Raw genomic sequence first — 72,089 nt, 5'->3', positions numbered from 1 at the left:
CTTAAATGTTATGAGGGTCTCTGTATCCAGCACCCTTTCAGGCAGTGAGTTCCAGACTCCCAACACTACCTGGGTCAAAATGTTTTGCCTCACATCCTCTCTAAGCCTCATGCCCCTTATCTTAAACCTGTACCCCTTGGTCATCAATTCTTCCACCAAGCAGAAAAATTTCTTCCCGTCTACTCTGTCCCTCATTATTTTATACATCTCGATTATGTCCCTCCTCAGTCTCCTCTGCTCCAAGGAAAACAATCCCAGTCTGTCTAATCTCTCTTCATCATTAAAACTCTCCTGCGCAGACAATATCCTGATAAATCTCCTCTGCATCCTCTCCAGTGCTATCACATCCCTCCTATAATGTGGATTCCAGAACTGCACACTAACACTGTAGCTGTGGCCTAACCAACATTTAAAATTTAAAATTATTCTCCTCACTATTTACCTCCCCACCAATTTTCATATCATCTATGAACTTACTGATCAACCTCGCTCTCTCTCTCTTTCCGCAACCCCCCCACCTCCCTTCTGGAAAATACCCCATGACCAAACACCCTCAGCTTCCTGCCACTCAGCCAATTCTGGATTCCATTTTGCCAAATTTCCTTGGATCCCCTGGGCTCTTACCTTCACTAACCATCTCCCATGAGGGACCTTGTCAAAAGCCTCGCTAAAGTCCAAGAAGACTATATCAAATGCATCTCTACATGGTGGTCAGTGCAGACTTGATGGGCCCTTGAGGATTCTATGATTCTGTGCAGATCTGGTCATCTCTTTGAGAGATTCAATCAACTTGGACAGACATGATTTCCGAATAACTTTTTTGTTTCTGTCTTCACGGAGGAGGACGTGAATAATTTGCCGGGTGTTAGCGATGGAAAGGTGGTAGGACTGGAGGGTCTTAATGACATTACTGTTACTAGAGAGGCGGTGCTCGACAGACTGGAGGGGCTGATTGTGGACAAGTCCCCAGGACCGGATGGAATGCATCCGAGGGTTCTGAAAGAAATGGCGGAGGTGATAGTGGATGCCTTGGTGGTTATTTTCCAGACGTCGCTGGATTCCGGGGAAGTGCCGGATGATTGGAAAACGGCTAATGTTACACTGTTGTTTAAGAAGGGTGCCAGGCAAAAGGCGGGGAATTATAGGCCGGTTAGTTTAACGTCTGTTGTAGGTAAAATGTTAGAATCCGTCATTAAGGAGGAAATTGCGAGGCATCTTGAAGGGAATTGCTTGATAGAGCAGACGCAGCACGGTTTCATTAAAGGGAAGTCGTGTCTGACAAATTTACTGGAGTTCTATGAGGATGTGTCTAGGGCAGTGGATAGAGGAGAGCCGGTGGATGTGGTCTTTCTGGATTTTCAGAAGGCGTTTGACAAAGTACCTCACGAGGTTATTGCAGAAGGTCGAGGGACATGGAGTTGGGGGTAGGGTGTTAGCGTGGATAGAGGATTGGTTGTCAAATAGGAGGCAGAGAGTGGGGGTCAACGGGTGCTATTCGGATTGGCGGATGGTGACTAGTGGAGTGCCCCAGGGGTCGGTGCTGGGGCCTCAGCTTTTTACCATTTATATAGATGATCTGGAGGAGGGAACCGAGTGTAGGGTGTCGAAATTTGCTGATGACACCAAGATTGGGGGAACGGCAAATTGTGCGGAGGGTGTGGAGAGTCTGCAGAAGGATCTAGATAGGCTGGGCGAATGGGCCAGGAAATGGCAAATGGAATTTAATGTTGGCAAGTGTGAGGTGGTCCACTTTGGTAGGAAGAATGGTAGGAAGGACTATTACTTACGTGGCAAAAAACTGCAGCAGGCGACGATGCAGAGGGACCTCGGGGTCCTTGTGCATGAGTCGCAAAAACCCAGCTTGCAGGTGCAGCAGGTGGTCAGGAAGGCGAATGGGATGCTGGCCTTCATAGCGAGGGGGATTGAATATAAAAGTAGGGAGGTCTTGCTGCAGCTGTATAGGGCATTGGTGAGGCCGCAGCTGGAGTACTGTGTGCAGTTTTGGGCGCCGCACCTGCGCAAAGATATTTTGGCCTTGGAGGGAGTGCAGAGGAGGTTTACTAGGCTGATACTGGAGTTGAGGGGGTTGAGCTATGAGGAGAGGCTGAATAAACTAGGCTTGTACTCGTTAGAGTTTAGAAGAATGAGGGGAGATCTCATTGAGACGTATAAGATGATGAATGGGATGGATAGGATAGAGGTGGAGAGACTCTTCCCGCTCAAAAAAGACAGTAGGACTAGGGGGCACAGCCTCAAGATAAAGGGGGGGCGGTTTAGAACGGAGTTGAGGAGGAACTTCTTCACTCAAAGGGTGGTGAATCTCTGGAATTCTCTGCCCGTTGAAGTGGTGGAGGCTGCCTCGCTAAATATTTTTAAGACGCGGGTTGATGGGTTTTTGATAAGAGAGGGGATTAAGGGTTATGGGGAGAGGGTGGGAAAGTGGAACTGAGCCACGACAGATCAGCCATGATCTTATTGAATGGCGGGGCAGGCTCGAAGGTCTAGATGGCCTACTCCTGCTCCTATTTCTTATGTTCTTAACAAAACCATGCTGACTGTTCTTGATTCATCTCTGCCTCTCCAAATGCAGACTAACTCTGTTTCTCTGTTGCTTCCAGTAGTTTCCCTACCACTGAGGTTTGACTGGCCTGTAGTTTCCTGGATTATCCCTTCCTCCCTGCTTCACTAATGTTACCACGTTGACTGTCCTCCAGTCCTCCAGCATTTGTCCTGTGATAAGAGAGGGACTGAAAATTATTGCTAGTGTCCCTGCTATTTCCTCCCTTTATTCATTCTAACTTTGTCATTCTGATCTGTTCTAGCTGACCCATTTTATTAGAATGATTAAATACTTAGCGCGAGGAGAAAAGTTGGAAGTGCGTAACTGCAAGAGAAAAGGCAGCTAAATATTTTGGGTGGAAATGTCTGCAACACTTTCCAATTTCACTTCAGATTTTCCATTTTTTTATTCAACTAATTCATGCCGTGGATGTGAATTTGGTATTTTAACACCGTTGTTATGGATCACAATACTATAATTATTGAAATCCCATTTGCTTTAACCTAACGAGTTAGCGAGCCAATTTTTGGTAAAAGTTAAATTTGCTTGTTAAAATTTGCTGGCCAGCAGATGGTGCTGTGATACCAGAGTTTTAACCACCGAGGTTTAGGGTTGGGCCTGAAATCTCCGTTCAATCAGCCCAAGGCCGTGCCCATTATAATTGAGAAGAGTTCTTCATCCACAGTGTGAGGGCTGGGATGGTTTGGGGGAAATAGAGAGGAGGGAACAGGAAAATTGGAGACACACAAACTCACGGTTGCCTTCCAGAAGTCATGATGTGGAGATGCCAGCGTTGGACTGGGGTAAACACAGTAAGAAGTCTCACAACACCAGGTTTATGGCCAACCAGTTTATTTGATAGTAAACCCACAGGCTTTTGGGGTGTGCCCCTTCACTCACCTGATGAAGAGGCAAACCCTGAAAGCTTGTGTCAAATAAACTTGTTGGACTTTAACCTGGTGTTGTGAGACTTCTTACTGAGCCTGCCAGAGGTAACAGACTGTGACATATCCACTCACAATGACTGAAAAGCCATGGCTGAGACAAAAGTATAAGGAACAGTAGTTGGATTAGGTTATTTGGTGCTTTGAGCCTGCTCTAACTTTCATCAAGATCATGGGCTGTTGTTCCACCTCAGCAACAACAGCACGGTAGCACAGTGGTTAGCACCGCTGCCTTGCACGCTAGGGACCCAGGTTCAGTTCCTGGCTTGGGTCACTGTCTGTGTGGAATTTGCACATTCTCCCAGTGTCTGCATGGGTTTCCTCCAGGTGCTCCAGTTCCCTCCCACAATCCAAAGATGTGCGGGTTAGGTTGATTGACCAGGCTAAATTAGCAGGGTGGGGGATTACCAGGGTGAGGTTACGGGAATAACGCCTAGGCAGGGTTGTGGTCAGTACAGACTCGATGGGCCGAATTGTACTGCAGAGATTCTGTGAACAACACCTTCCTCCACTATTCCCATATTCCCTTAATCCTCATTACCCAGATACCTATCGATGTCCGCCTTGAAGATACTCAACGACTGAGCATCCACCGCTCTTTGGGGTAGGGAATTACAAAGATTCAGAATAAGGAAAGCTTTCCTCCTGCTCAGTCCTGAAGAGACCACCCTCTTCTTTAGATTGATCCTGTGTTCCAGATTCTCCAGCAGGAAAACAACCTCGCACCGTCTACCCTCCAGGATTTTATATTTCAGTTAGATCATCTGACAAGGAATTCCTTAAAGTTAAAGTACATCGAGAAAAAAAAATCAGAAACTTTAGTTTAAATACCACCCTGTGCTCTCCATAGTGAAAGGAACCTTTGCCAACAGTGGTGATAATCTATTGTGGGAGGGGTACGGTTTTTACCCACTGGATTACTTTGGGGTGGCGGGGGGGAGACAGTGGTCTAATGGTAACAACACTGGACTAGTAATCCAGACTAACGCACAACATGCATTCAAATCCCACCACGGTAGCTGGTGGGATTTAAATTCATTCAATAAGATCTGGATTTGGAAGCTAGCTGATCAGGAAGACGTTGTTGATTGTCAAAAAACAAACCATTTACACGCAGCTCCACATCCACAGCAATGTGGTTGATTTTTAATTCCTGTCTGAAATGGCCCAGCAAGCTACTTAATTCAAGGGGCAAATTAGGGATGGATACTAAATGCTGGCCTTTCCAGTGATGCCCAGATCCAGTGAAAGAATAAGAAAAACACTCTTGTGATGACATTGACCTTTGGGTGATGTGTTACCGTAACGAGTCTCGACAGTAAAGGGGAGTCCTGTTCTTGTTGAAGAAGATCTGAGTAATGTCAGCAACTTCTATAATCAAATATTAACAAACAAAACCTATTAATATTTAACGTGAGCTACATTACCATTGGCTAAGTTATAACTGACTCTGCTCTGCTCTTCATTTGTCAGGTAAAGTACTTTGACAAGAGGAGAGATTACTTGAGATACAAGGAGAAAATGCAAAGGGAAGGATTTCAGCCACAGGAAAATATCACCAAACTATAGCAGTCTGAGACAGTCGGCTGCCCGAGACCACCCTGACTATCGACATCCCGCTGTGACAGACTCTCCGTTGAAGTTGAAATCATTGATCCTGAAATTACTTGTGGCTCCCGGGGAGACGGACGGGTTGAGAGATCAGCTGCAGTCAGTGGGCAGCAACTGTGGTCTTTTTTCATTGACAATTCCACCTGGTTTCCAGCTGCCGGTAGCTTTACCCTGGATCGTGACTCACCAGTCTCGCACAGCCACACTTGGGAGAACAGCAACAATGTACACACACAACATCGTGTACACACGCATGTCTGCCGCTCGAGATTTCCTCTCTTCACTACTGATAGTGAAATTGTAAATGTGTTTTATATCAAACCTATGAATTGGGAAGAGGAGGCCATTTGGCCCCTCCAGCCTGTTCTGCCAATTGATCAGATCATGACTGATATGATTGTGATCTCAGCTCCACATTCCACCCCGTCCCACCCCCCCAACCTCCCCCGATATCCTTTGACCATTTACAATTTTGCTACAGATCGTAAGCAGAACATATGTTCCTATAAGAGCACCATTGCACTATTCTCGGTGGAACGATATAGTGACCGTTCTCTTGCTATCACGTTATACCATTTTTGGTTACTGACTCGGTGGCACAGTGGTTAACGCTGCTGCCTCACAGCGCCAGGGATTTGGGTTCAGTTCCCAGCTTGGGTCACTGTCTATGGGGAGTCTTCATGTTCTCCCTGTATCTGTGTCCGGTTTCCTCCCACAGTCCAAAAGATGTGCTGGTTAGGTACGTTGGCCATGATAAATTCTCCCTTAGTGTAGGCACCGGAGGGTGGCGCGTAGGGGATTTTCACAGTAACTTCATTGCAGTGTTAATGTAAGCCTATTTGTGACATTAATAAATAAGCTTAAACTTAAAAACTTTGGTCCCCATGTAGTGTAGAAAAGAATCCCACAGATGGAACAATTCCCTTTCCTGCTGCTTGACCCACTTAAATTATGGCGGCAAATTTCTTCCTGCACCAGTGACTGAGCTGTGACCACCTGCTGTTGACTCACTTCAAAATGCACGCTCCAGATATAAGCCAGGGTTTCAAAAGGCAAAGTATCAAACTGAGCAAATAGGTAATCCTGGGACAACATTTCTCATCTGCTCACCGCATTGAAAAAGATGGGCTGAACGTCCTACTGTCTCTTAATGTCCTTTACTGGAAAACGTAAGGAGATCACTGAATAAATTATGTTAAAGATCGGACACAGATGCTTTAAAAGTTAAATTAATTTTGTAGGACCAGAGTGTTCTAGCAAGTAGCACCACCCCAGAACATTGGTCAGGGTCAAATGTCCATGTTGGAATGTCGTATGGAGATAGTGCTCCCCCTGCTGGCATACCAGTGTAATGAGCTGGATTCCTGTAGACAGAACTGGCCATATCCATCATTAAACTATTAAAATGTACTCTTTATTTCAAATCAATGCAGCTGCCCCTTTAACTGTGCACAGTTTAAAAAGAAAATCAAATTTTAGAAAAAAAGGGCTTTGAAAAATCCTGATTTCACAGTTTGTCATTTCAAATAATTTAGTGTTGAAACGGAACACAAAATATTCAGCTAGCTTGGAGCAATCTAGATATAAATATATTTAATAAATAAAGTTTACCATCTAGTGAAAGTGAATTAAACAGTTTGTTGAATGTTTCGACAGCAGCGGTGATTCCTGAAGCTGCCCAGGGTCAGAACACTCTGCACTCTGACGCAAACGGGTACAATAGATTCAGTGCCAACACCAGGTTTAGTGAACATATTGATGCCAATGCTCTATAATGGCAAAATATACATACGTGCCAACACTCTTAAATGTTGTGTGATATATTTAGATAGCTCCTGTCACGACAGTCGTCGGTGACAGACTTGCCCCTTCCAAGCACCAACTAGTTACAAAGGATTTGGAATCTGCTGAATGTCTCTTCTTGAAGCTCAGGTGGATGCAGTGAGAGAGATTTACTCATGCTGTTATCATTAACCGGAATCTTACTGACAGCACAAATTGTATTATAGCGACCCGAGAGACCAGTCTTAAATATATTCAACGATGGAGTATCTCTGGGCTAGAGAACTGCAAAGCTTCCCCACCGTTTATGCAAAGTAATTTCTCCTGATTTCAGTCCTGAATGATCAGCCCCTTATCCTGAGACGATGCCCCGACCAGTGGAAACAACCTCTCCGAGCCTATTCTATCAAACACCCTCAGAACTTTTGTAGCTTTCAGTGCAGTCCTCTCATTATCTAAAGTTCAGAGAATGTAAGCACAATTTACTCAGTTTGTTTCATCATAAGATGACCCCCCCCCCCCCAGATCCCTGGGGCTAATCCAGTGACCCTTTGCTGTACCACCTCCAGTGTTGTTACAGTTTCCATTCCTATCAAATCATTCTAAAAGAACACATTTACCATTTCACCAGAAATAGCAATCTGAGGAAATCTTGCCCAGATGCAAAGCGACCAGATGGATCCAATTCCTTCCTCATCGCCACTCTGGGAATTGCTGCAGTAAATTGCTTTCACTGCAAAATTCCTGGCTTCATTCCATTAATGTTTTCATTTCATTTCTTCAATCAGTGCACCCCCGCCCATATCTTCACCCCACCCACCCTGCCTCAACTAAAAGTTGTTGACTAATAAAACTTCAAGTGGTTAATTCACTGGATCCAGCATCAAGGCTGTTGGATGATTCTGTTGCCCATTTGATTCTTGGACTGTGTTGATGCAAAACAAATATTTTAAATCACAACTTGAATCTTGCTGCAATCATGGAATTTTGAGAAGTAAAGTCTATACGTTGTTCTCACTGTTGATATCGATGTATCAGTGTTTTTCTTTAGCTGATTTAAGTAAATGGTTCCAGTAATTACCCTCTCACTGATCAGTTCCAACATTAAGCAGTCTGACATTACGGAATATTGTCCAGGTCTTGCTGCATTTGGATATGGACTGCAGTTGTCCCAAGTAGTGCTGAACATTGTGCAATCATCAGCGAACATCCCCACTTCTGACCTTATGATAGAAGGAACATTGTTAATGAAGTAGCTGAAGATGGTTGGGTGAGGACATCACCCTGAAGAACGTCTGCATTGATGTCCTGGAACTGAGATGATTGACCTCTGACCACCACAACCATCTTCCTATGTACCAGGTATGACTCCAACCAGCGGAGAGTTTGTCCCTGATACCCATTGATTCCAGTTTTGCCAGGGCTCCTTGATGCCACACTCAGTCAAATGCTGCCTTGATGTCCAGGGCTGTTACTGTCACCTCACCATTGGAGATCAGCTGTTTTGTCCATGTTTTAACCAAGGCTGGAATGATGTCAGGAGCTGAGTGACCCTGGCGAAATCTCCCTTTAATCTTTCTTCTTCAAGGAAAATAGTCGCAATTTATCTCTTTTCATTGAATTCTCATTGTTAATATTTTCTGCATCCTGTCTAATAGAATCATAGAAAAACTACAGCACAAACAGGACCTTTGGCCCACAAGTTGCGCCAACCATATCTCTACCTACTAGGCTTACCTATAACCCTCAATTCTATTAATTCCCATGTACTCACCCAGAAGTCTCTTAAAAGACCCTATCAAATTTGCATCCACCACCACCGATGCCAGCCGATTCCACGCACCCACCACACTCTGAGTAAAAAACTTACCCCGACATCTCCTCTGTACCTGGTCCCCAGCACTTTAAACCTGTGTCCTCTTGTGGCAACCATTTCAGTCCTGGGAAAAAGCCTCTGAGAATCCACCCAATTAGTATCTCTCAACATCTTATACACCTCTATCAGGTCACCTCTCATCCTTCGTCTCTCCAAGGAGAAAAGACCGAGCTCTCTCAACCTATCCTCATAAGTGATGCTGCCCAATCCAGGCAACATCCTTGTAAATCTCTTCTGCACCCTTTCAATGGCTTCTACATTCTTCCTGTAATGAGGCGAACTCTCCGCTGGTTATCTTCACATCTTTGCTAAAAGCGTGTAAAAAAGGCACAGTGCTGCTTTGGTTATGAGGAGAGGTTGAATAAACTAGGGTTATTATCATTGGAAAGATGGAGGCTGAGGGGAGACCTGATAGAGATCTACAAAGTTGTGAGAGGCACAGGCAGGACGGATAGTCAGAGGCTTTTTCCCAAGGTGGAAGTGTCAATTACAAGGGGGCATAGGATCAAAGTGGGAGAGGGAAAGTTTAAGGGAGATGTGCGGAGGAAGTTTTTCACGCAGAGAGTGGCGGGTGCCTGGAATGTGTTGCCAGAGGAAATGGTGGAAGCAGATACACTTGCAACATTTAAGAGGCACCTGGATGGGTATGTGAATAGGGAGGGAATAGAAGGATACAGACCAAGAAAGGGCAGAATTTTTATTTAGTTCAGTTCGGGTACTATGATCAACAAGGGCTTGGAGGGCCAAAGGGTCTGTTCCTGTGCCGTACTTTGATGTGGAGATGCCGGTGTCGGATTGGGGTGGGCACAGTAAGAAGTCTCACAACACCAGGTTAAAGTCCAACAGGTTTATTTGGTATCACGAGCTTTCAGAGCTCTGCTCCTTCATCAGGTGAGTCAGCTGAGGGGCGAGCGGCAGTCTGAGGGCTTGTGATGCGAGATGGACCTGTTGGACTTTAACCTGATGTTGTGAGACTTCTTACTGAACTTTTCTTTGATCTTTAAGCCAAAAGTAATCAATCGCAGCCAGCTGGAACAGAAGAGTTAAATTTCAGTCAATGTGCTATTTTTATTGCCCTAGAATGAAGACAGGAGCTGTGCTTTGTGAATGTGCTTTATTCAGACCAATGGATTAAAACAGCCCAGGCTGTAGTCCTGTGGTGCCGTTCAAAAGCACAGTTACTGAGCAACTTGTTTCTCGCACGGACTATTTAAATAAGTGTTATAATTAGCAGTAACTAGTGACTCACCCAGTCAAAATGTGACGCTTATATAAAACTCAGTAAAAATGAGGGGGAGGGGAGTGTGAAACACAGTCCGGGTGACAATGACAAGCTGAAACTTAAACCTTTCACTGAAAAAGGCAGCAGCGTAATTCCTGAGGCAGGAGCAGAGGCTGAAATCTGGAATGAAAAACAGAAAAGGCAGGAAATACTTAGCAGGTCAGGCAGCATCTGTGGAGAACGTAAGAACATTAACATCACAGGTCAATGTGCAATCCCTGGATATTTTTGTGATTAAAGGAATAGGATGGGAATAGAGGGATACGGTCCCCAGAGTGATAGGGGGCAGCATGGGCGGTGCCAGCTTGGAGGGCCGAAGGGCCTGTTCCTGTGCTGTAATTTTCTTTGTTCTTTATATATTACTTTCCATTTAACACATTTCGTTTATTTCAAAAAACGGCGCTGCTAAATACCGTTTCTCAGTGGCCAATGCAGAGCAGTTAAACAGTAAACAAAACAATATTAATAGCCATTCTCAGGGATTCTGCGCAGTTTACCCCATCTCTGGATATTACCCAACCCATTCGATCTCCTGAGAGAGATCTAACCAGACAGAGGTAAAGTCAAAACAGAAAATGCTGGAAAATCTCAGCAGGTCTGTCAAAGACAAAGGGTGATCCGGACTCGAAACGTCAGCTCTTTTCTCACGGATGCTGCCAGACCTGCTGAGATTTTCCAGCGCTTTTTGGTTTCCGATTCCAGCGTCCTCAGTAATTTGCTTTTATCCAGAGGGAAAGTCAGTTCTTCAAGAAACTCACTCAACCGCACAATCCACACCATTCAAGTCTGACCCCCAACACAAATCGTTCAAACTGAAATCCCTTCCGAATGATTCCCATCAGTAATCCAGCGTAGACTGGCGACAGAAGGAAAATTGGGATATCTATTCACAGCGGGTGGGTGTCACTGGGTAGACCAACATTTTGTTGTCCACCTCCAAATGCCCTTCTGAAGATGCAGGAAGCTGCAGCACTGGGGGACTGGGGGTCTTTGTGTATCCATCACAGAAAGCTAGTGATGAAGTTCAGCAGATAATTGGGATGGTAAATGGGATGTTGGCCTTTATTTCAAAAGGAATGGACCATGAAAATAAAGAATTCTTGCTGAAACTATACAAAGCACTAGTTAGACCAGACCTGGAGTATTCTGTATTTGGTTCCCTTATCTAAGGAAAGATGTACTAGCATTAGTGACAATCCTGAGGCAATTCGCTAGGTTGATCACCAGAGATCCATTAGACAGCATCTTCCAAACTCACGACCGCTTTCATCTAGAAGGACAAGGGCAGCAGATACACGGGAACACCACCACCTCCAAGTTCCCCTCCAAGTCACTCAGCATCCTGACTTGGAAATATATCACCGTTCCTTCACAGTTGCTGGGTCAAAATCCTGGAATTCCCTCCCTAACAGCATTGTGGCTCAACCCACAGCACGTGGACTGCAGCGATTCAAGAAGGCAGCTCACCCGCCACCTTCTCGAGGGCAACTAAGGATGGGCAATAATTGCTGGCCTAGCCAGCGAAACCGATGTCTCACAAATGAATAAAAAAAACTCGAAGGAACCAGAGGAAACCCACACAGACACGGGGAGAACATGCAAACTCCACACAGTGACCGAGGCTGGAATTGAACCCTGGCGCTGTGAGGCAGCAGTGCTCAAAGCTGGAATGGTCTTTCATGTGCAGCCGCTGAAACAGGTATGACCACTTCATGTTGACGTGAAACCTCCGGTCCCCCTGCAATGGGAGAAAGTGGGGTTTGGAGTCTGCCAATTCAACCCCTGACCCCAAATGGACGGCCTGCAGTTCCCCGCTCAGCAATAAGTCACATTCGCTGTACCAACTGATAGTAAACACAAAGAAATGATAATAGTAGATTTTTGAGCAACTTGGGATGAAGTGGATATGGAGATTGGCTGGGAAGGTAAGGTTATTGTAATTCTTGCAGTGTGTCAGCTGCAGCCCATTTTATAGTATTCATCTCTTTTTTTTGTTCTTTTAAGTTTTTTGAATGTCTCAAGTAGGTTTACATTAACACTGCAATGAACTTACTGTGAAAATCCCCTAGTTGCCACACTCCGGCGCCTGTTCGGGTACACTGAGGGAGAACTTAGCATGGTCAATGCACCTAACCAGCACGTCTATCGGACTGTGGGAGGAAACCAGAGCACCCGGAGGAAACCCACACAGACACAAGGAGAATGTGCAGACTCCGTACAGACAGTGACCCAAACTGGGGATTGAACACAGGTCCCTGGTGCTGTGAAGCAGCAGTGCTAACCACTATGTCACTGTATTGCCCCTGATGTGGGTGCCTCTTGCTGGGTCAACATTCATTGTCCATCCCTAATTGCCCTTGAGACAGTGCCCTGGAGGGGACACAGTTGTTTGTGGTAATGTGACAGGATCAGTAATCCAGAAGGCTAATGCCATGGGCACACAAGTTCAAATCCCACCATGGCAGCTGGTGCAATTCAAATGCAATTGATATGAAAATCTGGAATTTTAAAGAAAGCTAATGTGAGAAGCTGCACAATATCCATGGGGGAATCACTGATTGATTGCCCTGTGAGGCTCATTGAGTTTGAGTTCCCCTGGTAACAGGCAGTGGCCTGCCTAGCTGGAACTCATCATCTGAGCCTTTTATAAGGCAGGCCCAGGACTGGTCTTGCTGAACTGAAGGCCCAGACAGGGGCTAATGTATGTACACCATGGTAGTGGTTTTACTTTGTATTCTGTAATAAACTATGTTCCTTTTCACTCAGACTTCCTAAGTGATTACAGCTTATCTCAGTAACCATTGGAAATTGTTATAAAAATCCATCTGGTTCACTAATGCCCTTTAGGGAAGGAAATCTGCCATCCTTACCCAGTCTGGCCTACATGTGACCCTAGATCCACAGCAACGTAGTTGACACTTAACTGTCTTAAGGCCTAGCAAAGCCACTCAGTTGTGCCAAATCTGCAAGGTTGTGGGTTCAAGTCCAGGACTGTGCTGAGCGCGCACTATGGTGTCTTTCGGATGAGATGTTAGACTGACCCTGTCCTCTCAGACGAACATAAAGGATCTCATGGTGTTATTTCAAAGGAGAGGAGCGGAGTTCCCCTTGGTGTTTGGGCCAATATTTATCCCTCAACCAACATTGCAAAAACAGGTGATCTGAACAATGCCACTTTGTCTCTCTTGTTTTCGTTAGAGAGGTTAAGAGGTGACCTAATTGAGGCATACAAGATGATCAGAGGGTTAGATAGGGTGGACCGTGAGAGCCTTTTTCCTCGGATGGTGATGGCTAACACGAGGGGACATAGCTTTAAATTGAGGGGTGATAGTTATAGGACAGATGTCAGAGGTAGGTTCTTTACTCAGAGGGTAGTAAGGACGTGGAATGCCCTGCCTGCAGCAGTTGTGGACTCGCCAACTTTAAGGGAGTTCAAATGGTCATTGGATAAGCATATGGATAACATTGGAATAGTTTAGGTTAGAGGGTTGTTAGATTGGTTCCACTGGTCAGCGCAACATCGAGGGCTGAAGGGCCTGTAATGCGCTGTAATGTTCTATGCTGTTGGTGGGAGCTTGCTGTGCGAAAACTGATGCTCGTGTTTCCTACATTACAACAGTGACGACGCTTCCCACTGTTTTATTGGCTGTAAAACACTCGAGATGTCCGGCACTCATGAGAATCACTGTACTCTCTCATTGTCTTTTTGTAAGTTCAGCCACAATTTTATTGAGCGGCAGAGCTACCACAAGGCTTGCATTCATATATTTGTGAATGTTTCTCTTTGTTCAAAATCATAACCGAACCTGAGGTGACCTTGAGGATGTTTGACATGCATTGCAACAGCAACCCCAGCCTATCACATTAGGACCATCTCAGTAGTTCATTTTTGAAGCAATTTTATTGTCAGTTGAGCTACAATCAACTAATATTCGTACGGTGTCTCTGAGCAGGAAAGGCACAGTGAGTTCCTCTGAGCAAACTGTTTGTGCTGTCAGGAGTACCTATCTACGAGGATTTGTCTGTACCCATTTTGTTTCATTTCATGAGCCCATTGCCTAGCAACCCCAACCAGAAATGACCCACAGGCTATTTGTGGAAAAAAGAATGTTTGACGAAACTCGCTGTTACTCGGGGCGTTGGAAGTTTTAACTGTCAGCGTTACGGGGATTGGTGGAACGAGAGCACTTGAAGCGTTCGGCTGAAGTTCACGCTTAGGCATAAGGGAAGGAGACACATTGAACCAAACAGCGTGTGGAAATAGTTAATAACGCCAACAGCTTGCATTAGTTATACAGCCTTTAGTGGAGAAAGTAAATGTGCCAAGACTGTAAGGATCTGTAACGACTTTAATCAGGTAAATGAGGTGGGTTTGTTAGAATGTGGACTCCCTGATTGAGGGCCAAATTGATGGGGCAATCAGGGAACCTCTTGCTTTGTATTTAACCAGGCGTGTCAGTTCCTCTGGGACTCCTAGTGTAGGCGGCAAGGACTCCATTTGCTATTGACAGGTTTGTAAATAGAGGGATTTTGGTGAGGGGGCTTCTGCCTCCGAGGATTTATTACAGGACCAAACCGAGCCGAGGATTAAAGATTGGGGAAGATGATGAAAAGCTCACTCACTGGCATGCGTTTGGAGGAGGGTCCCACTGGAGGATCCCACTGGAGGGTCTCACTGGAGGAGAGGGTGGTGGAGGGTCTCAGGGAGGGAATCCCACACTGTATTCCAGGCAGCTGAAGGCAAGGTCACAGATAGACAATGTTCTAGAGACCAGATTCAGACAGATTCAGAGAAGCAATGAGTTTGGGGGTTGTAACACAGAGGAGATTAGCGAGATAAGAACAAGCAAAGCAGTTGCAGGCACTTAAACATAAAGATAAGAGTTTTACATTGGTGGTGTTGAATAATGTAGGTTGGAGAGGGTGGTTCTGATGGGTAGCTGTAACTTGCTGGGAGATACCGAAGGCAGAGGTAAGAATGAGATGGAATCTCCGGTGAGTGAAGATTGGGCGGCTGGTCGGGGAGTCATTGAGCCTGGAGGTACTAATGATGTGAATGTGGGCTTCAGCTACAGCTGGACTGAGATAAGAGGTAGGTAATGTTACAGAGATGGAGATAGGGTGGGGCAAAGAAGATAATGGGTTTGGAAGTTCAGCTTCAGAACAATTAAATTCTAAACAGTCTGATTCATTCTGGAACCGTGACTAGGATGGCGGGATTATGGAGCCAGTGGTGAGGATAGAGAGTCGGTGGAAGGGATTAGAGGGAGGCAGTGGTAAGGGTATACAGTTGGTGGAAGGGGTATAGGGAGGCAGTGGTGAGGATAGAGAGTTGGGGATGGGGAGAGGGAGGCAGTGATGAGGATAGAGAGTTAGTGGATGGGGTAGAGGGGGAATGGTAAGGATATAAAGTTGGTGGAAGGGGTATAGGGAGGCAGTGATGAGGATAGAGAGTTAGTGGATGGGGTAGAGGGGGAATGGTAAGGATATAAAGTTGGTGGAAGGGGTATAGGGAGGCAGTGGTGAGGATAGAGAGTTAGTGGATGGGATAGAGGGAGGCAGTGGTAAGGGTATACAGTTGGTGGAAGGGGTATAGGGAGGCAGTGGTGAGGATTTAGAGTTGGGGATGGGATAGAGAGATTGCTGAGGATGAGCTAAGGAAAGTCACTGTTAAATTAAGACTGGGCACGGGATTTTACAGCCTCACTGTCCCAAAACTGCAAAATCCCTCCCAAGGTCAACAGAGCTTTTTATGGTCCAACCCCCCCCCCTCCCCCCTGCCACTCCCCCCCACCGCCCCCACCGCCCCCACCCCCACCCCCACCCTCCCCCCAACCCCTTTCTGATTCCTGTGGCGGGCGGGATTGTAAAACTCCAGCCCATGAATCAGACCAACAGAGAACGCAGAGGTGAGACGAGAGAAAGGGTGCAGAGGTAAAGCTCGGTGTTAACAGGATGACATAATTTTATCCATTAATTTAACAGAGGCATTAACCAATTTAAAGCAATCAGCTTAACGCTACTATTCCAACAGCAGCGGAACGTCATTTAATTGATTAACTCATTAGTGTTTGACCATTAACGATTGTACAGAGGAACAGGAGTAGGCCATTCGGCCCTGAGTCAGTCTCCCTGACCATTAGATATTATAAAGCAGGTTCTGAACAGTCATCACAATACTTGAATAACTTAGTTATCTGATTCAAAAGATAATCATTTACCAGCTAATGATGGAATCAATCGACAAATAACACTGCAGATCATTCTTTGGGGCTGATTTGTAATGGTATGAACTGAATGGTGAGTGAGTCCCAGACGTGGCCTTTCGTAGAACCAGGCAGCTCATTTCCCCCAACCGAGGAAACTGGAATGAAATGTGGAGCTGGTCTCAGCTCCCATCCCTCAATCTCATACCTCGAACCACATAAAAAGTTTCCATTCCTTTATTAAATCATAAAATCCCAACAGTGCAAAAGAGGCCATTTGGCCCATCGAGTCTGTACCGACTCTCTGACAGAGCATCTTACTCAGGCCCACTTAACCCCACACGCTTCTCATGCCTAAACCATCTAACCTACACATCCTGGGACACTAAGGGGCAATTTAGCATGACCAATCCACCTAAGCCGCACATCGTTGGACTGTTAGAGGAAGTTGGAGCACCCGGAGGAAACCCACGCAGACATGGGGAGAATGTGCAAACTCCACACAGACAGTGACCCAAACTGGGAATTGAACCTGGGTCCCTGGTCCTGTGAGGCAGTAGTTCTAACCACTGTGCTTCTCCCCCCCCTCCATTTATAGCCCAGTAAACAAGGCATGAAAATTATCAGCAAGAACAGAAAGTTCTGGAAAACCTCAGTGGGTCTGGCAACATCTTCTTCAAAGTCTTCTGAATAACAGTCAATGTTAACGATGCTTCTCTCTCTCTCCACAGGTGCCGCCAGACCTGCTGAGAATTTTCCAGCACCTACTGCGTTTTATTTCAGATTTTATTACGAGATTTCCAGCGGCTGCTACTATTGCGAGGAAAAGTGGCAGGATTGATGGGATTGGGCTTCTTTTTGGAGCTAGGGATCGAGTCACATCACTTGGAACTCACGGCAAGATGTGCAGAGAGCAAGCAGTTAATGTGCAGGCGTTAAGTGTTCGCCCCGGTGCTCACTCGCTATAAGCATTCATCTGGCAGCCTGTGTGTAGGTCAGCTTGAGGTGTTACATGGGTCATTCCAAATGCACTGCAGTCAGCACAGACCAAATGTGAATTAGCCTCCAAAAGATGGTTCAATAAATACTGAGGGATGCGAGTTTAATTTTCCAAAGTGATTATTCCCTTATTGTGCTTTATTTTTTGTCTGTTCCTCTCAGGGGAAGGTATGACGGTGGGTGAAGGGGGTTGGGGATGGGTGCGTAGTAAGCGCGGGGCTGATATCAGGATAGACAGTGGCAGAGTGCCCACGTCACTGGAATATTGACCCAGAGGCCCAGGTTAACGCTCTGGGAGGGGTGGGGTTGAAAGGCAGCGGGAGGAATCCAAATTCAGTTCATAAAATCGGGAATCGAAAGCTAACAGGGGTAATGGTGATCATGAAACTATCATCGACTGTCGTAAAACAAACCCATCGCTAACATCCTTTAGAGAAGGAAATCTGCCCTCTGAGTGGGCTAGCCTGTCCATTGGGCAACAAAGGTCAGGAAATCCTCACCCGGTCTGGCCTACACGTGACTCCAGACCCAGAGCAATGTGGCTGACTCTTAACTGCCCTCTGAATGGGCTAGCCTGTCCATTGGGCAACAAATGTCGGTGGCACCCCATCAAAGAATTTTAAGAATGGAGCTGTTGGCCTTTTCCTGTCTGTGAACCTCGCGTGTCTTTTCTTCATTTTGCCTCTTTCGTCTCTCTCTCTACCGACCATCGAGGATCCTTTCTGACATTGGTTTCTGGCGGTGTACCCGTGCTGCGATTATGGGCTCTTACCCTGCTCTCTGTACCGGGGGAGCGATGTTTCTCCCACCTGCGGGTGAACCCCTGACAATGTGAAAGATTCATCGCTTTGGCGCGTCCGTTGTCACGGGCGGAGAAACCTCCTTCCACAGCGTGCCGGCTTCAGGTGCACGCGGCAACGCTAAAACTGCAGCTCACCTACAGGTCAAGGGCATCGTTTTCAACCTTAACCGTTATCTTTCCAAATACGTACGTGGAGGACTGTTTGTCGCCGAATGTTTGTGAGGGTAAAACGATGGCGTCAGTCTCCGGTGGAAGCTGTGGGACTTTTAAATACTGGGAGGTGGGAACGTCGCCCTTTGAGTCTCTGTGGTTCTCAGATGTCCGGTCAGGCTGCACGAAGGTTAAAGAGTTGGCAGAAGCCGGCCTGGCGATTTGTGCCGTCACGAAGTCCTCCTCGTCGGGCAGACTGTGGGGGAAGGAGCTGATGGAGAAGACGGAGCAGGATCGGGGTTCCCGGGGACTCAGCTGGCTGATCCCCGTGGTGTTGGAGCTGGCCCTCCTCTGCTTGGAGGGTGGCCCCGACTGGAAGAGCGAGGCGGCGGCGGCGGCGCCCCCCCACGCCTCCTCCTCCTCCTCTTCCCGCCAGCGGGAGGCGGGCGGGAGGCCCCCCAGCCGCACCTTGGCCTCCAGCCGGCGCTGCCAGTGCCGCAGGGCCTTGCGGAAGCGGCGGCTCAGCAGCGCGTACAGCAGCGGGTTGATGTCCGAGTTGAGCAGGGCCAGCCAGTGGACGGCGGTCACCAGGCCCGGGGGCACGCGGGAGGGCCGCCCTCCGCCGCCGACGGCCGCCTCCACCGCCTGGACCAGGCCCACCACCTCGTAGGGCACCCAGCAGCAGAAGAAGGCGAAGATGACCAGGAAGAGCCGGAAGGCCCCGTGGTGCTCGCGGCCCGGCGAGCTGTACTTGGAGAAAATGTCCGACCTCTTACTGTGAGGGTGGTGGCCGAGGTCGCAGGGGCCACTCCGGAGCTCCTCCGCCACGATCCGCGAGTTGACGCTGCTGATCAGCCGGGAGAAGGTGGGCAGCTCCGGACCGGGGCTGTGGGCGCCGCCGCTCCGTTGCAACTGGTTCTCCATGTGGTGGATCCTCTTGGCGTGCCCCCGGGCCACCTTCACAATCCGGATGTAGCAGAAGATCATGACGGAGGCGGGCAACAGGAAGGAGAAGATGGCCACGAAGCCCGTGTAGCTCAGGCTGTCCGTCCACTCCACCGAGCAGCTGTAGCTGGCCGCAGAGTAACCGAAACGGCCCCAGCCCAGCAGCGGTGGGCAGCTGCTGATGGCGGACTGCAGCCAGATCCACACCACCGTGGCCACGGTCCGGCGCACGGTGCTCTGCGAATTGTACTGCAAACAGTCGATGATGGCGTGGTAACGGTCCAGCGCTATGGCAGCCAGGGTTAGCACGGAGGCTGTACAGTACACCGAGGAGGTATAGCCCACATATAGGCACAGATCCTGCAGCCAGAGACAGAAAGGGTAAAGGTCAATAAAAACGCAATCAAAACAGAAGCTGGAAACTAGTCTCAGTGACCATGACAACTATCAGCGATTGTTGTAAAAAAAAACATCTTTTTTCCATTCATTCGTGGGACATGGGCTTGGCCACCATTTATTGCCCATCCCTAGTTGCCCGAGGGCAGTTGAGAGTCAACCACATCGCTGTGGCTCTGGAGTCACATGTAGGCCAGACCAGGTAAGGACGGCAGATTTCCTTCCCTAAAGGACATTAGCAAACCAGTTTATGACAATCAACAATAGTTTCACGCTCATCAGTAGATTCTTAATTCCAAATTTTTTTAAATTGAATTCAAATTCCACCATCTGCTGTGGCGGGATTCGAACACGGGTCCCCAGAATGTTAGCTGAGTTTTTGGGATAATAGCCTAGTGATAATATCACTCGGCCACTGCCTCCCTCCAGGTTCACGAGTATCCTTGAGGGAAGGAAATCGGCGGTCCTTACCCGGTCTGGCCTACACGTGACTCCAGATCCACAGCAATTGACTCTGAAATGCCCTCTGAAATGGCCCAGCCAACCGTTCCGTCAAAGGGCAATTAGGGATGGGTAATAAATGCTGACCCAGCCAGCGATGGCCACACCAAGTGAAGGAACAAAGGAAAAAAAAACAAATCCCTCTGATTGCAAACAACAGGAGTAGACCATTCGACCCCGACCTGACCCACCGTTCAATTAAAATCGTGTAGGGGCTGGACTTTTACAGATTGGGGGGGGGTTCACTACCCAGAGAGTCAGCAGGGGACACGCCCCACTGACCACAACTGCCCTGTCGGTGTGACTAACTCTCACGGGGAAAATTAAGGCTCAGCCTGCCATCGGGGTCCATACGAGCGGGGCAGTGGTGGGAGAGGGGAGGTAATTTTTGCCGGAGCTGTGAGGAGAGCAACGCAAAAGAGGGAGGGTATTGTTTGTGCCCGTAATCGAAAGCTTCGAATAACAGAATGAGCATCCATGCAGCCCGAGACATGGGACTCAGAACAGGCCAATCCCATCAAATTAATGCACCGGTTCATCCTGTGCTCACCGCTATTAAACAAGCTGGGGAATGTTAACTCGCTGAGTGGGGCCTTCTGCCCCTCACTCACTAAGTAACGGGTACCACATTCCTATCCTTCTCTGGGTAAAGTAATTTTTCTCAAATTATAAGAACATAAGAAATAGGAGCAGGAGTAGGCCATCTAGCCCCTCGAGCCTGCCCCGCCATTCAATAAGATCATGGCTGATCTGTTGCTGCTCAGTTCCACTTTCCCGCCCTCTCCCCATAACCCTTAATCCCCTCTCTTATCAAAAACCCATCAACCCGCGTCTTAAATATATTTAGCGAGGCAGCCTCCACCACTTCAACGGGCAGAGAATTCCAGAGATTCACCACCCTTTGAGTGAAGAAGTTCTTCCTCAACTCCGTTCTAAACCGCCCCCCCTTTATTTTGAGGCTGTGCCCCCTAGTCCTACTGTCCTTTCTGAGCGGGAAGAGTCCCTCCACCTCTATCCTATCCATCCCATTCATCATCTTATATGTCTCAATGAGATCTCCCCTCATTCTTCTCAACTCTAACGAGTACAAGCCTAGTTTATTCAGCCTCTCCTCATAGCTCAAGCCCCTCAACTCCGGTATCAGCCTAGTAAACCTCCTCTGCACTCCCTCCAAGGCCAAAATATCCTTCCTTTGGATTTATCAGTTACTGTCTCCCGTTGGTGCACCCTAGTTTCAGTTTCTCCACAAATGCGAGGATATTTTCTATTCCATCCTATCAAATCATAGGCCCAGGATTTTGCCACCTCGCTCGAGCGAAATCATAAAATCCCCGCCCGAGTCCAACAGAGATTTCCGTTCCGCCCCAATTCCGGCCATACGAGTTTCCACAGCGCAGAAAGAGGCCATTCAGCCCATTGAGTTTGCGAAACAGCATCCCAGCCAGGCCCTGCGCAACGATCCACCTAACCTGCACATCTTTGGACTTCTATATTTTAAAGGCAAATGTTGGCCTTGCCACATCCCATCAAAAGAATAAAGAGAAAATAATCTTTAGCACAGTGAGTGATCCTAAGGTGCCTCACAGAAGCACAAACAGATAGAACCTCATGGGGAGCCGTGTGAGGAAACATTTGGATGATCAGGCTGTTTGGTTAAAGAGGCTGGTTTTAAGAAGGATGATAAAAGGAGGACTTGGACAACATTTGCGAGGAAACTCAGAGATGCAATATCATTCTCAGTCGCTTAGGCAATATCAACCATTCGGGTCTCCATGTCTTGACAGAGAGGTGAAGGCAGTGACACAGGTTCTTTTCTTGTAGTTTATTTATTAATGACACAAGTAGGCTTACATTAACACTGCAATGAAGTTACTGTGAAAATCCCCTCGTCGCCACACTCCTGTTCAGCTGCACTGAGGGAGAATTCAGCATGGCCAATCAACCTAACCAGCACATCTTTGGAGTATGGGAGGAAACCGGAGCACCCGGAGGAAACCCACGCAGACACAGTGAGAATGTACAGACTCTACACAGACAGTAACCCAAGCCGGGAGTCTGTGCCATCATGCCACCCAGGTGCCTAGTCACTCACTGAAGGAAAATGGCCTAAGGGGGCAAGGTGTCAGAGGCGATACTCTGTATGAATCAGCAGTGGGTTGGGGAGAGGATATGATTAAGATGGAAAAGCTAAATTGTAAATAAAAATTGGAACAAAGTTAGAATTCAATTCATGACACATTCATCAACCCTCAAGAACAGGAGGCTGCCATCTCCCATCCCATTGACCCCATTATTGAATCATACAACAAATAGGAGGCCATTCAGCCCATCGAGTGCATTCAGACACAAAACTGTCAGTCCTGTCTTTTTACAATTTTTATAACCTCTGGATTTATCTGCTGATCTGCTCTGTGCTTTCCTGCCTCACTCTGATCATTACTGCCACCTTGCTCTCCTTATCTTCTCTATTCAATTTATCTCATGTTCCCACGGGTGCATCAGCAGATAAGACTAGAGGTTACAAAAATGACAAAGGGACAGAGATAAAGGCTCCGTATCTGAATGCATTCACAAATAGAATTCATAACGAAACAGATGAATTGACAGCGCAAATAGGAATAAATATGTACAATCTGATAAACATTACATGGCCACAAGATAAGGAAGGCTGGGACTGGAATATTCCCGGATAAGTGACATTCAGGAAGTACGGCAAGCTCGGGAAAGGTGGATTCAGGATGATAAAGCGTTAATTCGAGACAACATTGGTAGAATAGACAGTGATGACCTTAGTTCTGGAAATAAAGATGTAGAATCAGTTTGGGTAGAGTTGGGGAGTAGTAAAGAGCTCCACAAGGCCATTGAGGTTTGGCTCTTCGAGTATGAGCTCCCTGATTAGGTAGTGATTGTCTGCCCAATCAGGGAGTCTCTCCTGTCTATTACAGGAATTATAACATGGGGTGGGGAACAGGACCATACAAAGGTCAGTTGACCTTGGGTGGGATTTTCCAGTCTTGGGTTGAGAACGGTCAGGAAATCCCACCCTCTGACTTTCTACCTGAAGCACTCTGAAGAGCGTAGATGTGTTTGTGAATAAAGGGAACCTGGTGTATGGGCACCGGTCTCCGAGGAGTTATTTCAGGTAAGAAGTCACTTGTGGGGATGGTTTACAGGCCCCGTCAATGGTAACGTCACTGTAGGGCGGGGTATACAGGAAGACATAATGGAGGCTTGTGAGAAAGCTATAGTGACAATCATGAGTGAGTTTGAGTTACGTGCGGATTGAATCAGATTGGCAAAGTTTGGACCGTAAATGTCTTTGTGACAGTTTCTCAAAGCAGCACCTTCTGGAGCCAATCAGAGAGGAGGCTACATTAGATCTGGTAGTGTGTAATGAGAAAGATTCATTAATGACCTCGTGGCAAAGGTATCTCCAGGTTAGAAATGAGATGAAGGGATAGATCAGGAGAGAGAGAGCTGCAGAAACTGAAGGAGATACTTCATAAAATATTTCAGAAAAGAAACATTCCAGCCAGAAAGGAAGGGAAGGGTACACAATCTGTGGCTGACTAAAGATAGCATCAAATTGAGTTTAGCACTCAGTTGGAGTGTGAGAAAACTGAGATATCAGTATTAAACTGAGAGGTGGGGAATTATGACAATATGAGGATGGAATTGGCCAAAGTGGACTGGTCACCTAGGTTTGTAGGTAAGACAATAGGTGAGCAGTGGCAGACACGGAGGGAGATTGTTCATTACTCCCAGGGAATCAAAAGGTTATTGGGTTAAATGTGAATGTGGAGTGCATGGCTGGAATGGGACCAAGATCAGATCAGCCATGGCGTTACTGAATGGTGAAATAGGCTCGAGGGGCCGAATGGCCTTCTCCTCTTCCTAATTCAAGTGTTTGTAAATCCACGTCAAATCTCTGCAGAGCAATCTAGTATGTCCATTATCTCTTAATCATTTACACCCTGGCTTTCCAAATGTAAGTGAGCTTATACTTTGTGTAAGAACAACTTGTGATGCAGTAATACTGAAAAATATTATTTCACTAATTTCTAATGGTTAAAGTGATAGATGGTAAGGCACTGCATACATGCCCCCTGCATGAGGGAATCAAGTTAAAACAATGTCAGGCGCGTGAGTTCCCAACGTACGTTGTCTCAGTTAGAGGTAAACAATGCAGATTTTTTTGAATAATCTGATGCACGGTGCTTATTCAGCGACAGAAGAGTAAATATTTAAAGAAATCTTTCAGGATTGTTTATTGACTAATTCACCAAGGGAAAAGTACTGCCCTACGCCAACACATTTTAATATTGTGTAACACACACTTTGATAAAGGCCATATAAAAATCTGAAATCATTAGTGCAAAGACCTCCCATTGTCAATGACAATTTGCATTTATGTAGCACCTTTAACAGAGCTATGGTTGTTCACTGGGTGCCTTGTGTTGGTGTCATCAGGAAAAGATTGGCATGAAGCCACATAAAGAGATATTAAGATGGGGAGCCAAAAGCTTGGTCAGCGAGGTGACTTTGAAAGAGTGATTTAAAAGGAGAAAAAGAGGTAGAGCGATGTAGAGAGGGAATTCCAGAGCATGGAGCCCAGCCAGCTGAGCGCACATCCAACAATGGTGGAGTAAAGGAAACAGGAAACATTGGCACATACACTTAGTGTTTACGTGACTCAAATGCTCCTTGCATAGCGAGTCTCCAGTCATTAAAATTGGTTCCGTTCAGCAATAGGGACCAACTAATTACGCTGAAGTAGCCTTAAGTCCAGAAAATAATGTCAAAAAATATTAATGCACATTATTTTCACCATCTGAGCCATTGGAGGAAGTTAAGATCAGGATTCTACAAAAAGGGTGTTGATCTGGAGGTTTTTAAGGGCAAAGGGGGAGCGGGTGGAAGGGTATGAATTGATAAGAAATTGGCATGGAGGCTGTCACGAGTCAAATGGGCAGTTGGCACGTATGGGCATGGGCAGTGGGTTGAATGAACATCTGTGGAAGATGAGGGCAAGAGGGCTTAATGTTCCAGGAAACAACTGCCCTGAAGTCCCAGCGCACCCAGGCCACCTCCGCAGCCCCTGTGGTCACCTCTGATTTGGCTCTGAGTGGGAAAGTGGTGGGGTGGCAGTCCTGTCTCCTTGCTGCACCTCCCTCCTCCTGCAAGGAGGTTCCTGCCAGTCAGGTTACATTTTCCCAAGGCAATTGTGGAGCGCTGGGAGATTTCCCGATTCTGTGCACCCGCGCTGGGAGCGCAAATCCAATTGGGGATTTCGGAATGTTTGGCACATGCTTGTAAAATGTACACCCACCACCCCCCAGTGTGAAAGATCGTCAAGCTAACATGCACTGTAAAGCTGTACACAGAGGTATACCCAAATCATATGTACACACACACACCCATGTTGGACTCAAATAGACACAGAGGGCACAATCTCACCACCCCATTCACCCTTTGTTCGGTGAGACAAGGTGGTAAGATTGGGAGAGAGGTGAAGAATTGGGTTTGCGCCTAGTTTCTCGCCCCTGCTGATGGAATCAGGCACGGTTAGCATATCATTAGTGAGTCCCAGACACTCTTGCCCACTCTCAATTGCATTAAGCCCCTCACCAGCCAAGCTTCCCACTGGCGAGATTCACAGTCTCCATAAGCAGAGAGCAGACATGATGGCTTCCTGGAGGAAATCGGTGACCACTGATGCCTCCAGATGGTTGGGGCAGGGCCAGGCGCTGCCCACTGGGCACCCTGGCACTGCCCACCACATATATAACTGTGCCAGGGGTTGTGTCAAGGGGGTGAGGCCTATGGAGGTCGAGGTTGAGTAGCAGTGGGGTTATGATGAGGGGCAACTGTGCAGGGGTGGTGATCAATGGAGTGGGGGGGGTGGGAGTGATCGGTGGGGGGGGGACGGTGTTCCCCGATGCCAGTGTGGGAGCTGGGGGGTGGCAGGAGATGCCCCAGTGCACTGGGAGATTGGGACACCTGTGCAGTGGCACCCTTAGTGCTCTGCAGCCAACTTCAATGGCAAGCCTAGGTTCCACAGCTACACCCCCCAACACTCACTCCGTACCTGCTCCCCACACCCACCTACCCGCCCACAATTCTCCCCCATTTTCACGCCCATCCAGCACTTTGAATTTTTTCCATTAGATCGCACCCACAGAGTCCCACACTGGGATCACATGTTCACAGACAGAGCTATCCGGGTGGACACGTATACTATCCCTGTATGTTATGCTGGAATTAAAATAAGCCTGGTTGTAATGAAACGTACACCGGGAGAACAATCTAACAAAAGGGGAGTAGTTTGGGAATGTGTGTTTTCGTGCAGCTTTTATTTTTAAAGTGCTCCTGTTAGATTTGGGTTTGAATTCAGGTAACTGGAGCTAACAGACAGCCCTCAGTGCCATATTTACACTCTCTGTTTGTCCAGAACAGCACATTACCCGGCAACAAATTATACGGCAGCGGGGCTGCGGTATTGAGCAAAGGCAAACACTACAGCAGTGATAAATAGATCTGAGGTAATGCCAATTAAAAACCTGAGCAAGTTTACAATGTGGAGACAGAGAAACTACTGCACAACACAGTCCCTTCAGCCCATTGCACCGGTGCTAGCTCCCCTATGGGATTGGGTGACAATGCATTGGGCAGGATAGGAAGTGTTAAGATGATGTAAAATCTCTCTCTTCCCTGGAGATCCTTTCCCAATGACGGTATTCGCATCTCCGCAGGCGTGAAGCACTAAATGTGACTTCCTACACGTAAACAAGCCTTTTCCAAGGGATCCAAACCCACCTACTTTACAGGCCCCCTTTCTAAAAATGGATTCTTCCATGGGATGTGGGTGTCACTGGCAAGGCTGGCATCTGTTGCCCATCCCTAACTGCCCTTGATCTGAATGAGTTGCCGCAACATTTGAAAGGCCAATTAAGACTCAACCACATCACTCCATTTTGGAGTCACGTGTAGGCCGGACCAGATAAGGATTTCCCTCCCTAAAGGGCATTAATGAACCAGATGAGTTTTTACAACAGTCGATGATAGTTTCAAGGTCGCCATTACTGAGATTAGCTTTTCAGTATCTTTTGATTTATTTGATTTATTACATGTATTAGTATAGAGTGAAAAGTATTGTTTCTTGCACGCTATACAAACAAAGCATACCGTTCATAGACAAGGAAAGGAGAGGGTACAGAATGTGGTGTTACAGTCATAGCAAGGGTGTAGAGAAAGATCAACTTAATGCGAGGTAGGTCCATTCAAAAGTCTGTTGGCAGCAGGGAAGGAGCTGATCTTGAGTCGGTTGGTACGTGACCTCAGACTTTTGTATCTCTTTCCCGAAGGAAGAAGGCGGAAGAGAGAATGTCCGGGGTGTGTGGGATCCTTGATTATGCTGGCTGCTTTTCTGAGGCAGTGGGAAGTGTAGACAGAGTCAATGGATGGGAGATTGTAGTCAGATTGATTAACTGAATTGAAAATTCCACCAATTACTGTGGGAATTGAACCCCTGTCCCCGGTGCTTCAGCCTGGGCCTCTAGATGACCAGCCTGGTGACAATATTACTATGCCACCGCCACCCCTAAAGAAAGTGCTAAAATAATCAATTAAGCACAGTATAGAATCTGCTCTGACAATTAGCCACTGCTAAATTGGTTGGGGCCTTTTCCAGTCCAAAACCCAGGTTAGCACAGGCCTTGTCCGAATCTGAGGCCTAACTTTACAGCCACTCAATAAATAAAGTTTTTCTCAGCAGAATGCTCCTCCTCTGCTCCACAAAGCAACTACAGGTTACAATGGCAATCTCCCGGTCCTCTCACCACTCGCAGCCCCCTACTCCATCCCCGGCCTGGTCTTCCAGGCCTCACAGGGTTGAAGTCCTGAATACCCCAGGTTGCTGGGGCCTCTGAGACCAACAGCCAGTCATCAGAGCTGTGCTGGAGGGAACTGAGATAGTTCTTGACTGAGCCAGAGATTGTATCATAGAATCCATACAATGCAGAGAGAGGCTATTAGACCCATCAAATCTACACCAACTCTTTGAAACAGTATCTCCTTCCCTGTAATCCTGCGCATTCACCCTGGCCAATCAACCTAACCAGCACATCTTTGGATTGTGGGGGGAAACTCGAGCACTTGGAGGAAACCTACACAGACACGGGGAGAATGTGCAGACTCCACACAGACAGTGAGCCAAGCCGGGAATCGAACCCGGGTCCCTGGCGCTATGAGGCAGCAGTGCTAACCACTGTGCCACTGTGCCGCCCTTGATATGCCACTTGTTATGAGCAGGTTGACCAACTCTTGGGGACGAAGCCTAATGGACACCTCGGCCTGGGATACTATAAACACAGGCAGGAGGTGGTAGCAAAGCTGTGGGGCCAGAGTGAGGGGGTGCATTGCATATCTGTCCAATCAGGCAGCCAGGAGAAGTACAAATGCACAGACTTTAAAGGTGTGAGAAACAGCATCCTGGCAGCATGCCAGCCAGGCAATAATCCTGATCACAGGACCCACCGTATAATCTGAGATCGATGGTCACTGTGTATAAGAGGGAGGTGTGAAACAATATAAAGTGTGGACCCCTGGACCATTTGCCTGTAGGAATTGGAAAAGGTATTTTCCAGAACTTTGGGTGCCAGCGTGTTCCTGAGGCCCCATCCTTTCCTTCACCCACATCAACCTGTCTCCAGATAGCAATCAGCAGCTGAAATCCTGGCTGTTTACTTTGCTTTCTCTTCGTAGTTCTAGAAAACGGGGCCTGGTTCCAGTGCCCCCACTGCTGCTACTCAGGATCAGTGAGGCTTGGGGCACCAACACACAACTGAAGCCTGGGCCTATGCAGGCAATAGGCTTCAACGCATCACTCAAAGACTCCCTCACTGGCAGGGCTCCTCGCCTCACTGGCAGAGCCCCTCGCCTCACTGGCAGGGCCCATCGCCTCACTGGCAGGGCACCTCGCTTCCCTGCACTCTCACATTCTGATCTGTTTGCTTCACTCATCAAATGGGAGGATGGCGCGATCTGAAACTCAGCCTCCAGCAGATGTTTCTTTAGTTTCCATCGCTCCCACATAGAGAAGCCAGCCAGGTTTCTCGGAAAGGTTTACTTCCACCCTTCTGCTGCTTCTTCCAGTGTGAACATCTTGAGCGAAAGTCCTTGAGCAATGATTTTTCTTGGAGTAAGAAGCAGAAATCCTAAATGATACGGCGATAGGCCCTGGGCGGGATTGGCGCAGGCCTAATGGGCCAAATGGCCTCCTTTTGTACTGTAGGGATTCTATGATTCTATGATGACAGAATTTATCCTTTAATGTTATCAACACTTGACACTGTATTGTTAATTGGATGAGATGATGTAAGGTGTGAGGAGGCTCCAGTGGAACATAAATAGCAACATATACTAGTTGGGCTGAATGGCCTGCTTCTGTATTGCGGAATCTGTGTAACATTTTATAGTTAAGGTAAATGCCATTAATTATCAAGAACAGAAATAGAGACAGATACATGATCAGATATACAGAGGCAAAAGTGGTTGAGAGCTTCAAGTTTTTAGGTGTCCAGATCACCAACAACCTGTCCTGGTCCCCCCATGCTGACACTATAGTTAAGAAAGGCCACCAACACTTCTATTTTCTCAGAAAACTAAGGAAATTTGGCATGTCAGCTACAATTCTCACCAATTTTTACAGAAGCACCATAGAAAGCATTCTTTCTAATTGCATCACAGCTTGGTATGGCTCCTGCTCTGCCCAAGATTGCAAGGAATTACAAAAGATCGTGAATATAGCCCAATCCATCATGCAAACCAGCCTCCCATCCATTGACTCTGTCTACACTTACACCTGCCTTGGAAAAGCACTCAGCATAATTTTGGATCCCATGTACCCTGGACATTCTCTCTTCCACCTTTTTCCATCAGGATAAAGAGATAAAAGGCATGTACCAACCAACTCAAGAACAGTTTCTCCTCTGCTGCCGTCAGACTTTTGAATGCACCTAGCTCATACTAAGCTGATCTTTCTCTACACCCTGGCTGTGACTTTAACACTAGATTTTGCACTCTCTCGTTTCCTTCTCTATGAATAGTACGCTTTGTCTGTGTAGCAGGCAAGAAACAATACGTTTCTCTGCATACTAATACATGTGACAATAATAAATCAAATCAAAAAAAGATAGCACAGACAGAGGCCATTTAGCCCATGCTGAAAATTCTAGCCCATTGCTAGAACAGTCTAAAAGTTAAGACCCTGCCCCTCCTTCCTGTCAGACCTGGATGCATATCTCCTTTGAAAATGGTCACCACCTCACAGCACTCCACGCCTCAACATCTCTACATTAAAATAATGGTGCAAGCTCAGCTAATCGCTCACATAAACCTTCCCCTCGAAAACTAAAACAATGCAGTGTTGTCAGGTTACTCAAGGTGGAGGCTGGGTGAGGCGGGGTGGGGGGAGAACAGTATTACTGCTAACCCCAGGCCACAGGAAGGCCAACCCTGTCCTCACCTCACCTTCACATCTCAAGGTTCTCTCACAGCAATCACTGGGTGACAGTCGGTGATGAGGAAATATACAATCCTAACAGCCGCACACTAACGCGAGGATCTATACTTACACCTCTCTGCCAGGTGGCGTTTACTACCAAATAAACCTGTTGGACTTTAACCTGGTGCTGTGAGACTCCTTACTAAGGTATCTAATAGCCAGAGAGTGTGTTCGACATTGACTGCATCTCTGTTTACACTCCCCATCCGGCATTTTCTAATAATGTGCTTAAATCACCTTTAAATCTTTCCCTTTGTAAAGACTCAATGTTGGCCTTCTCCTTTGCCCTGAGATAAAAAGGATTCAGTGTAAGCTACAACCCACCAAGATAAACCCCCCCAGTGTTACAGTAAATATTCATATATTGTCTATATGTTAGAGTAAGGTTAAAAAAAATATATCTTTCATGGAATGTGGGTGTCACTGGTGAGGCCAGTATTTGTTGCCCATCCCCTCATTGCCCTTGAACTTGCCAAACAATTTCAGAGGGTAGTTGAGACATTGCTGTGGGTCTGGAGTCACATGTAGGCCAGGCCAGGTAAGGACAGCAGATTTCCTTCCCTAACCGGGCATTAGTGAATCTTAGGGTTTTTACGACAATCGCCAATGAATTCACAGTCACCATGACTAAGACAAGTTTATCAAATCCAGATTGAATTCAAATTCCACCAGCTGCTGGGGTGGGATTTGAACTCTTGTCTCCCAGAACATTAGCCTGAGTCTTTAGGTTACTAATCCAGTGAAATTGCCATGATGCCATTGTATACATATTACATGCCAATCATAGTCCCAGTTGACTATAGGCTGCTCTCCCCTTTCAGAGCTGGGTGGCACGGTGTTTAGCACTGCTGCCTCACGGTGCCAGGGACCCGAGTTCAATTCCAGCCTTGGGAGACGGTCTGTGTGGAGTTTGCACGGGTTTTCTCTGGGTGCTCCGGTTTCCTCCCACACTCCACAGATACGCAGGTTAGATTGACTGGCCATGCCAAACCGCCCCTTGGTGTCAGGGGGAATTAGCCAGGCAAATAGGTGGGATTGAGGGGTTGAGGGGTTGAGGCCTGGGTGGGATTGTGGTCAGTGCAGGCCCAATGGGGCCAAATGGCCTCCTTCTGCACTGTAGGATTGTATGAAAGGTGGTAATTTAACCTGAGGGTCACCACATCTCAGGCGAGGGGCGAGGTTGAGAAGGCGGGACCTTCCTGAATAACCTCAGCCGGTACGGGAATTGAACCCACGCTGTCGACATCACTTTGCTTCACTAACCAGCCGTCCAGCCAACTGAGCTAAACCCACCCCCTACGTATATATGGGGGAAACCTTTTCTCTTAAAGTGTGTAGTGAGGATGTGGAATGTGCTGCCCGAGTGTGCAGTGGAGGCAGATTCGATTGTGGTTTTCAAAAGGCAATTGGGTAATTATCTGCAGATAAGGAATTTGCAGAGCTACAGCGGATAGGGGCAGGGAGAATGGAACTGGCTGAGTCACTCCCACAAAGGGAGCCAGTATCACCAGCTCAACAGGCTGAATGGCCTGCTGCTATGCCATAACCATTCCACAGTCACTCAGTGGAATATATATCGACCTTACAAATTCGAAGAAGACTGGGCTGTTTAAAGGTAGAATGTTTTTCAAAAAACAAAACCATCACTGGGTTTAAATACACTCACAAATTCAGTGAGATACAAGCAGGTGTTTATGTATCGTACAGGGCAGAGAAAGCGAGGACAAAGGGAACATTTGAACCCACCGTTCAGGAGGTTTTATTGATCACCCTGAACAAGCGCTCAGAATCTCAAAGCCCTCACTGACAATAAAAAGTGTAGGAATCAAAACAGTATTGGTATCAAGAATCAGAGGATTCCTCCCATCTCCACTCCTGTACGGTTTCCCCAGTTGTGAAACAAAAGCTAAATCTCAGCTTTTATAAACCGATTTATGATTACATTCCATCCAGCACCCTGTAGAAAGCTTCCAGCGTTACCTCATTTGCTGTTTCACACAATTCAAATAACTCGCATTTAGATGGCACCTTTGATATAGTCAAACATCCCAAGGCACTTTTATCAAACGAAATGTGACATCAAACGACCTGCAAAGATAGGGGCGGCACGGTAGCACACTGGGTTAGCACTGCTGCCTCACAGCGCCAGGACCTGGGTTCAATTCCCGGCTTGGGTCACTGTCTGTGTGGAGTCTCCACTTTCTCCCTGTGTCTGTGCGGACTTCCTCTGGGTGCTCTGGTTTTCTCCCACAGACCAAACGTGTGTGGGTTAGGTACATTGGACATGTTAAATTGCCCCTTAGCATCCCGAGATGTGTATGTTAGAGGGATTAGCAGGGTAAATATGTGGGGTTACAGGGATAGGGCCTGGGGTGGGATTGTTGTTGGTGCAGACTCGATGGGCCAAATGGCCTCCTTTTGCACTATCGGGATTCTGTGAAGATAACCGGACAAGTGATGGAGTTTTACGGAGGGTCTTAAAGACGGAAAGTGAGCCTGAGAGGCTTAGAGAGAGAATTCCAGAGTTCAGGGCTCCAGGCAGCTGAAGGTACAGTCACTACTGATGGAGCGATTAAGATCAGGGATCCATAACAGGGTCAAGATTGGAGCAGCGCAGTGATCTCAGGATGCTGAGATGCCAGAAGAGGTTCCTGAGATAGAGGGCTGGATTTTGTGGCCGCACTCATCCCAAGCATTAACCATTGGGCTGAGTAGGCTTAAGCCGAGGGGCCCGGAAGGGAGGGGAGCCCCGAAAGCAAAACAAAAATTGGTTTAACCTTTTTAAGGGTGAATAACTATACCCTGTGGGTGAATTAATATAACAAACACCTATAAATAGAGGAGCTTCACCTCGGACTTGTACTTTATGCAAATAAATACAAAACAAATGCAACAAAGAGTGTATTGTCATGCTATAACATGTAAAAATGCTTATGATACACATTGAATCAGACTTGCTTCGATCTGTTGATTTACATGCTGTTATCGACACTTTTGGAAACCAAACAAAAACGGAAGCTTTTTAAAGTACAAATGTAAAGAAAATGAAAAATAGTTGAATAAAAGGGTAATTGATTCATATAACTTTATGATATTATACATGTAGTACATTATACGTAGTACAACGATATGTTATCTAATGTCACTTAACGTCGCTTTATTCTACTCAACGAAGGGTGGGGTAGGTGCTAGGGGGCAAGGTCAGGGGGCCTTACTAAAGCTCAGCCCAGGGGTCCGGGTGGTAATTAATCCGCCGCAGGTTCCCAAGGCCAAAAATCCCTGCCTGAGGCCAACGGACGTTTGTACGGTCCGTGTCCCAGCCGCTACGATTCCGCTGGTGGGCAGGACGGTAAAGTCCCGCCCAGGGAGCAGTTTGTAAACAACAGTAAAAATTTTAAAATTAAGACATTGCTGGACCAAAGAGTCAATGCATAAATCCAGGGGCTCCCCCACCTTGATGAGTTGTCTGTACCAAGGCAGTGTTTCTGAAGGAAGACTGGAATATATCTTACATGGGATTTTTCTCTTTAGAAATATGCAGAAGGAGATCATTCAGCTGCAAGAGCCTTCTCCAGGGTTGAGTTAGATCACGGCTGACTTGCATCTCATCTGCATTTACCAGCCCTGACACCATGGGGTGGGGTTTTCCAGCCTCGCTTGCCCTGAAACTGGAAAATCCCTGCCTGAGATCAATGGACCTTTCCAGGGTCTGCCCCTCGCTCGCTACAATTCCCGTGGTGAGCGGAACAGGAAACTTCACCCCCATATCCCTTGAAACCTTAACCCAGAATAATATTTATCAATCTCAGTCCTGAGAGCTGCAATTATCTGCCAACCTCTGTAGCACTTTGGGGCAGGTTACTGTAGACTTCTCCTACAACTTTGTATAAAAAGGTCCCCCTCCTGAGTTCCCTCCTGCACAGCCCAGCGTCCACCGCACTCTATTTCCACTTGCTGCCATCCCCCCAGCTGAAAAATTGGTTCCCCAGATCTAATTTTTGACATTTTAAATTTTTCGATCAGATCACTCCTCAATTTTCTAAACTCAAGGGAATGTGAGCCAGTGATCGCATAATCTAACAGTCTGAGCTCAGAGAACACTCTGGTGGAGCTGCGCTGTCCTGTCTGAGCTCCATCCATCCATCCCGCAGTGCAGCGTCCCTCACTGAATCCGATATTCCTGATGGGGTTTGGCAATGGGTTTGTTCAGCTGAAGTGTAACTTCTGCTTCTTTGTATTTCAGCCCCATTGAGAGAGAGGCTAATATTACAATCAACATCCTGGGGGTTACCATTGACCAGAAACTGGACCAGCCAGCCAGATAAACACCATGTCTATAAGAGCAGGACAGAGGCTGGGAATTCTGCAGAGAATAACTCACCTCCTGACTCCCCAAAGCCTGTCCACCATCTACAAAGCACAAGTCAGGAGTGTGATGGAATACTCCCCACTTGCCTGAATGGGCGCAGCTCCAACAACACTCGAGAAGTTACGTATCCTCCAGGTCAGAGCAGCCCCACTTAATTGGCACCAGCTCCAACACCCATTTCCTCCAACATTAAGAAGAGTGACTGCCATGCACAACTACAAGATGCACTGTAGCAAATCACCTACAGTACCTTTCAAACCTACGACAACTACCACCTAGAACGACAATGGCAGCAGACACATGGCAACGCCACCACCCGAAAATTCCCCTCACCATCCCGACTTGGAAATACATCACCGTTCCTTCACAGTCGCTGGGTCAAAATCCTGGAACTCCCTCCCTAACAGCACTGAGGGTGTACCTGCACCTCAGGGACTGCAGTCAGTTCAAGGGCAATTAGAAATGGGGGATAAGTGCCGGCCTAGCCAGCAACGCGTGAATGAATAATGAAAACACGTTCCCAGAACCTTGTTGATTGCTTTTTGTGCCCACCTATCTGCCGTGAATGATTTCTTGCGATGTGCGAATGAGCTGCATGCGCGCTAATTCAGAGTTGTTGGTGATGAAATTGTTCATCTTGTGACTTTGCCACCCACTGACTGGTGAAAAATAAATTTCAATTAACTTCTAGCTTCAAGTTCCCACCCATTTACAGATAGACTGACCTTCTCTCCTTGGCAGCACAGGGCAGAGGGCTTATCACTCGCTCCGTTCTTTATCAGTAAACTTTATTTATTACTCACAAGTAGGCTTGCATCAACACTGCAACGAAGTTACAGTGAAAATCCCCGAGCCGCCACACTCCAACACCTGTGCGGGTACACTGAGGGAGAATTTAGCACGGCCAATGCACCCTAACCAGCACATCTTTCGGACTGTGGGAGGAAACCGGAGCACCCGGAGGAAACCCACGCAGACACGGGGAGAATGTGCAGACTCCGCACAGACAGTGACCCAAGCCAGGAATCGAACCCGGGTCTTGGCACTGTGAGGCAGTAGTGCTAACCAAGTGCCACCACCCTTAACTCCAGTGGGGGCAGGGGATCAACCCCTCAACTCTCGAACAATCTACCCCTTTACCCCACGGATAAGAAATGTTACAAAATGGTTCCTCAATGGGAATTTTCTGCTTTTATGTTTCTGTTATAAATAATGTCCAGGGCAGGAATGAAACTTCAATAATTCTGGCTACAAATGAGAATATGAAAAATAAGAACTTGCATTTATTTCCTTTTGTTTCTTCACAGGATGTGGGTGTCACTGCCTGGGCCAACATTTACTGGCCAAGCCTGAAGGCATTTAAGAGTCACATGGATAAGTTTAGAAAGGGAATTCCAGCATTTAGGCACCTGAAGGCATGGCAGCCAATGGCTAAGATCGCAGATGGGCAAGAGGTCAGAATTGGAGGGGAATTGGAGGCATATTGGAGGAGGGGTCAGAATTGGAGGCATATATCCAGGGAGGTGTGGGGCTGAAGGGGGAGTGGGGGTTTTTGGAGGGGTTTGAAAAGGAGGAATTTTAAAACGGAAGTATTGTGGAATTGGGAGCCAATGCAAGTCACCCAGCCCCTGCGCAGGGCTAATGGGGAAATGGAACTTGGTGCTAGTTAGGATACGGGTGGCAGAGTTTATGATGAGCTCAACTTAGTGAAGGATGGAAGATGGAAAGTCAGCCAGGAGAGCAGCAGCATTGTCAAGTTAATGGACTCCAGCAAATTGTAATGGATTTTACATGACTAGTTCCAAAGATTCTCACCTCATTGAGCTCACATGGTAGAATTCAGCATTGTGCTGCAATAGAGTTACTTGTTAACATCTTGAGGAAAATCATAGTCCAAATCTCCCCATTAAGTGGCTCCAATTGTACAACAAGTGGGCTGTAATTGAAGGCCAATACCACAAGGCCACTGAGAACCAGGAGTCTCTCTCACAGAGGGCTGTGCGATAGACTCTGCCTCAGAAGGCAGTGGAAGTGGGACCATTGAACATTTTTAAAGTGGAGGTAGATAGATTTGTTGGCGGTAAGGGAATCAAAGATTATCGAAGGTAGATGGGAATGTGGAATTCAAAACAAAAAGATCGATCATGACCTTATTGAATGGCGGGGCAGACTTGAGGGGCTGAATGGCCTACCCTTGCTACTATTCTGTATGTTCATATGTTCAAAACTAAAGGTAGGGTAAAAGTGACTCCAGGAACTCATTGCGAGAATCAATGATAATGCTCTGACCTCCAACTTTATCTTAAAAACAACCCCATTTATGAAGGTCAGGTAGGTAATAGCTTCCTGCAGACAGCCAGGATTCTCAAGAGAGATGACTTTGTAGAAAATTGGTCAAACATTGAATAAGATCAATCCATAAGGAAAGTTACAACGTCTCATCTGGAGACAGAGGTAGAGTAACAAGTCCCTGGGTATAAGTGAAGGTTCCACACACCTGATGAAGGAACTCCATTTCCGAAAGCTTGTGGGATTACTATCGAATAAACTGGTTGGACTCTAAATGAGACTTCTTACTGTGTTTACCCAAGTCCAACACGGGCATCTCCACATTATAAGTGAACACCTCATGGCGCAGAGCAAGTCAAGAGCTACACAATGGAATCAGTGCAGTGACTGTGTGGAGATCCCAATCCTCTTCTTTCTCAGCTCTCTCCTTCCTTCCTCCTTTGCACTTCATCCTAGATTAGTTACAGCCTCTCCACAAGGTGACCAAGCTGGGTGTGATTCACTGGCATATATGTATATATATATATATACCTCTCCATAGAAATTACTTCCTGAAATGGATGCGCTTTATCCAAACAAAGCAGCATCAACACAGAAGCAGTTTTGAACAATTACGTTGGGGCAGGATGGTCAAGAACCAGCTGGCTGTGTTTCCATGAAAAAATGCTGCATTCCCTTTCATGTGTTGCAACATCTTTTTCACATATTGCGCTGGGATCTTAGATGTTGTGCTTTTTATTAAATGAAACAAGTGAGGCTTTTTCTGACAAGTGGTGCTTGACATTCTTCTCTCTAACCAAGTATCTCCCTGTTACGTTAAACAACCACAGCTGTCAAACTTCAAATTCATTCACTGGTTTGACGGGGTCAGTGACACACACACACTAACAGCCTGTTTCAGCTGGCAATTTCCATCCTCCAGTGCTCCTATCCATGGCAATCTCTTGTAAGACCGTCCGCTGTGTTTTGAATGACACCAGATCAAGGTCCTCCTCACTCTTCCACGCTGTAATATGTTTGGATAGATCGGTTTGGCTATTTTTCAGAGCCTTTAACTCCCCTGGAGGGGGTAAAAGGTTTCTGATTCTGTTAAAGTTATTTCAGAACTGCGAACATCATCACAGCCTTGGCTTTCCCTGTACTAGCCCGACTTCCTGGGAGGAAGGTTGACATTACTGAATGCTCAAAGAGAAAGATGTATTTATTAGAACAAAGAACAACACAGCACGGGAAACAGGCCCTTCGGCCCAACGAGCCCGCGCCGCCATTTTAAAATTATGAGTGCCCTCCTCTACCCATGACCTTTGTCTACGCCTATTGGGGAAGATTGAGGGAAGACTAATTTAGGGACAATTTATTACACCAATCAGCCTAAGAGCACGTTTTTGGGATGTGGGAGGAAGCCGGAGCACCCGGAGAAAACCCACACAATCACAGGGAGAATGTGCAAACCCCTGCAGACACCGGCCCAAATCCATGTATCTGCACAGCAAACAGTGATAGTCACTGAGCTGTCGTGTTGCCCGTCAGATGGTCCAGTCTAGATGTTGCCCGTCAGATGGTCCAGATTAGTCATAAGTAGGCTTATATTAACACGGCAATGAAGTTACTGTGAAAGTCCTCTAGTCACCACTCTCCGGCACCTGTTTGGGTACATTGAGGGCAAATTTAGCATGGCCAATGCACCTAACCAGCATGTCTTTCAGACTGTGGGAGGAAATCAGAGCACCCGGAGGAAACCCACGCAGACACAGGGAGAATGTGCAGACTCCACACAAGAGAGTGACCCAAACCAGGAATTGAACCCGGGTCCCTGGCGCTGTGAAGCAGCAGTGCTAACCACCATGTTAATATTGCAGACTAAACCTAGATGGGGCTGTTACTATTGGGTGTATTGTAAGAAAAGTACAGGGGAACAAATTTGCAAGGAGATTACAGAGGGATGCAAAATCATGGGATTTGTCGGGGAGTGTGAATGGCAGAGGATGGTGACACAGTGGTTAGCATTGCTGCCTCAAAGCACCAGGGACCCGGGTTCGATTCCTGGCTTGGGTCACTGTCTGTGGGGAGTTTGCACATTCTCCCTGCGTCTGTGTGGGTTTTCTCCAGATACTCAGATTTCCTCCACAGTCTGAAAGACATGCTGGGTAGGTGCAAGGGCCATGCTAAATTCTCCCTCGGTGTACCTGAACAGGTGCTAGAATGTGGCGACTAGGGGATTATCACAGTAACTTCATTTCAATGTTAATGCAAGCCTATTTGTGACACTAATAAATAAACTTTAAACTTTGTATTTCCCTCACAGAGTTGGAATTTTTTGGCCTTGGAGGGAGTGCAGAGGAGGTTTACTAGGCTGATGCCGGAGTTGAGGGGGTTGAGCTATGAGGAGAGGCTGAATAAACTAGGCTTGTACTCGTTAGAGTTTAGAAGAATGAGGGGAGATCTCATTGAGACGTATAAGATGATGAATGGGATGGATAGGATAGAGGTGGAGAGACTCTTCCCGCTCAAAAAAGACACTAGGACTAGGGGGCACAGCCTCAAGATAAAGGGGGGGCGGTTTAGAACGGAGTTGAGGAGGAACTTCTTCACTCAAAGGGTGGTGAACCTCTGGAATTCTCTGCCCGTTGAAGTGGTGGAGGCTGCCTCGTTAAATATTTTTAAGACACGGGTTGATGGGTTTTTGATAAGAGAGGGGATTAAGGGTTATGGGGAGAGGGCGGGAAAGTGGAACTGAGCCACGACAGATCAGCCATGATCTTATTGAATGGCGGGGCAGGCTCGAAGGGCTAGACGGCCTACTCCTGCTCCTATTTCTTATGTTCTTATGTTCTTAAACTTCTCCCCTGAGTAGAGGGGTCAATAACCAGGGGCATAGATTTAAGATAACGGGCAGGAGGTTTATAGGAGATGTAAGGAAAATCTTTTACACTCAGAGGGTGTTGCGATTCTGGAACTCACTGCCTGAAAGGATGGGAGAGACAGGAACCGGGTCCACAGGACTCTTAAATCGGCCTCGCAGGTGGAAGAGGTGGTCAAGAAGGCGTATGGTGTACTGGCCTTCATTAATCGAGGGATTGAGTTTAGGAGTCGGGAGGTAATACTGCAACTTTATAAGACCCTTGTCAGGCCTCATTTGGAGTACTGTGCGCAGTTCTGGTCGCCTCACTATAGGAAAGACGTAGAAGCTATTGAAAGGGTACAGAGGAGATTTACAAGGATGTTGCCTGGATTGGGAGGCATGCCTTATGAAGTTAGGTTGAGGGAGCTGGGACTGTTTTCCCTGGAGAGACGAAGGTTGAGAGGCGACCTGATAGAAGTTTATAAAATGTTGAGAGGAATAGATAGGGTGGATTCTCAGAGACTATTTCCCCGGGTTGAAATGGTCGCTACGAGAGGACACAGATTTAAAGTGCGGGGAGGAAAGTACAGAAGTGATGTTAGGGGTAAGTTTTTCACTCAGAGGGTGGTGAGTGAGTGAAATCGGCTGCCGTCAGTGGTGGTGGAGGCGAACTCGCTGGGGTCTTTTAAAAGACTTCTGGATGAGTATATGGGGTTTTATGGGATTGGGGGTTATAGATAGGTCAATAGATTGGTAGGTGTTGATGTGATCGGCGCAACTCGTGGGCCGAAGGGCCTGTTTGTGCTGTAGTGTTCTATGTTCTATGTTCTAACCCTCACAACATTTAAGAAGCACTTAGCTGAGCACCTGAAATGTCAAAGCGTACAAGGCCACAGACCAAGTGCTGGAAAATGGGATTAGAACAGGTAGGTGCTTGATGGCCGGCACAGACACGATGGGCCAAAGAGCCTCTTTCTGTGCTGTAAAACTCTTTGCCTCTGTATAGGGCATTAATGTAAACCATCCACCACTGAAATGAGGACAGTGAGAGATGTGGAACAGGTCACTGAGTCAATGCTGCTAATTGCACCAAAATAATGCCAAGATGTTGGAGGGAGAGTGAAAGGACAGATCAATCATGGTTATTCTTAGACATGGATTTGATGGACCAAATACTCTCCTTCTGTGTCACACTGGCTCTGTCTAACAGCGAGTCATGCACAGGAGAGATCAGGGAACAAGCAAGTTAGTTTTAGTTTATTTATTTAGTAGTCACAAGTAAGGCTTACATTAACACTACAATGAAGTAACTGTGAAATTCACCTAGTCACCACACTCTGATGCCTGTTCGGATCAAGACCTATCCAGTACGTCTTTCAGACTGTGGGAAGAAACGGGAGTACCTGGAGGAAACCCATGCAGACACAGGGAGAACATGCAGAATCCGCACAGACAGTGACCCAAGCTGGGAATCGAACCTGGGTCCCTGGCGCTGTGAGGCAGCAGTGCTAACCACCGTGCCGCCCCTCTGTTTCCCATACACATACAGGATATGTAGAGGGGGTAGGAGGAATGTGGAGAGGATAAACCAGACAAAACAAAATGTTCGGTACCCACCCAGTGCTCAAGAATTCAAAAATAAATGTAAGTTACTGCTGCCAAGTTAGGAACATTGACCATTCAACCCTTCTAACCTGTTCTGCCATTCAATTCGATCGTGGCTGAATTGTATCTCAATTCCATCTGCATAATCCCTCAACACCCTCACTCAAATTTATCAATCCCACCTTTAGAAGTTCTATTGCCAGAGTAGGTCAAGTGGATACTTGTCATATTGTGAGCAATTTTAGGGAGTGGGATCGGAAAATTCTCCCTCACATTAAATAAGATTTAAGCAGGGAATAGACTTCCAGATAAAGAACTGGATTGAAAAAAAAACAGGCCAGGAATTACTTTAAAAACAATTAGATGCAGCAATGACGATATTCGATAAGAGATCGTGAGCTAAATTAAAGCTTGTGGAATTGAAGGCTAATTATTGACCTCGTTAACGGATTGCTTAGAAGGTAGAAAGAGTTGGATTAATGGATATGCATTCAAATTGGAAGGCAGTGATTAGTGGCATCCCACAGGGACCTGTGCTGAGGCCTCAACTATTCATTATATTTATTAATAATGTAGATAACATAATGGAGAGATTCATATCCAACTTTTATAATGACACAAAGATTGATGGTATCGTAAGTAGTGCAGACAGGAGTTCATGGGTTCTGAGGGGGAGGGGGTGGTGGGGGAGGAGGGAGTTGAAAGGGCAGGATTCCTTTGTGGAACCCACTCTCCCAACCCAAGATGGGCGGACAGGATGGGAAACCCACACTTTCACCTCTTCAGCCCCTGAAGTGGCCAATTAAGGATCATTTCCCATGCTGTCTCAATTTTTGGGCTGGCGGACCGGCATGTACACTTCTCCCCCTGGGTGGCAAGTGGGGAAGGGGCCCTCAATCTGAAAGCTACCCCAGAATTGGGGTGTCCCCACCCTCCCTGGGACATCATAACTTCAGGGCTCCCTACCCCACCTCCCCATAACCCCTCAACACCATGATTGCCCCGTCTCCACCCCCCCGTCCCCTCAGGGCATCCCCTACCTGCCCCAGGACCATCCCCTTCCCCCCCACCCACCAAGACTTATCTTTCCAGTGGTCCCAGGGCTTAGTCCCAGGCAGGGTGATGCAGTACCATTTCTGACCACTGCAGCACTGTGCCTGGCTGAGTTGGAGAGTTGTCCAAGGGTGGATGAAAGTTACACCCACTGCCAAGCAATACTCAAGTGAGTGCAAAATGGCAATGGCCTTGTTGGTAGTAACGTGCTACCACTCAGGATTGCAAGGGTCAATCACTCACCATCCTTAAAGTCCTACCCATAATCTATTAAGGGTATTATGTTGAAAGGCAAATTTATGCCTCCCCATATCAAGATATGTCCCCGTACCCACCCCTATTGCTACAGGTGCCCTCTATGCCAAGGTATGCACCCTGAACAATCCCTATGGCCTCACATGATCCCATGTTAAGTTATAGCCCTTCCATGCCCATTCATCAACTGTGCACTGTATTGCAGCATTGTATCACATAGTGACAGTGATAAACAGTCAGATGTGTTAATTATTTCCCACTTTCTTTCTACTTTTTACAACAGCCTTATAAAAGTGATAATCGTTCAAAACCTTTAAAGTGTCACAAACCAAAATTAGGCGCAAGAAAAACATTGTGCAATTGACAGCATAGATCAGAGAACAAGAGCTGTCAACAATGTTTTCCCTGGGGCTCATGTGTTTCAATGGGATAATGTATTCTCAGTCAAGAATACATAATGAGACTTTGTTGAGAATGACTTTTTCTAAGCTGTTTTAGAAAAACATTCATCGCTTCTAATGTTGAACGGACATGAATGTGCCATGGCTTAACATGGGGGCATGAGGTGCCATAAGGATTGTTTGGAGAGATTTAAGGTTGACATGGAGAGCATGAAGGCCATAGGGAATGGGTAGACGGCATACCTTGTCATGTGGGGCATGAGGATTCATGGGGTTGTTTAGGGGACATAGCACAGCATGGCAGCATCAGGTGGCATGAATGGGGCATGAGAGTGTTTGGAAGGGAATGTGAGGGCTGGAAGATCTTTAAGTTTTTGTTTTAATGGGGAATTGAAGTTCCACAGCACTGATGTGGACCCATGGCAGGCGCGCTGGCTACCTCTGAACATTTTTCTAGGTTGACATAGAATCCTTACAGTGTAGAATGAGGCCATTTGGCCCATCGAGTCTGCACCATCACTCCAAGGAGCATCTTACCCAGGCCCACCCCACTGCCCTATCCCTGTGCCTTGTGCATTTACCATGGCCAATCCACCTAACCTGCACACCTTTGGACACTATTGGCAATTTAGCATGGCCAATGCACCTTTCTTAACACCTTTCTCAACACAAAAACTATCAACCTCAGTTTTGAAATGTTCTGTTGACCCCCAGGCTAACAGCTCTTTGCAGGATAGATAATTCCACACTTCCACAACTCTTTTGCATAGATCTGCTTCCTGTGTACAGCCTAGTCCCAATTTTAAATTTGTATCCCTTGTGCAGAACTCCCAAACCAAAGGAAATAGTATCTATTTACTTTATTTATCCTTTCGCAGGATGTGGGTGTCGCTGACAAGACAAGCACTTGTTGTCCATCCCCAATTGTCCTTGAAAGGGAACATTTCAGAGTGTATTTAAGAGTTAACCACATTGCTGTGGCTCTGGAGTCACATAGAAACACAGAAGATAAGAGCAGGGGGAGGCCATTTGGCCCTTTGAGCCAATTCCGCCATTCATTGAGATCATGGCTGATCATTATGTTGGCCAGACCAGATAAGGACGGCAGATTTCCTCCTTAAAGGGACATTAATGAACCAGATTGGTGTTCGCAATTATCAATGATAGTTTCACGGCCACCATTACTGAGAATAGCTTTACATTCCAGATTCATTAATTGATTAATTTATCCATAGTATCAAATTCTCTAATTACCTTAAACACCTCAGTTAGATCACTCCTTAATCTTCTACACCAGGGGTCTACGGACCGCGGGCTACGTCCAGCCCACAGCAGGCCGCATCCAGATCGGAGTTTGGAGACCCTTGTTCTACACCAACAGAATGCAAGGCCAGCCTGCGCAACCTGTCCTCATAATTTAACACAAGTATGTGCACAATAGCTATAATACATTTTAAATTATCCCAGGAAGACACTGTCCTCCATCCTATACCTACTGAAGACACAGTAAGAAGTCTGACAACACCAGATTAAAGTCCAATAGGTTTATTTGGAAACACGAGCTTTCGGAGTGCTGCCCCTTCATCAGATAAGGAAGTTGCAGCACTCTGAAAGCTTGTGATTCCAAATAAACCTATTGAACTTTAACCTGGTGTTGTCAGACTTCTTACTGTGCACACCCCAGTCCAACACTGGCGTCTCCACATCACGGCTACTGAAGACAAGAAGTGGACATTGCCTAGTATAACTATTAAAGAATCAAGCTTGCAGTTATATTTTTTAAAATCTTCCTTTCACTCATTTCCATTAATATTGAGCATATCCCAATGTCAATAAGCCATGATTCTGCACTACGCAATTAAAAACAGCTTAAGTAATCACTCATCTCATTGCTGTTTTGAGATCTGGACACATGCTAAGTGGCTGTCAGATTCAAGTCATCGTATTTCATATACGACGAGTTAATTTGTGATGTTTCTGAAAGATCCAAACATGCAGGACAGCAACACACGTCTCCCTTTGAAAGAGGCAAATTCTTTAAAAAGGAAGGACACATACAAGTAAGTTTCCTACCTTACAGCAATTACTACACTTCCAGGAAAATCCTCAGCAGGTCTGACAGCATCTGTGGAGAGAGAATAGAGCCAACGTTTCGAGTCTGGATGACCCTTCATCAGAAACTTTGGCTCTATTCTCTCTCCACAGATGCTGTCAGACCCGCTGAGATTTTCCAGCACTTCCTGTTTTTGTTCCAGATTGCAGCATCCGCAGTATTTTTATCCTTACACACTTCATTAGCTGTAAAGCTCTTTGGGCCAATCTGGCGCAGTGAATCAAGGAATCCTACAGTGCAGAAAGAGGCCCTTCAGCCCATCGAGTCTGCACCAACCACAATCCTACCCAGGCCCTACCCCCGCATATTATTACCTGCTAATCCCTCTAACCTAAGCATCTGAAGACACTAAGGGGCAATTTTAGCACAGCCAAGTAATCTAACCCACATATCTTTGGACAGTGGGAGGAAACTGCAGCAAACCCATACAGACACAAGGAGAATGTGCAAACTCCACACAGACAGTGACCTGAGCCGGGAATCGAACCCAGGAGCTGTGAAGCAACAGTGCTAACCACTGTGCTACCATGCCACCCACTCTGAAAGCAGTGCGTTTTTCTTACATTCACCAGTCTTATTTTTGAATTCCTCAGTGGATGGGAGTAGTCAGCAGCAATCAACCCCATGAGTGCTGCCCCTAGCACCCAGTACAGCACTGCAACCTCCACGACAGAACAGCGATATCAAAAAAAGGCTCATTTGATTCTGTCACATCCTTCATTGAGTAAATACTTTGGGGAGCTTAAAATTAACGCTTTTCAATTCACAAATCCGACGATGGATTTTCTGAAACGCAGTTGGATCACCTTAAATGCAAAGGTACGAAAACGGGCATTTAATCTCCAATGATTTAATATTTCAGATCTCAGTTCTTTCACCCGGAGAAAGCCTTTTCAAGGACAATAACTCAAAGAACCGTGACTGGTTTATGGTGATCCAAATGCGTTCATTTTCATTTTTATTGCCTGGGTCTCCAGAATGTGAGAGGCATTTTGGAGTCTGTTTTCCGTGACTCTGCCCATTTATAATCTACTGCATTGTTTTATGATGCCTAAGTGAGTCATTTTGTGTTTTTATTACACAGATTCCTAGATCCTTCACCAGTACTTTTGTAACTTATCCATCTTTCTGTGAAATCACAGTGATGATCTTGATTTAACCCGGGTAATTACAAAAGCTAATTCCAGCAGTACATTACTACAAAACAAAACTACAAAACAAAATGCTGTTTCGAACTCAACATTGGTTTAGACTTTATTAAGAAATGGTTGTATTTAAAATTAAAGAATATTGCTGGGTGTTCCAACGGTCCAGTTGTCCCAGTACATTAAATACATATTTCTAATGAGTGTAAATGTGGGTTTTGAGCATCTGTTCTGAAATGTTCTCAAGAGAACTGATATAGTTCACAGTTCAGGGTTGTTTCTGAAAGGATTCGGAGGGTCAGATGTTTTGAGGTGTTACTGGGTCCTCCAGATATGCAATGAGCATTATTAGGGGGTCGGATATTTCCCTTCACACATGCCCCAGAACTACAATTTCATTTTAAAGGAGTTATTTCTTAATGAAAACTATCCTAATGCTCTTTTCTTATCAGCTATTTGTTTTGAGATTCTCACTTCCAAGAGTTCTTGTACACACCCTATATTGAGAATCCACTATTGAGTCTAGGTTCGTCATCATAACACCTTCCTTTCTCTATAACATACTCCAGCCCTACAACCTCTGAGATCTCTGAGCTCCTCCAACACTGACCTCGTGCACATCCCCAATTCTTGTCGCTCCACCATTGACAGCCAGGCCTCCAGCTGCTGAGGCTGGAATTCCCTCCTTTAACCTCTTGACCTCTCTCTCTCGCTTCCATCCTTAAAACTGACCTGAAGACAAAATCCTGCGGATGCTGGATCTGAAACTCAGAAAATGCTGGAAAATCTCAGCAGGTTTCACAGCATCTGTGGAGGGAGAATAGCACCAAAGTTTCTGATGATTCTTTCTCCACAGATGCTGTCAGGGCTGGCTGAGATTTTCCAGCACTTTCAGTTCTTATTTAAAACTAACCTGTTTGGCCAAGGTTTTTTGGTCAATTTTTCTAATATTGCCTTATATGATAGGGTATCAAACTGCAGCTAACAATGCTCTGATAAAGGCTCTTTTTCATTTTAAAATGTTAAAGTCTCTATAAAAACTGGCTTGTTTGGAAAGTTACCATTGTGTTATTGGTTGTGTTTGTAGAAAGGTTACTGGTGTAATGATTAGCATTTGGACAAACTCTTCCACGTGTTTCAATTAAAGTTTGTGTGGAAGTTATCCCAGTGTTTTATTTAAAATTGTACAAAGGTTAACCTAGAATTAGTTTTTTTTTATTGATTCCTGCTGTGACTGGCCTAATCTTATCCATCATTTATTTCCATCCAATGATTGGAGATACAGTTTTTCTTTCAATGGAACACAAATGAATCTTTTCAAGTGGGGAGATTATTTCAATTTGAGATTTTTTAAATTCATTTGTGGGACATGGGTGTCGCTGGCTGGTCAGCATTTACTGCCCATCCCAAGTTGACCTTGTTCAGAGCGCAGTTGAGAGTCAACCACATTGCTGTGGCTCTGGAGTCACATGTAGGCCAGAACGGGGTAAGGACGCCAGATTTCCTTCCCTAAAGGACATTAGTGAACCAGATGGGTTTTTCCAACAATTGACTGTGGTTTTATAGAATCATAGAAACCCTACAGTGCAGAAAGAGGTCATTTGGCCCATCGCGTCTGCACTGACCACAATCCCACCCAGGCCCTAATCCCATATCCCTACATATTTACCCACTCATCCTTCTAAACTATGCATTTCAGGACACTAAGGGGCAATTTTAGCATGGCCAATCAACCTAACCCGCACATTTTTGGACTGTGGGAGGAAACCAGAGCACCCAGAGGAAATACACACAAAGATGGGGAGAGTGTGCAAACTCCACACAGATAGCGACCCAAGTTGGGAATCGAACCCAGATCTCCAGAGCTGTGAAGCAGCAGTGCTACTGTGCCACCCTTATGGTCATCAGTAGATTCTTAATTCCAGATATTTTTTATTGAGTTTAAATTCTACCATCTGCTGTGGCAGAATTTGAACCCGGGTCCCCAGAATATTAACTGAGTTTCTGGATTAATAATCCAGCGATAATACCACTATGCCATCACCTCCCAAACTGTGCCACCTTCACGAAAATCCGGTTTTGAAAATAATTATTGGAAGGAAAATGCCTGCACAAAGCAGCTGGAATTTGAAAATAACACTCACGTTGTATTGGTTCCAATCCTGGTAAAACACAGACATGATGACAAAGGGCATGACACCCAGGCCCACCAGACAGTCACTGACTGCCAAGTTCACCAGGAACACCGAGGTCACTGAGTGGAAATGTTTCGTCACAGCGATAATTGCAATCACCAGGACGTTCCCTGAAACGACAAAACGTATTTTGAAAAATGCCCAATTCTAACGATAAAACTATTCCACACATTGTCAAAGCAGCAACAGGAATCCCTCTGAGATCCGGGAGTAAGGATCAATCATTACAACTCTAATATGGGCCAGGCTGGCATAGCCAGGTGGGCATGGAAAGGAGATGTGTAGAAGTTTAGCGGGTGAACTGTAGGGTTCTGAGGTCTATGCCTAGTTGGTCGGTTATCTGGAGTGTGTATATGGGTGGAGTGGGGGCAGTCGGAGCCTGGAGTCTAGACCTATACAGGGGAGGTGTTGGAGACCTGTACAACGGGGGAGTGAGTGTCTAGACCTGCACATGGAGGATGTCTGGGATCTAGATCTGTACACAGAGGGGACCTGGGGTCTAGATCCTGTACATGGTAGGGCTCTGGGTCTAAACTTCTATATGAAAGGGATCTGGGGTCTAAACCTGTACACGGTGGGGGGTGGGGTCTGAGGTGGGTACATAGAGTCTGGGATTTAGACTTGTACATGAGGGAGGAGTGGTGGGGGTGCTGGGATTTAGACATTTATAATGGCGGGGGTGGGGGGGAAGGAATTCGAGGTTCGGACCCTCCCAGGGTCTGGCTGCAAGTTCGGAGATACAACTGCGAGATATGGGATCAGTTAGGCGGTCCAAAAACCGAAACATTCCCCCCAAAAAAATAACACCCCAGGTACACCTTATCTCAGCAACATTACCCCGTGATGTTTCCCCCCCCCCCCCGGCTTAGATATGGAATGAAACACGGGGAGAAATTGGGAATGGAAGTGAGAGAGAGCCCCAGAGGGGACAGGAGAATTCTCAGCACTCAGACTGAATTCTCAGGCCGTGTCCAACAGCGAGAGCAATCCCGCAGACATCCCGGGGGCTGCTCTGGAGAGGTTTGCAAAATGAGTAATTGTACCCGTTGCTGTTTCGTTTAACCTGCAAATCGTAAAGTCTGCAAATGGCAAGTCTGCTGATTCCAGTTTGGCCAAATCCAGGATATTTTGATGTGCAGTTTCATGTTTAGATATACAGGAATCAACACAAACAGATAGAATGATGGTGGTAAACGCTTGTATGTTTGTGGATCTTGTAATGTTTTGTCTCTCAGCTGTTTGTCAAGCAGTTTCAGTCTTCTGTGTTTGTTTTTTTTTACATATAAAAGGGGGAGGGGGTTTTATTCTGGATGTACACCCAAGCTTCTTATCTACAATGTGCACACATGCAGGGGTAGGGAGGGGAGAGAAGGCAGACCTGTCACCGCCGCCAGACACATGAGAATCATGATCGTTTCCAAGAGGACCTTGACCGGCAGCGATGCTGAGGAGGAGCCCGGAACCGGAGTGGAGGAGCTGGGAGGCAGCGAGCGGCTTTGCCCGGTGGCGGAGAGGGACAGGTTGGCGAGGAGCGGGGGCAGAGCCGGATCCATGGCCACCCACCCGCCCTCCCCACCCGGGCAGTCAGCGGCCCCCGCTCCTCCCTGCCCCGGCTGCGAGCATCCAGCCCCACTCCGCTCCCATGGCCCGGAGCTCGGTCCCCGGGGCTGGAGAGAGAGGCAGGCAGGGCAGGCAGGCAGGATGGAGAAGCAGGTCTGTCTCTGTGTCCGTGTCTGCAGCCCAGGCTCAAAGAAAAGTGGCTCCAAAACCAACCAGACGATTTTCAAGGAGAAAAAAAACACAATGCAGAAAGCAGCGACTGGTTGAAGCTAAATTCTTCTCTCTGTCCAAACCATCTCAGAAATAATCCCAGTTTGAGAATCCTTCAATCCAGTAGGCTGCAATGGGAAGTTACTTCTCTCTGTGTCCAGCCAGCTCTCTCTCTCTCTCTGTGAACTCAGCCTGTGTGTGTGTGTGTGATGTGGGGAGCTTATATTCTCCCCCACCCTCTCTTTTTAAAACATCTCCCTCATTCGGTCCCCAAATTCAGCAGCGCCTGCGATGCAGAGACCTGACTCCGCCCTGTCCACCCACCCACCTCCTTCCCCAGCTCCCCCCCACCCAACACTGGCACCCAAAGGTGGTGTCGGTTTGAGAAAGTCTAACACTTGCAAATTCCCACTCCCCTCCCTCATTCTCAGTGCCCAGAGAGGAGGGGGTGGGAGAGAAAGGGGAGGGGAAAATGGAACTGCACCCATTCAACATCTGGAGTCACTCAGTGGGTCTGTGTGTGTGTGTGTGTGAGAGAGAGAGAGTTTGTAAGTCTCAGGTGGAGTTGAAAGGTGCTGTGGCCAGCAGCGATAGAACCAAGAAGCCAGACCCCCATCAATAATCACAGCCTCACATCAAAGGGTCTCAGTCAGCCACACAGGGGGTGCAAACTGGACAGAGCCACACTGGGGAGGCCACTCACTCAGGGACGGATGACCCCAGGCTCCGGACCTGGAGGTACGTCTTTCAGGGGAGTGGGAGAGACGCAGAGAGGGAGAAAAGGGCAGGCAGCCCCAGAGAGGCTGCAGACACAGCCCACCAGTGGAAATCCAGGTGTGTTCGCGCAAAGGAGATCAATTCACTCAAAGGGAAATACTGCAGAGTGCGAGAAATTGTAAATCCGGGAGCTGCGTTGGGGGGGAGACCATGCGGCCCGTCGCGTCTATGCCAGCCCTTAGGAGGGGCAGTAAAATAAATACCCATAAGGCAGGCCAGCCTGCAACTATGGAGAGATGGGGGGGGGGGATTAATTAACACCTCAGATAGATGACCACAGCCGGAAGAAATTTGTTTGTTATCAGTTTATTGACAGTTGCTAATCTATCCCAGATACATAACCCTCCCCCACGGAAAGATCGTGGGGAAAGGGGATAAACAAAACTTCCTTGTTTCAGAATTCATCTCTTGGAAGGACAATTAGTCACTGAAGGGGCAGTGAGCATGTACAGGGACAGCCAGAACAGGACACAGAGTAACAGCAACAAAGGCTTCTCGCAGTAAATGTAGCAATGCAGCTGGAGACAGGAACCCTGTTTCTCTCTCCAGAGATGCTGCCTGACCTGCTGAGTAGTTTCAGTTTCTTTTTCCGATTTGCAGCATCTGAATTCTTTTGTCTTTTTTACCCTGAGTAAACGTGTAATTCAGAAGCATAAGAAGAAAGGTTTGCATTTCTGTGGCGCCTTTCATGACTTCCAGATTTCTAAAAGGCTTTACAGCCAATGTGATAAGTGTTGCAATGTAGGAAATCATAGAATCCCTACAGTTCAGAAAGAGGCCATTTGGCCCATCGAACCTGTTCCAACCACAATCCCAACCAGGCCCTCTTCCAGTAACCCCGTACATTGATCCTGCTAATCCCCCTGACACTAGGATCAATTTTATCGTGGCCAGTCAACCTAACCCGCACATCTTTGGCCTGTAGGAGGAAACCCACACAGACACGGGGAGAATGTGCAAACCCCACGCAGACAGTGACCTGAGGCTGGAATCGAACCCGGGTCCCTGGCGTGGTGAGACAGTGGTGCTAACAACTGTGCCACGCTGTTGCCCTAATGCAGCAACCAAGTTGCTCCCAGCCACATCTCTAACAAAGCATTGCCACCCTGATCACTTGTTTCCAGGTATTGATTGAGGGATTAAGATTGGCTTGGATGCCATTTCTTCCCATAACGCCATGGGATCTCCTGAGAGTTTAGTCATGCCTCGTGTGTAGGGTGGTGATGCTGACAGTGAGAGTCTCCCTCAGCGCTGGACTGGAAGGACAGACTTTGATTTTTGTGCTGACATTGCTGCCATGGGACTCGAACCCACAACCCTCTGAGAGATGAGGGTGTTATCAGCAGTGTTAGGACTCATACCATAATGATCCGGGAGGGAGGGTGTACTCTGCACTCAAACCTGGGCCAGTTGGGCATGACCCATACAAGGTGGGCATAGAAACTAGAGTATTAGAAGCTCAGGGAGTGAACTGGAGGGTTCTAAGGGCTAGACCTAACTGGTCTTGGATCTAGGACTGTGCGGGGGTGGAGGGGGTGAGGGGCAGTCGGAGTCTGGAATCTAGACCCATACAGGGCAGGTGTTCGAAACTCCAGAGATGTGTGGGTTAAGTTGATTGGCCATGCTAAATTGCCCTTTAGTGTCAGGGGGTTTTGTAGGGTAAATAAGTAGGGTTACAGGAATAGGGCCTGTGTGAGACTGTGGTTGGTGCAGACTTAATGGGCTGAATGGCCTCTTTCCACACTGTAGGAATTCTACGAAATCTGTACAATAGGAGAGAGGCACCAGAGTGTCTAGACCTGTATATGGAGGGGGTCTGAAGTCTAGAGCTATCTGGAATGGTGGTGGTGGATGTATTCTAAATCTGTGCAATGAGGGTGAGAGTGTCTGAACCGGTACAATGGAAGGAGCGGTTAGCAGTTTTAGTGGTCTTAAAATTGGATAAATCCCCAGGCCCAGATGAGATGTATCCTAGTCTTCTGTGTGAGGTGAGGGAGAAGATTGCAGGGACTCTGACGCTAATTTTCAAATCCTCTCTGGCAACAGGAGAGGTGCCAGAGGGTTGGAGGACATCCAATGTGCTACTATTATTCAAGAAGCGGAGTAGGGGAAAAAAATAATTACAGGCCAGTGAGACTAACATCAATGATCAGGAAATTATCAGAAAAAATTCTGAAGGATAAAATTAATTTCCACTTGGAGAGACAAGTATTAATCAAGAATATTCAGCATGGCTTTGTCAAATGGAGATTACAAATTTAACTGAAATTTTTGGGAAGGTGACTAGGTGTATAGATGAGGGCAGTGCAGTTGATGTCATCTATATGGACTTCAGCAAAACTTTTGACAAGGTCCCACATGGGAGACTGGGCAATAAAGTGTGAACTCAGGGAATCTAGGGCAATTTGGCAAATTGGATCCAAAATTTGCTCAGTGACAAGAGGCAGAGAGTGTCAGTCAAAGTGACTGGAAGCCTGTGTCCAGTGGTGTACCACAGTGATCAGTGCTGGATTCCTTGCTGTTTGCAGTGTACAATAATGATCTTGATGGGAAAGTAGGAGATATGATCAGTCAGTTCGTGAATATTACAAAAATTGGCAGTGTGGTAAATTGTGAGGAGGAAAGCCTTAGGCTACAGGACGCTACAGATGTGCTGGTCAGATGGGAAGAACAGTGGCAAATGGAATTTAACTCTGAAAAGTTGAGGTGATGCATTTTTGGAGGGCTAACAAGGTATGGAATACAATGAATGGTAGGACAATAGGAAGTACAGAGGGACCTGGGGGTACATGCCCGTATGTCCCTGAAGGTAGCAGGGCAGGTAGATAAGGTGGTTAACAAGGCAAGTGGAATACTCTCCTTTATTAGCCAAGGCACAGGAAACAAGAACACGGAGGTTATGATCGAGCTGTATTAGGCCACACCTAGAGTACTGTGTTCAGTTCTACTCGCTACACTATAGGAAGGATGTGATTGCACTAGAAAGGTTACAGAGGAGATTTACCAGGGTGTTCCCTGGGCTGGAGCATTTCAGCTATGAAGAGAGGCTGGTTAGGTTGTTTTCCTTAGAGCAAGGAAGGCTGAGGGGGGACCTGATTGAGGTGCACAAAATTATGAAGGACATGGAAATGGGGTAGATAGGAAGAAACTTTTCCTCTTAGTCGAGGGGTCAATAACCAAGGGACGAAATTTAAAGTAAGGGGCAGGAGATTTAAGAGGGGATTTGAGGAAAATTTCTTTCACCCAGAGGGTGATGGGAATCTGGAACTTGCTGCCTGAAAGAGTGGTAGAGGTGGAAACCGTCACAACATTTAGGAAGCATTTAGATGAGCATTCGAAATACCATAACATCCAAGGCTGCAGACCAAGTGCTGGAAATGGGGTTAGAATAGATAAGTGCTTGATGTCTGGTGCAGACACGATGGGCTGAAGGGCCACTCTCTATGTTGTATGACCCTGTCTGATCTTGTCAGGCTGTAAACACTCAGTGAAATAGTGAATATTACACTGGAGCTACCATTCTGTTACTTTTAGATAACATTGCAGTAATAAAAATGATAGGTGACCTCCAAACAGCTCTTTATCAAGACATCAACCACACTAAACAAGGAGGTCTACTTAAGGGGAAATCTTGTTTGAAGTTTGCAAGTTTGACATTAAAATGAATTGTTGGAAAGTTGTCCTGTTGCATTGTTAAGTTCCTCAGTGAATATCCTGTAAAATTTACCCTGCATCACTGTGCCACACTCATAAAGAGCTTATTGCAGCAATTCCCGGTGGGCATACTGTCTTCTGGAAACTGGACTAGCCTAGTTTTGTGTGTTGGTGGACTGTTTATCTTTGGATTTAGCCACAGATCCCCCAATGAGAAAGTCTCTTATTATCTTCATTTAAAGCCCCATTCATCTTGCCAGATTTCCTCTCCGTGGCAGCAGCTCATTTATAGTACCTGTGATTTCCTTCTTATGTGCTATACATAACCAACACTGAGCAATCCCTTGTGTCATCATCACTGAATCGTTTCCAAACAGCGCTCCCCGTTTGTTTTTATTTCTTATTTGTTTGGTCCCACTTTTCACATTTTTCAAATTCCTGAAAGACTTTAAAAAGGTCAATCTCCTGGGGTTGGGGCAGTGTCTAATATATTTTGGGAACCTTTAAGTAACCCTGTTGGTGCCTCATTTCAATTTCTCCAGGTTTATGTGTGTATTCACTAATCACTACGATTAAATGTCATGAGACATTCAACCTCACTTTCACTGCTGCAGGTTGCAGTGCAGTTATCGACAAAACTGTAATTCTATTTAATACAGGGAAAGGAGTAAAAACAGAGAGCGTGGGGGATTTTAATGGCTCTTTCTAAAATTCTTACACACAAATACACACACACACAAATGCACACGCACACAAGCATGCACACATACACGACACACACACACGCATACACACACGCACACAAATGCACACACACATACACATACATGCGCATACACACACACACTCACGCACACATGCACTCACGCACACACACTTACATGCACACACACACGTGCACACACACACATACACACGCACGTACACAAGCACACGTACACGACACACACATACACATATGTGCGCGCACACACACTCACGCACACACACATACACACACACATGTGCACACACACACGCACGCATACACACACACACACGTATACACACGCCCATGCACACACACACATACACACACACTGTCACAAAAACACAATGCATCATGAGCAGACTGGGAATGGAGGGATACAAACGAATGGTCTAGTTGGACCAACGAGTGGCACAGGCTTGGAGGGCCGAAGGGCCTGTTTCCTGTGCTGTACTGTTCTTTGTTTGTTCTGTGTAAGAAAGAACTGCGATGGTTAAGAACAAGGTTAAGGTTTGCAAATAAACAGAGATGATCCAATGATGTTTGGATCAATGGGTTCAAACATTGCTGCCATCATGAAAATCTCACACCAAAGAAGCAAACTAAAGTTGCACAACTTAGTTTATTTATCAGTGTAGCTTTACATTAACACTGCAATGAAGGTACTGTGAAAATCCCCTAGTCACCACACTCTGGCACCTGTTTGGGTACACTGAAGGAGAATTTAGCATGGCCAATGCATCTAACCAGCACGTCTTTCAGACTGTGAGAGGAAACCGGAGCACTGGGAAGAAACCCACATAGACACAAGGAGAATATACAGGCTCCACACAGACAGTGACCCAAGCCGGGAACCAAACCTGGGCCTCTGGCACTGTGAGGCAGCGGTGCTAAACACTGTGCCACCGAGCTGCATAACATAGGGGGTAAGTATTTTAATGGAAAGTGACCAACCTGAAACTCTATTTCTCTCTCCACAGATGCTTTGTGACCTGCTACTCACCATCCTGACTTGGGAATATATTACCCGCTGTTCCTTCGCTGTCACTGGGTCAAAATCCTGGAACTCCCTCCCTAACAGCACTGTGGGTGCACTTACACACGTGAAATGCATGGGTTCAAGATGGCGGCTCACCACCACCTGCTCAGGGGCAACTAGGGATGGCCAATAAATGTAGGTCTGGTCAGTGATACCACCATCCCATGAAATAATACAAAAAATATACAGTGTAGTTTCTTGAAGTGATTAACTAGATGGGCTAAAATTGCCCTTTCTCGTTCCATGTTTCCTCATGTTCTGATGTGAAAGTGGGCTGAGGTTTAGGATTAGCAGTGAAATTAATTCTGTCAGCATCCCAACTGCGTTGAATTCGCTGATCTCAGCTGGGTAACAGTCAAATGCTTCAATAAGAACACAAAATGCTGGAAAATGCAGCATGTCTGGCAGTGCCCAGAAACACGGTGAACATTTCAGGTGCAGCCTTTCATCTGAAGTGGGAAAAACTAGAAATGAAACAGGTTCTGAGCAAGTGAAAGAGAGGAGGATGAGTAAAAGAACAAAAAGAAGGAGATCTGTGATAGGGGAGATTAAATGACACAAGGTTTGTTTGAGCAAGGCCAAAGGGAGTTTTAAAGCTTATTTATCAGTGTCACAAGTAGGCTTACATTAACACCACAATGAAGTTACTGTGAAAATCCCCTAGTTGCCACACTCCGGTGCCTGTTCGGGTAACACTGAGGGAGAATTTAGCATGACCATTGCATCTAACCAGCACGTCTTTCAGACTGTGGGAGGAAACCAGAGCACTTGGAGGCAAACCACGCAGACGCAGGGAGGACATGCAAACTCCACACTGACAGTGACTTGTGGTCAGAATCAAACCCGGCTTCCTGGTGCTGTGAAGCAGCAATGCTCACCTCTGTGGCACCGTGTCCCCCAGATGGGACGATGAATCTGACCATTAGCAGATTATCACTTCAGATTCGTAAGGATGTTGCCTGGTGTGAAGAGGCACAAATATGAAGAAAAGATTGACAAACAGGAGAATTTTTTAAAAAATTAAAACAGAGTTGATCATGAGATAGAGCATGAGATAGGGCACAACGGTTAGCACTGCTGTCTCACAGCACCCCAGAGTCCGGGGTTCGATTCCCGGCCTCGGGTCACTGTCTGTGTGTTTGCACATTCTCCCCGTGTCAGCGTGGGTTTCCTTCAAGTACTCTGATTTCCTTCCACGTTCTGAAGGAGGGGCTGGTTAGGAGCGTTGACCCGAACAGGCGCCGGAGTGTAATGACTCAGAGAATTTCACAGTATTGATATAATCCTTACTTGTGACTAATAAATAAACTTTAAGAAATGTCACTTCCGAGCTGTTTAAAGTGATGAAGAAATGGGACAGAGGAAATATCTCCAATTTGTTTCCAGCCATTGAGGAATCAGGAACAAAAGGACAAATTAATAATCCTGAGCACAAGAGATTTCAGGCAAAGAGTAGGGGAAATATTTCTCACACAGAGCTGCAGGGATATGGAATGTACTGCATTGGAGTGAGTGATTGAAGACACATCAATATTTGATAATGAGTTAGACGGGTAGTTTAGGAAAAAATTATTAAAGGAAACAGGGTGGGGGGGGGTCATAGGATTACAACAACTATTAGTGCTATGGCTTTGGTTCAGACAGGACTGTTTGAAGCAAGTGATCTTTTATATTTCTACTAATCTTATAGAATCATAGAGTACAGGAGAGGCCCTTTGGCACATTGGGTCTGCACCGACACACGAGAAACACCTGACCACCCACCTCATCCCACTTGCCGGCACTCGGGCCATAGCCTTGAGTGTTATGGCGTGCCAAGTGCTCATCCAGATATTTTTTAAAGGATGTGAGGCATCCCACCTCCACCAACCTCCCAGGCAGCGCATTCCAGACTGTCACCACCCTCTGGGTAAAAAGGTTTATCCTCACATCCCCCCAAACCTCCCACCCCTCACCTTGAACTGATATCCCCTTGTGATCGACCCTTATCCACTGTCCATGCCCCTCATGATCTTGCACACCTCAATCAGGTTGCCCCTCAGTCTTCTCTGCTCCAACGAAAACAATCCAAGCCTATCCAACCTCTCTTCCTAACTTAAATGTTCCATCCCAGGCAGCATCCTGTTGAATCTCCTCTGCACCCCCTCCAGCGCAATCACATCCTTCCTATAATGGGTGACCAGAACTGCACACAGTACTCCAGCTGTGGAGTAAGTTCTCTGTGGCCACTGTGAGACAAAAGGCTGTGGACGGAACACATACGGCAGCAGGTAAAACATTTGTATAAGAAATCCAAACACAGACACTTCCATCTGGGTCAGTTCTCAGGCTGCTGTTCTCAAATGGATCCAAATCCCTTTGTCTCCCCATCAGGCAGTTGTGAAAAGAGGTTCAACTCTGTCTCCAGAGGGAACACTTTGGACAAAGTCAACATTGCCAACAGGCAAAGAATGCTCAGAAGCAATCATGAGCAAAGAGTGTAAATCAAGGGCAGAGATTCAAGTTAACCTAGTTATGTATCTTATTTCTAAAGATTTCATTGTCAGTGTGTCTAAGGTGTTGCCAAGTTACACACTGAGTGTTCATTGTGTGGTCAGATTGAGGACAAAAATACCCAAGAGTTCAGTTGTGCATCTGGGAGAATTGGAAGTTTTCCCGTGTGTATATTTGGATGACAAGTGCTATTTTTACCCACTGAAGGACAGGTTTCCTTTGACATGTGATGCAACCCATGTGCCAATGCTTGGCTTTGTCAGAGAATGGCCCTAAAACATTGCGTCCCTCGTAAAACGTTAAGCTACAAGCTAACATTGAGCTCAGGTGGCACAGTGGTTAGCACTGCTGCCTCACAGCACCAGGGATCTGTGTTCAATTCTGGCTTCGAGTGACTGTCTATGTGGAATCTGCATGTCCTCCCTTTGTCCTCCTTTGTTTCCTTCCTCCAAAGACGTGCAGGTTAGGTTGATTGGCCATGCCAAATAGACCCTTAATGTCAGGGGGATTAGCAGGGTAAATACGTAGGGTTACGGGGATAGGACTGGTGCAGACTCAATGGGCCAAATGGCCTCCTTCTGCACTGTAGGGACTCAATGATTTAATTTTTTTCCTTTCCTTTTCTGAAAGTGCTGAGTTAGGGGAGTCTAAAACTAGAGGGCATAGGTTTAAGGTGAGAGGGGAGAGATACAAAAGGGCAATTTTTTTCACACAGAGGGTGGTGAGTGTTTGGAACAAGCTGCCAGAGGCAGTAGTGAGGTGGGCACAATTTTGTCTTTTAAAAAGCGTTTAGACTGTTACATGGGTAAGATAGGTATAGAGGGATATGGGCCCAATGTGGACAATTGGGGCTAGCTTAGAGGTTTAAAAAAAAGGGCGGCATGGAGACAAGTTGGGCCAAAGGGCCTGTTTCCATGCTGCAAACCTCTATGACTCTACTTTTTAAACAGAGTTATCAACTTGTCTTCCATCTTCAAAGCTTCATTTGTGTGTGAACCATTCACCTCTTTGCCCCATTTAGCGTTGTACCATTTAGAAAATTTCCAAAAGGAATTTAAACATAAGCTTGACAGGTTACGTGTAATTGGGGTTGTATAAGATGTTTGAATGGGAAACGTGTGCACAATGCCAAAACGGCGCGTAGATACTTATCAGAGTCGTCTTTAGACAATCGCATCAAGTTCTTACTACAGATTGTGAAAACAATAACCTCTGATAAAGCTGTTACTCTGCAGTCAGCTGTCAGAATAGGATAATCAGACAATGTAATGAATGGGATGTTGCATTGTATTCTGTAAACTGTCACAGAAAATTTCCAAATGGTGAGAGCTTGCGACGTGATTAGTATTTATTATAAGAGATAAATGTGATGGTGAGTGAGGACAAGGTAGTAATCACTATGTCATCTCCTGGACCTTGTGAATAATTGTTGCCTTGCAATACACTCCCAGTCATGTATTATTCTATATAAAGTAGCAACTTGGAGCAGTAATGACAGGAGGTTCAATTGTGAAAGTTTGCAATTGTTTTTGTGATTATCTACAGGTTTTCATTCAGTTCAATGGATTGCGTGTACTTCTGTTTGTATTGAAGAGCAAGCATGCCTAAACTCCAAAAGATTTAGGATTTCACTTATTTATTTATTATTAGTGTCACAAATGGGCCTACATTAACACTGCAATGCAGTCACTGTGAAAATCCCCACAGTTGCCACACTCTGGCAGCTGTTTGGGTACACTGAGGGAGAATTTAGCATGGCCAATTCACTGCTGCTTCACAGTGCCAGGGACCTGGGGTCCATCCCTGGCTTGGGTCACTGTCTGCGTGGAGTTTGCACATTCTCCCTGTGTCTGTGTGGGTTTCCTCCGGGTGCTCCAGTTTCCTCCCACAGTCCAAAACTGTGCGGGTTAGGTTAATTGGCCATGCTAAATTGCCGTTTAGTGTCGGGGGATTAGCAAGGTGAATATGTGGAATTACAGGGATAGGGCCTGGGTGGGATTGTGGTGGGTGCAGACTCCATGGGTTGAATGACCTCCTTCTGCACTGTAGGGATTCTAGGATCCATGAACCGGCACATCTTTCGAACTGTGGGAGGAAACCAGAGTACCCGGAAGACACCCACACAGACACGGAGAGATGATGTATAGATTAGAAAGCTTTAACCTCAATGAGCAACGTTGGCTCCCAACCCAGCAATGCCTTGATTTCAAAATCTTCATCAAATCTCTCTGTGGCCTCGCCCCTCCCTATCTCTGTAATTCCCTCCAGGATCATTGTACCCTTCACGTCCATGACTCTAACTGCTCCAGTACTGGTGGACATGTCTTCAGCTGACAAGGTGCTAAGACCGCAAGAAACTACAAAGGTTTGTGAATAAAGCCCAGTCCATTACTCAAACCAGCCTCTCATCCATTGACTCTGTCTAGACTTCCCGCTGACTCAGCAAAGTAGCCAGCATAATTAAGGATCCCACGCACCCCGGACATTCTCTCTTCCACTTTATCCCATCGGGAAAAAGGTACAAAAGTCTGAGGTCACGTACTAACTGACTCAAGAACAGCTTCTTCCCTGCTGCCATCAGACTTTTGAATGGACCAATCTCAGATTAAGTTGATCTACACCCTAACTATGACTGTAACACTACATTCTGCACTGTCTCGTTTCCTTTTCTATGAATGGTATGCTTTGTCTGTATAGTGTGCAGGAAACAATTTCACTATGTGTCATACATGTGACAATAATAAATTAAATCAAATTAAAATCAAATCAAAAGCTCTGGAAATTGCTCCCTGAATATCTCTGCCTCTCTATCTCTCTCCTGCTTTGAAAAACTCCTTAAAATCTCCTTCTTTACCCATGGTCTGGGCCACCTAATTTCTCCCTATGTGATTCGGTGTCAAACGTTGCTTGGTAACTCTCACCTGGGGCACTACGGGATGTCTTACTATGCTAAAGGTGCAAATTGTTGCTGTCAGTAGGAATTCCATTCCTTTTCTGAAGAATGTTAGTTGGATTTGTCCAGTTTATGATGATTTTTTTGGGGTATTGGCTCACAGGATTCTTAGTCACTTGAATTCATGGTATTTCAAAAGTCCGGTCCTGTAATCACTACATCACTATTGTCTAATAATGAACAGTATCAGATTGTGAGGTAAGTAGGCATGTACCCTGCTCGGGTACGTGGGGCGAGATTTTCCAGTCATGCCCCAAAACTGGAAAATCCTGCTCGACGTCAATGGAACTTTCCATGGTCTGCCCACATCCGCTACAATTCCCATGACAGTGTTGGTGAGGACGTGATAAATCCGTATCTAAAGGCCGTTCTTTATCTAATACCAAGTTTACTGCAATCGTTCTGGGGGTGAAACAAAAATCATTTCTCCTTACATAACACAGGCCCGAAACAGAAATTGGACAATAGCGTCCAGTGAATGGAATCGCCTCAGGGAATCTTATTACATAACTCCTCCTCTGAAACAAACTTAGGAAGGCAGATAAATCCAGCAAAGGAAGATTGTAACCATGGCAACTGGGGGGGTGCGGGTGGGGGGAGAAAAGTACAGTTTGTGTCTGAGCGGACTAAATCTCAGCCAAGTGGGCCCAGGGATGCAACAGGACATTCGCCTTTCCCTGAGAGGGACCAAGCTAAACTTCCTCCGTGATTCGAAGTGACAGAAACCCAAAGACTGCGTGACAGAATCAGGAAATGGTTTGAGCGCTGAAAGAAGCCATTTGGCCTAGCTCTCTCTGAGTGTTACTCGGCTGGGCGCACTCCCACCCCCTCCCCCCCAAGGCCCTGCGATCTCTCTCTCTTTAGATTATTATCCTATTCCCCCTTCGGAAAGCCGCACCTGAGCCTTCCGCCACCACACTCTCAGGCGTACCCAGAACCACCCCCAGAGAGTGTGGGAAACTGACAGATTCAATTGCGACTTATCATCTTCATCAAATTGGCACAACCGGAGAGTCTAACTTTAATTTCAGAGAGAGCAGGATTGGAGATCTTGTGATATCGAGGGTTGGTTTAGAAAATGGATATATTTTATTCCATAGAATACTAACTGAGAATAACAAACATTGGCTCTCAAAACCATTTCAGAAATAAAAGGCTGGTGAGTAACTTTCTTTAGATTCATAGACACAGAGTCATAGAGGTTTACAGCATGGAAACAGGCCCTTCGGCCCAACTTGTTCATGCCATCCTTTTTTAATAAACCCCTAAGTTAGTCCCAATTGCCCACATTTGGCCCATATCCCTCTATACCCATTGTACCCATGTAACTGTCTAAACACTTTTTAAAAGACAAAATTGTACCCACCTTTGGCAGCTCGTTCCAGACACTCACCACCCTACATGTGAAAAAATTGCCTCTCTGGACACATTTATATCTCTCCCCTCTCAGCTTAAACCTATGCCCTCTAGTTTTAGACTCTCCTACCTTTGGGAAAAGATATTGACTATCTAGCTGATCTGTGGCCCTCATTATTTTATACACCTCTATAAGATCACCCCTCAGCCTCCTACGCTCCAGAGAAAAATGCCCCAGTCTATCCAGCCTCTCCTTATAACTCAAACCATCAAGTCCCAGTAGCATCCTAGTAAATTTATTCTACACGCTTTCTAGGTTAACAACATCCTTTCTGCAATAAGGTGACCAGAACAGTACACAGTATTCCAAGTATGACCTCACCAATGTCTTGCACAACTTCAACAAGAGGTCCCAACTCCTGTATTCAATGTTCTGACCAATGAAGCCAAGCATGCTGAATGCTTTCTTCACCACTCTGTCCACCAGTGACTCCACTTTCACGGAACTATGAGCATGTACCCCTAGATCTCTTTGCTCTGTAACTCTCCCCAGCGTCCTACCGTTAACTGAATAAGTCCTGCTCTGGTTCACTCTACCTAAATGCATCACCTCGCATTTGTCTAAATTAAACTCCATCTGCCATTCGTCAGCCCACTGGCCCAACTGATCAAGATCCCATTGCAATCCGGGATAACCTTCTTCACTGTCCACTGTGCCACCAATTCTGACCAATCTGGACTCTCCCATTTTCCATTTGTGGGAGAGTCCAGAACATGGAACCAAGACAGGCACAAATAAATCTGCTCAGGGAGCAATCAGAATGTGGAACTAGCTACCACTGGGAGTGGTTGAACAAATAAAATAGATGCAATGAAGAGACAGTTGACTGAGTACTTTTTAATATTCATTGACTGAATGTGGGCGTCACTGATAAGCATTTATTCACAGAATTATAGAATTGCTATAGTACAGAAGGAGGCCATTCTGCCCATTGAGTCTGCACCAACCACAATCCCACCCAGGCCCTAAGCCCATATTTACGTTGCTAATCCTCTGACACTAAGAGGCAATTTATCATGGCCAATCAACCTAACCTGCAGATCTTTGGACTATAGGTGGAAAGTGGAGCATCCAGAGGAAACGCACACAGACACGGGGAGAACGTGCAAACTCCATACAGGCAATGACCCAAGGCCAGAATTGAACCTGGGTCCCTGGCACTGTGAGGCAGCAGTGCTAACTACTGTGCCACCGTGCCGCCCAACCTTATTGTCCAAGTGATGGTGAGCCGCCTTCTTGAATACAGCTGGCTTGCTAGGCCATTTCAGAGGGCAGTCAACAATACAGTTATGGGTCTGGAGTCACATGTAGACCAGATCAGGTAAGGACAGCAGGTAAGTCCAGTCAAAAGTCTGAAAGCAGCAGGGAAGAAGTTGTTCTTAAGTCAGTTGGTACGTGACCTCAGACTTTTGTATCTTTTTCCCAATGGAAGAAGGTGGAAGAGAGAATAACCAGGGTGTGTGAAGTCTTTAATCATGCTGGCTGCTTTTCCGAGGCAGCAGGAAATGTAGATGGAATCAGTGGGTGGGAGGCTGGATGACTCTTTGTCAGAGCCGGTGGATGAAAAGCCATCCAGACTCGAAACGTTGGCTCTGTTCTCTCTCCACAGATGCTGTCAGACCTGCTGAGACTTTCCAGCACTCTCTGTTTTTCCAGCATTTTGCTTTTATCCAGTTGGATCTTTGCAAGGCCAACCTAATCATGATGTGAAATAACATTGATAACAACTAATGAAGATCAAAGCCTGGGAGGTACCAGATTAAAAATACCAGGTATAAAAGCATCTGGTACTGACAGAACAGCTGAAAACCAGAAAGGCTAGTATTAAACCAGGCAAACGAATGGTCACTCTAGTGCTACATACACAGAATCAACCCTCGTTAATTGTTGGCAGGATGGAATGGCATCGCCTCATCTTATTGTAGTGTGATTATAAATGTTGATTTAATTACATAGGACAATTGGAGAAGTTGGGACTGTTCTCCTCGGAGAAGAGGAGGTTAAGAGGAGATATGATGTTATGTGGGGTTGATAACCCTATAACGAGGCGTACATTTCTTCCTATAGGAACTATAGGGAAAAGATGTACAGGTTAGGGTGGATTGGCCGTGCTAAATTGTCCCTTCGTGTCCCAAGATGAGTAGGTTAGATAGGATTAGCCATGGGAAATGTGGGATTACAGGGATAGAGTGAGAGAGAGAGCCTCAGTAGGACACTCTGTTAGAAAGTCTGTGCAGACGCAATGGGTCGAATGGCCTCTTATGTGTCGTGGGGATTCTATGATTCCATGAACCATTCCCAAGGGCGGAAAGGTTGAGAAACAGTGAGTATCGATGTAAGATAATTGGCCAAAGAAACAATAGTGACGGGAGCAGAAGTATTTTCACTCACAAAGTGGTTAGAATTGACAATGCATTGCGTAGGACTGTGGTGGAGGCTTTTAAAAGAGCATGATCTGAAAAGGAAGAATGTGCAGGGCAACAGGGAAAAGGAAAGGGAATAACACCAGGAGCCTTGTTCCTACAGAAGGCTAGCATCAACATGACAGGCTGAATGGCCTCTTTCAGTGCTATAACCATTCTATGCTTTCATTGGAATTTGGCTGGAAACAGCGGGTGGGCAAAAAGGCTAGTTTTTGGATACTGGAAGCACATGATCATTATGAGGGTAAGATTGAGAATGAGAAGCTCGTGGTGGTGTCATTGCTGCAAGAAACGTTATGCAGTGAAATTGAGTTCATCTTCATTTCTTCATTGGACGACTCATCAATAATTCATCACTTGGGTACTTTGCTGGGGATGTTTGTGCGGCACGGTGGCACAGTGCCTCACAGCGCCAGGGACGTGGGTTCAGTTTTAGCCTCGGTGACTGTCAGTGTGGAGTTTGCACGTTCTCCCCGTGTCTGCGTGGATTTCTCCCGGGTGCTCCGGTTTCCTCCCACAGACCGATCAACGTGCTGGTTAGGGATGCATTGGCCGTGCTAAATTCTCCCTCAGTGTACCCAAACAGGCACTGGAGTGACTAGGGGATTTTTCACTGCAAGTCCATTGTAGTGTTTATGTAAGCCTACTTGTGACACAACTATTAAACTTTAAACTTTGCGATTGAATGTTGCACTGTGCTAAATCTTTAAGTTCATTGTTGTGCCTTTAATTGCAAATACTGCGCAACATAAACAGATTGTGAACTGCTCATAGGAAAATACTTCATTTCAGGGAAACTTTAAACAGCTGAACAGCGCACGAGGACATGCAGAATAATGGATCCAAGCCATGTGAACAAAAGGCCATTGTCGCCCAATGCTGGGTGAAGCCACACATTGAAAATGATGGTTTCTGAATTAAAGCCATGAACATTATCGGTCCAAAATTTAATCTTCACTTCACTTAATTTAGATTTGGAAACAGAGGTGCATTGATTAGCCAAAATTTCTCTGGATTAATAAAACAGGGATAACCAAGTAGGGTTTCCAACTGGGATCACTGCAGAATCCTGGAGACTGATCTTTAATTCCTGGAGACTCCAGGCCAATCCTGGAGGGTTGGCAACTCTATAACTGGATGTAGAAATCTAACTCAGCATGGATTGAAACAATCAGACCATTAACTCCTCTTTGTAAAAGCTCTTCTGTATCCTGGCATTGAAGGTGATTTAAAGCAGAAGTTTCAACAATGACTAAACTTCTTGTTATTTTTTGGGCATTTGAGGACAATGAAATCCATTTGCTTCCTGTGCCACAGAACAGAATCGTAGAATTGCTACAGTGCAGAAGGAGGCCATTTGGCCCATCGAGTCTGCACCGACTCTCTTACAGAGCATCTTACCCAGGCCCAGTCCTGCCCTATCCCTGTAAACCCCACACATTTATCCCGCTCATCCCCCTAACCTACACATGTTAAGACACTAATGGGCAATTTAGCATAGCCGATCCACCTAACCTGCACAATGAGGTGAGCAAGGAATGAGCAGCCGCCACTATTGCAGTATAGGGAATGAGACAGCTGCAATTGTGTCAGTCTTCTGAGGTTATAAAGGGGCAGGAGATTGGCTAAGATTATTTCTGATAGCTAAGGCAGGGAAGGCAGAGCATCTCACATCATCCACCAGAAAATATCACTTCCTTCAGAGTAACTTATGATTGATAAATAACAGAAAAGGATGCTCCGGCAATTATCGGACAATAATCATTGCTTCTATTCATCAGCTTCTGGTCAAGACACAAAGCTATGAGCTCCAAAAGCTGAGACAAGAATGGGACAATCACAAAGGCTTCAGTCTGACTATCTGTAATGGTGTTTGCCTGTGAAGAATTCCTCACAGATCTCTTTATCTAGTTCAACGGGAGAATTTCACACTCCCTTTCTTGATGCCTCTGTGTTAAAGCAAAATAATTAGATCCTTTTCCACCTTCAGGGCCAAGAGAAAGAGCTGAACAAAGACTCTGACACAGATGCTCACATCCTCCTGCACTCAACAACGAAGCAGCAAAAATGGATTATCCAGTTAAAGCATTACGGTCCACAGGCTCTGACAGTACATTGGATAAACACAGACATCTTACAGGAATCAATTAAAACACAGCCAAATGAAGAAATTGGAAATGTTTTATGAAAAAAAAATCTATGTTAATACACTGATGCTGCCACAACATTGATTCACTATCACTGCTCCAGCACAGACTCTGTTTCAAATCCAGGCTCTATCTTTTCATTGTATAACTCCACATTCTATATCACTTCATTCAGATTTACCTTCACCTTTCCCTCCCAATGTCCAGTCCTCCTCACCTCTCTCGACCCGCATTCGGACCCACATGAGCTCCCTCACTGTGATCATGGTCACTGCTTCATCTCACCATGTCCCACACTTTCCATTTCTCCACACTTGGGAGTGGCACAGTGGTTAGCACTGCTGCCTCACCGCGCCAGGGATCCGGGTTCGATTCCCAACTTGGGTCTGTGTGGAGTCCGCACATTCTCCCCATGTCGGTGTGGGTTTCCTCCGGGTGCTCTGGTTTCCTCCCACAGTCCGAAAGATGTCCTGGTTAGGTGCATTAGCCATGCTACATTCTCCCTTAATGTATCCAAACAGGCACCAAAGTGTGGCGACTAGAGGATTTTCACAGTAGCTTCATTGCAGTGTTAATGTATGGCTACTGGTGACACTAATAAATAAACTTCAAACATTGTTTAGTGACCATTTCATTACCTCCATTCTCCTCTGTGCCCATGTCTGTCCACCCCCAACCCACTTATTGACCTTTTCTGTACCTTTACCTGCAACGTCTCACTCTGGATCAATCCAGTACCTCAATCTACTTGAGGTCGTATTTAAGATACAAAAGTCTGAAATCACATCCCAACTGACTCAAGTCTTTCATGCTGCTATCATTGAATGGACCTACCTTGCATTACGTTGATCTTTTTCTACACCCTAGCTGTGATTGTAACACTACATTCTGCACTCTCGTTTCCTTCTCTAGAACCGATATGCTTTACCTGTATAGCGCGCAAGAAACAATACTTTTCACTGTATACTAATACATATGACAATAATAAATCAAATCAGCTCAAATTTACATTGGAGACAGTTCAGAAGATTCACCGTAGGCTAATTTTTTTTTCCATGGGCAGTGGATGTTGCTGGCAAGGCCAGCATTTGCTGTCCTTCCCTAGTTGCCCCTGAATGGCTGGCAAGCCCATTTCCGAGATAGTAAATGGGCTCTGGAGCCACATGTAAGCCAGACCAGTTAAGGATGGCAGATTTCCTTCCCTAAAGATATAAGTAAAGCAGATGGAGTTTTATGACAATTGATCAGAGATTCATGGTCACCAATAACAAGACTACTTTTCATTTCCAGACATTTTGTGAATTGAATTTAAATTCTAACAGCTGCAGTGTTGGGATTTGAACCCACAGCAGATTTGCCTGGGCCTCTGGATGACTTGTCTACTGACGTACCGCTGTTTCCCCTTTCCTGGAATGAAAGGTTTGTCTTATGGGGAAGGGTTGAGCAGACTGAGCCTAGTTTATTGGCATTTCAGAGAATGAGGGGTGATCTTAGAATCATAGAATCTTACAGTGCAGAAGGAGGCCATTCAGACCATCAAGTCTGCGCCGAACACAATCCCATCCAGACCCTATCCCCACAATTCCATGCATTTACCCTAGCTAGTCCCCCTGATACTAAGGGGCAATTCAGCATGGCCAATCCACCTAACCAGTGCATCTTTGAACTGTGGGACCTTCATGAAAAATAGAAGATTGTGAGGGGGGGTTTTAACTGGATAAATGCAGTTTTAAAATAAGGGGTCCCATTTAAGAGATAGCAGAGGAGGAATTTCCTCTCTCAGAGGGTCTGTTGTGTTTGCAACTCAGCAAGCAGAGGGGGCTGGGTCATTGAATATATCCAAGGCTGGGTTAGACAGATTTTTGGTTGACCAGGGAGTCGATGGTTAGGGGGGACTGGCAGGAAAGTGGAGTTAAAGCCACATCAGAGAGCCAGATTTAATTCAATGGCAGTGGCACTGGCCAAGGGGTCAAATAGCCTACTGCTGCCCCTAATTCTTATGACCTTATGGTCTCACTACTCCTAGAGAAAATATTACCTGCCAATACTACCTCTGGAACCTCGAGAAACCTTTTAGACAAGCCTTAAAACTTCTCTCTCTTTGACCAAGCTTTTGACTATGTGTCCTGATATCACCTTATATGTGATTTGGTGGCTGCCTTTGTTTGTTGACACTCCTCTGAAGTAGCCTGGGTTTTATCATGAGAAATATTCAAGGCCCTAAAAATTGGTTCGAGGCTTTCCCACGTCTTAGTGACTCGGCAGGCAGACAGGGCCATGTGCTCGCGTCTGCTTCCACGGCAAGTTTTCCCTGGAACAGGTTACTAGAGGCTTATAGCTTGAGGGACGCCACTCAACATCAAGGATGATGGGCCAGGAAATTCTCCTATTCTTATCAGCTGCCTTTGGTCCATTGGGAGTATTTATAGGCTGAAAATCAAACCGTTTTGCTGTGTATTGAATGCACTTCCATGGATATCAAGTCCTGCACCAGGATTTTCCTACCCCGACTGCCACAGGAATTTTGGTGGGCAGAGCGGGTCATGAAAATGTCCACTGACCTCAGGGTGGATTTTCCAGTCTTGGGGTGAGAGCGATCGGAATATCCTACCCCTGATGTTGGTCTTGAAACTGGAGCTTCTGGCCCAGAGGTAGGGACACTACCCTCTAAACCTCAAAACCTTCCAACATTTAGCTAGGTGCACTATACCAGTAGAAAATGTGCGGTTATTGTTGTGGAGCTGCTTCCAGATGTCCAATTCGTCTCCATAACTCAACAGAATTATGGTGATCGGCCTGAGGTCCAATTTGGGACAAGCCTTGGGCCCTCTGGCTTTTGTTCCTTTAAAGATCATGAAGACGCTGTATTTTAGCCTTGGAGGGAGTGCAGAGGAGGTTTACTAGGCTGATGCCGGAGTTGAGGGGGTTGAGCTAAGAGGAGAGGCTGAATAAACTAGGCTTGTACTCGTTAGAGTTTAGAAGAATGAGGGGAGGTCTCATTGAGACGTATAAGATGATGAATGGGATGGATAGGATAGAGGTGGAGAGACTCTTCCCGCTCAGAAAGGACAGTAGGACTAGGGGGCACAGCCTCAAGATAAAGGGGGGCGGTTTAGAACGGAGTTGAGGAGGAACTTCTTCACTCAAAGGGTGGTGAATCTCTGGAATTCTCTGCCCGTTGAAGTGGTGGAGGCTGCCTCGCTAAATATTTTTAAGACGCAGGTTGATGGGTTTTTGATAAGCGAGGGGATTAAGGGTTATGGGGAGAGGGCGGGAAAGTGGAACTGAGCCACGACAGATCAGCCATGATCTTATTGAATGGTGGGGCAGGCTCGAAGGGCTAGATGGCCTACTCCTGCTCCTATTTCTTATGTTCTTATCCAGAGGAAAGAACCCCAACCTCTTGCCTCTGTTCTTTGAGAACTCAGTCCAGGAGATGAGAGACTTGAAAAATAAATGGTCAATGAAAACCATGCCAATGGCCATCTTTAGTCATTGTCAAATACTATTTATATCACAGCCAACCTGATCAGACTTTGTAATTAATTTGCACTAATAGACATAAATAACTTCGAACTTGGTAGCTGTTTACTCAGCCTGTTTGTATTCAGTGATATAATTAAGATGGATTTTTTTTTCCTGGAATAAACAAAAACCATTATAGAATCATAAAATGATGTAGAACAGAGCAATCCCGCCCTTTGTAACTTTGCCGGTTCTTCAGAGCTATCCGGCTGTCTCCACACCCCCTTTTCTTTCCCCAATGGTCCAGCATTTTTTTTC

The 72,089-nt window shown here is 46.2% G+C and overlaps 2 protein-coding genes across 3 annotated transcripts in view; one reads left to right on the top strand and one right to left on the bottom strand.

Annotated features, from left to right (window-relative positions):
* Positions 1-7,915, top strand: part of coa6 (cytochrome c oxidase assembly factor 6) — a 10,393-nt gene extending 2,478 nt beyond the window's left edge. For both annotated transcript variants that reach the window (XM_080200801.1, XM_080200802.1), the window contains exon 3: positions 4,978-7,915. In XM_080200801.1, the coding sequence (XP_080056927.1) occupies positions 4,978-5,073 (96 nt within the window). In that variant the 3' untranslated portion in view covers positions 5,074-7,915. The remainder of the gene's footprint in view (positions 1-4,977) is intronic.
* Positions 7,916-18,197: 10,282 nt separating this feature from the next.
* Positions 18,198-50,438, bottom strand: LOC145350475 (5-hydroxytryptamine receptor 1D). Its single transcript, XM_080199675.1, has 3 exons — positions 50,264-50,438; positions 48,835-48,995; positions 18,198-19,517 (listed from the first exon to the last, which is right to left on the bottom strand). Exons 1-3 carry the CDS (start codon positions 50,436-50,438, stop codon positions 18,198-18,200), a joined length of 1,656 nt encoding a protein of 551 aa, XP_080055801.1.
* Between the last annotated feature and the right edge of the window lie 21,651 nt (positions 50,439-72,089).

This window comes from Carcharhinus amblyrhynchos, chromosome 12, assembly GCF_965287045.1.
Source record: "Carcharhinus amblyrhynchos chromosome 12, sCarAmb.v2.hapA, whole genome shotgun sequence".
Taxonomy (NCBI): domain Eukaryota; kingdom Metazoa; phylum Chordata; class Chondrichthyes; order Carcharhiniformes; family Carcharhinidae; genus Carcharhinus; species Carcharhinus amblyrhynchos.
This window is presented reverse-complemented; position numbering and strand designations above follow the sequence as displayed.

What these genes read in the sequence shown, in the direction of transcription:
- LOC145350475 (XM_080199675.1), bottom strand. Translation starts at nt 50,438, where the DNA reads ATGGATCCGGCTCTGCCCCCGCTCCTCGCCAACCTGTCCCTCTCCGCC. An exon ending in GTGTCTGGCGGCGGTGACAG is followed by an intron (nt 48,996 to 50,263) that starts GTCTGCCTTCTC and finishes TTGTCGTTTCAG; the next exon opens with GGAACGTCCTGGTGATTGCA. An exon ending in AGGATTGGAACCAATACAAC is followed by an intron (nt 19,518 to 48,834) that starts GTGAGTGTTATT and finishes CTCTGGCTGCAG; the next exon opens with GATCTGTGCCTATATGTGGG.